Source organism: Triplophysa dalaica, chromosome 1, assembly GCF_015846415.1.
Source record: "Triplophysa dalaica isolate WHDGS20190420 chromosome 1, ASM1584641v1, whole genome shotgun sequence".
NCBI lineage: Eukaryota > Metazoa > Chordata > Actinopteri > Cypriniformes > Nemacheilidae > Triplophysa > Triplophysa dalaica.
Genome location: NC_079542.1, coordinates 14226743 through 14298831, shown reverse-complemented (window position 1 = coordinate 14298831; position 72089 = coordinate 14226743). Strand labels below are relative to the sequence as shown.

General features: G+C 38.6%; 1 protein-coding gene across 1 annotated transcript; it reads left to right on the top strand.

Moving 5' to 3' along the window:
• Positions 1-18786: 18786 nt before the first annotated feature.
• Positions 18787-64184, top strand: adamts18 (ADAM metallopeptidase with thrombospondin type 1 motif, 18). Its single transcript, XM_056749447.1, has 23 exons — positions 18787-18894; positions 18987-19059; positions 19790-20109; positions 31264-31534; positions 31974-32173; positions 32299-32382; positions 32661-32820; positions 33377-33482; positions 34204-34341; positions 35005-35158; positions 36206-36301; positions 36500-36648; positions 40652-40824; positions 44435-44565; positions 44684-44807; positions 45034-45281; positions 50014-50134; positions 51324-51450; positions 57583-57787; positions 59561-59755; positions 60199-60444; positions 60812-60983; positions 61990-64184. The coding sequence occupies exons 1-23, from the start codon at positions 18793-18795 to the stop codon at positions 62106-62108; spliced, it is 3714 nt and encodes a 1237-aa protein (XP_056605425.1). The 5' UTR covers positions 18787-18792; the 3' UTR covers positions 62109-64184.
• The last annotated feature ends 7905 nt before the right edge of the window (positions 64185-72089 follow it).

Sequence of the window (72089 nt, the reverse complement as noted above, 5' to 3'; positions counted from 1 at the left end):
AATCGAACATGATCTCTGTTAAATTCCCCCCATAGTCCTCTTTGGCCGTGTTCCATACGGTGCTACCTGCTTGAAGTAATCTCACTCCTGAACTTGCTTTGGATGCCCCACAAGGTGGGTCTTAACAGTAATGCGTTCTCCACATGTACAGGAGTGGAGCTGGACACTTTGGTGCTGGAGTTCTCGAGCAGCAGGGGTCAGAAGAAGCTTCTCCACAGGGGAGGGAGGAGAATGAGGATTAGGTAGAATTCTGGAAAAAACAGATTGTGCACTGTTTTGCTTGATTCAGATGGGATATGGGATTAAGTGGAGCAGGAAACAGAATATGCAGTAAAATCACTCCCACACTCAAATTTTCCTATTATTAAGAAATTTTCCATTGGCTTAATGTTTATAATAAGTTGATACTCTACTCCGAAACATAACCCTTGCAGAACGTTTTGGCGTTTTACATTTAGACATATTTTTGAATGTTTATTAAACCATTGGCACAGATGATAGGGATGAAATCACAACGGAGCGAACAATGTAGGTGAGGGTGAAACACACACCAGCAAATATGCAGTTGCAACTCACAGAGTCTTCAACCTTCACTTCTTGAATAAGCTGCTTACAGGCTCAAGTGCAGACATGCTCAAAAACGATTCTTTGCTCGGTGCCCAAAACACCGGCTTCTCTATGGCCTCTGGGACGGTAAGGTATAGCTTCTTAATGTAATTATTATGAAAGACCAAATAACTAGCGAGGTAGCAATGAACAGACTCGTGAGAGCCACAAGAGGACAAATAGGGTGAAAATGCAGGGTAAAAGGGTAAAAGCCACTAATGAAGATAGCGAATAAGGAAATAAGAGATGGTTTTACTCCGTGCCAAATGTGGGTCAAGCATGACCATGACCTTCCCATTCAGCAGATGTTGTGCTCTTTGAAGCACATTCTTACCATCCTAGAGGGAGTCTACTTACACAGGTGTCGACACACTTTCTCGTGCCGGTCTCCATAATTTACAGCGAAGGTGTGCCCGAGGGAGTCATGGGAGAGGAGGTATTCCCTGTCAGAATGAGGTCTTGGCTGCCGGCAACAGCCCTGGACTCCAGCGATGAGAAGCGATGTAGATGATACATATGTACACAAACCCCTCAGGCCGACAAGCTTTGAGTTGCATGTTCTGCACTAACAGCCCAACTCATCATGAATGGCTCCTGCAGCCCCACAGACTTAATGCCTGTGTGGGGCTCCTTCAATCTGCTGAATCATGAAATGTTTAAAAAAATGGTGTCATGATCAACCTGAAGAGTGATGTGTAGACATTGCCACAAGGGGGAGATGGGGAGCAGCTGAAGAGGCGATGACAAAGATCTCAAAATAATGCAGTGCATCAAAATACAAATAAACAATATAATTTAAATGTGGTTTATACAACACATCCTAATGTAATATAACTGCATCTGAAAAGCTTGGTAGGTTTGTTGTAATGATGTCATGCCTTTTGAGAAAGTCATGTCCTCAGCAGTTTCCTCTGCCCTCGTTTCATTTAAATCTCCGAACTGATGGCAGGCTTAGAGGGATCACGCTTGTTTTTTAATAATACCATTGGATGACATGGTATCCGCAGCACTCCCTTTCTTTAATCTTTCTTTCCGGTGACATTAAATCCTCTTTATTGTCAAGTCAACGTGTCGTGAAACGTTGCCTCAGAAAACATTGTCCATGTCCTGCTGCTGTGAAGGCTCACCTGTGTATTTAAATAAATAATCTAGCCACGAATATTAGTATGTCTGCATACAGCTATGTTGTTATTCATTACAACTGCATGAATGCAAGTGCAATATAGGTTTTATTTATACAGTATGGTTTTTAAAACAAATAGTTGATATCTAACTTGCATTCCAGACAGGATTGGTCACTTTGAATATTGCATTTTTTTATTTCATCAACAGTTTCAAAAGATTTCGGTGTCAGGATTTATGTGTGATGCACACACTTGACAGCCTACCACAGTATGTACTCAAACGTTCTATATTACCCCACTCCAGCATCACTCCCTGCTTGATGGTGAGAGAAAACCCAGTGCGATTGATCTTGGAGTGAGGAAATACACTTCTTGCTCTAGGCAAAATAACACAACTCTACTTCCACTCCACACTTCTCATCTGAGAATGCAGAAAACATAGACAGAGTGATACAAACAGGAAAACGTTACACGGCCTTTATACTAAATATCAGCTTTTTAAAATCTGTCATTTAGCTTGACTTGTTCGCCTAGTGTTACTATAATAAAGTAATACTAATACTAAATAAAAACTTTTATTTAAATAATTTTTTGTGTAATTTATTTTTACTTTTTACTTTGATTTTAGGGTCCAATGGTGAAATGTAATATAATATACATAACTATGTCTTAGAGGTGTATAAAGACCGTACATAATGAAGCATTATGTTATTTATGTTAGAATGAGCTATTTCTATCTGCAAACACCACAGGTCTCCTTGCAATGGTATCGACCTGTTGTTTCTACAGTAGCCCTAAACAGACTGCCCTACAGAGATTGTTTCGCAAATTCGCAACCTCACCAAAGGATAACGCAGAATTACATTCACTGGACCCTTAACCATAGTATCTCTATGTGAAGAATGGCCACACTGTACATTCATTTTCTAAAAACACCCTTTTCCCCATAGCCCCATATGTAAGTCCCATAAATACAATTCTTTCCTCACACATCTGTTAGAGAACTGTTTAATATTTTACTTGGACTCGATTACCATAGAATGCTTTTTATTGAATCTGAAATTCCACTTATAATTGAACATTAGAAATATTTTTTGTGAGTCATCCAGTTTTTGAGAGTTCATTAATGTGTTTATTAAATTTGTTTAATATGTTGTTTTTTCATCCGACGGCAGTAATATATTGATGAGAGATTAAATATCATGCATCGTTCCTACTTGTTCTGCATCTTTAAAATTCCTTCAGTGACGATAAGAGACGATCTGTTCCAGACTTCTATTAGCACATTTGAGTTCTGAAAATGATGAGAAGAACTGCTGGAAGACTGTTTACCCGACACACAGCGCACACTAGACTTATTGAGGTTTACTAAGAAACAGGTGATGTTCCTCTTCCAGGATGATTTGGCAGGCATAGAAATTTTCAGGTTGCAGGTATGTAAAATGCTCATGTCAAGAGAACGTTCATCCTCCAGTTAAAATAATATAAAACATATTTCGTAGTATATGATGGGGCATTTATCTGTGTCTACTTTTTATATGTGAATATAGCAAGATTTCCATATGGTTGATTGAAGCATCTGAACTGGGATGCTCTTCGGCTGTATGTGTGGGTTTGTGTGAGTAACCCCTGCCCTGGTGCAGTCTCTAATCGATCACGTCTGCTCCTGCTGTTTCATCTGCTGTTTGGCTGGGCTCGCCTGGCCATGTGGGCTTTGTAGGGTTCATCCAAACCGAAGCCCTGACACAGCAAGCAGCCAAAGGGCAAGGGATCCAGGGCTGGGAAAAAGCTTTACATTATGGGACAGAACATTCGGGATGCACAGTGCTGGAGTGTGCAGCTGCCAGAAAATCTGCAAGACTCAGATAGTGTTTAAACTCTCTGGGATACTTCTTATTTCTTCCTTTGGCTCGTATTTTTAAACCACAACTAGTCCTACAAGAAGGGATGTGTATTAAAGCTGTAGGAAAGTAGGTTCAATTATATTTCAAGTATTTAAGTCAATATTTGGCTTTGACACTAATGACTCTCATTTGAAAGCAATAATGTAGTAAGTGGATAAAGGTTGTAGGTATCTGCCAGCGTTGATGCAGGAGCTATAGCGTGGTGAGAGGCATGTTAAACTGCAGCACGTAGGGTCACGGGTGGATGCAGGTTGGGGTTTAAAGCCAGAGCTCTACGCTATGGATTTGCCTGTTAATATTGCTTCCTCCTGAACTTCTTTCAAAGTCACTTAACTTGCGAAGAGTCTCCATCCATCATATGTTTCTTCAAGAGCTGTTCCTCCAGAGTCCTCATCTAAAGTATATCAACTTTACTATTCATCCTCAACACTGCCCTTTTTCACACAATTGTCTGTCAGTAAACTCTGACCTCAAATCAGCACGTTTTAATGATCTAACAAATATCATGTACAAATTCCAAACAGTCTGTAATGTAATACAGTGATAAAGTGATAAATAATGACAGCTCTCTAAAGGATTTTGTGTTGCATTATTTACAGATGTTTAATATAATATAATATGTCATATCAAATTGTCAATAGGCATTTAAATATTTAGAGAGTAAAAAAGGATGTCATGTCTCAGGTTGCTCGTTCATAATGCTGTTTGCCTTCACTGTGATTAACAGACGTGTAGCTCCAGGAATCTGCGGCCATATCAAAAGTCGTCGCTCATTCTGAGCAATCAGGGCGGAAAATTGGAGACAAGAGGCCTACCCGTTGCTTTCCAAAGCTTTGCCAACGTGCAACAACCAACGCATTCTGTCTGTGAGCCCTTTCAAAGTTTCCTCAGATCACAGTTACAATCCCTAATGTAACACATCACTGGAAAACAAGTGTCATCTCTTTCAAATATGAGATTACTCATGCAAATGAGTGGGCTGTGAAGAAAATGTTGCATTTTATGTCTGGCTAAAATGTCTCGTGGTAGGGGTAGAACTACTATGGTCTTCTACCACAATAAAACAAATTCCAAAGCTAGCATAGTGATCACTTTGGTGTTCACTGACCACTACTCCGTGTAAAAGGCTCAACAGAGCCCATAAAAGACTATTTGAAACTTATTTTTTGTATTTCTGAATTAACTATTTATAGGTATGTAGTTCGATTTTATTTCATTCTGTAAACTACTAACGACATTTCTTCCAAATTGTAAATTAAAGGATTGTTTCTATTTGCATTTATTTTCAGAAAATGAAAACAGAGAAAGAGGTCAAGATAACAGTAAAAATGTTTTATCAGATCTCAAATACTATAAAGGCAACAAGTTCATTATCACTTTAAAGAAATACAACAGTAATATTTGTACATGGTTTTAGGAAAAGTTCGATAATTATTTTTGTTTATGTGACAACCTCAATTTTGATCACAGTTTTCATGTGTCTTTTCATGCTCTCAGTCTTTCACATTGCTCTTTGATGATTTTGTCACTACTGAGGTTTGATTTTGTAGAAATTTTACAGATACTGGATTGGAATGGCCACAATACATCTAGAAATGCTGACTGAATTAAATTTTGGAATGATTAATTTTCTCTGTATATTAATGTAAATTTTAGCCCTTTCTCCAGCAAGTGTTATTGGGTTAGGGATGTGCACAATTGAAAATTAATCTTCTCCAAACGTTCAAAGTATAGTCCAGACACTCACAAATCGCCATTTTCCAGAATTTTCTCAAAAATAATTTAGGCTGCACCCTTAAGAAAACAAATGCTTGATTGGCTCAGCTGAGACAGACAGTAGAAATAGGAGATTTACCGCGATTACCGCGGACAAACATGTCTGGGCGTGCGACTGTGTTTCTTGACAGTTTTAACTGGAAAATGTTTGTGTATGACATCTTAATTGATGCCTTTTTTGATTGATTTACTTCCCTGCTCTATCAGATGTAACTTGGCTTAAATGTGAAAATGTCTATTGAGATAATTTTCAGGACATTGTGTGTGCATGTGTTTTTATTCATTGATCTACTTCAACGCTTCTGTTTAGACAAGAATGATAAAGGCTTTCAGCGAGAGAAATTAAGCTGATGACAGAGTAATTTATAGTGTGAGCCGGGCACCAGTTGTAATCTTCATTTGTGGGGGTGGATTTATTGTTGATCTCCCTGGCTGTAACGTTAGAAGCACACACAAATATTACCAGGTGAAACAGCATTATATTCAAAGCCCCTGCTAACTGCAGAAGCAAAATAAACATGCTTGATTTATCACCTACGAGGAAAGAGCTTAGAAACGACTACACTGTAGAACAAAGTTGGACACAACAGAGGCAAATTGCTTAGGTGTTTATAACCGGCTGTCTAGTTAAATTCTGAGTGGTTTGATCTGTTTAATTCATTACACGAGCCTCAGATGATACACATCCTTTAGATTAAAAGATTACAGAACGAATTATGTGCTATACCTGCACAAACGTGCATTTGTTTGTTTTTAAAAGCATGCATGCGCTGACGTTTGTTTAACATGGTAGTGCAGTTTACTCTAAGATTTCTCTGTTGAAAAAACAGCATGTGCTGGTTTGGTATGTTTTGATGCTGGTATGTGCTGGTTTAAGGTGTTGATGTGATGGTTTAAGATGGTCCTTTGCTGGTCAATAGCTGGTGTAAGATGGTCAAACCAGCATCAAAACATACCTAACCCTGTACATTTTTTCAACAATTTAACGGAAACCTGCAGATAAAAAATGAAGTTTATCGCCCCATTCCAGTCAAGTTTCTTCAGATACATGTTGATTGAAGGCTCAAACATTTCACATTCAGCACATGAACCAGTTGGGGTGTTGAATTCACAGAGAAAAGTAAATCCACGCATTGTTTAAAAAAGATCCACCATCAATTGTGCTCAGGGTTTTTGTTCTCTTTGAAAGAGAGGATGCAGAAAGGATGTTCATGACACACCTCCGGGGAAATCACGGCCCTCTTCACACCAGATTTGGCATACTAAAACCTAACCCTTTGGAAAGGGAACAAACATTCTTTGTTTCCAGTATTGGTTGAGGTTTAAAGGGGAGAGGATGTTGGCAGAGAATGACAGAAGATAGAGAAATACCCAAATAATCAAGGGATGAAAAAACAGACGAAGATGTGCAGGTGCTGTGGAGTTATGAAACATTATCTGCTCAGTAGACTGCACCTGAAATCTCGGGCTCTTTATGTCGGTGTAGAAATGTCTCTTTAGTGAACTTAGTGGTCAGAAACACTTCACCCTCAGACTTGTGGAACCTGAGAAAATAATTCACAGCATGATGACCCATAACAGAACCCACCTCCTTTATTTTCTTAAGGCTGCAGTTTAAAAAAAGTGACAACAAATTCACCTATTTGTTTCAGCTTTGTAATAAATAAAAATAAACAGACAGAAATACAGTATATATGAAAGAAATGAAAGTTAAGAGTTGGTGTAAACAACACAACTGTCCATCACTGACTTGTCAGTGTAGAGATCGTATTAAAACAAACAGTTCATTCTGAAGTTACAATTCTGTATTATTTGCTTACCTTTATGCTACTGTTTAGGCTTTTCAATAATCAAATTAGTGGAAGGGCAAATTATTAGTTAAAGAAATTCAAATTAAACATTGTGCTTAAATCCCACTGTATACAGCATCTACTGTGACGTTTTGATGGTCCAATCCTAACTGGACCCCAGCCATAAAACACTCGACCCCTCTTCACCACATGTTCCTTAAAGTAAACGATAATAACACAGCCCCTAAATATCTGTTTTTTTTAGTTTAGTGGTGTGCAAATAAGCACATTTGAATAAACATCAAGGGTTATCGCTCCACCCATAGACAGGGCATACCACAAACTAGATGAATTACTCATCTCACCATAATCAGGGATAAAGGTTTTCCTAAAAATACATTATGCTTACTCCTCATCTTGTATTCTACAGTATTTCTCCCTCTTATTTTTAACCTCATGATTTTTACCTAAATAGACGGTGGCCAAAGGGAAAGAGAGTGAAGGCAAGGGGGAGTGTGTCCTGGCTGTGTTTGGTGAACTGAGCTAGTTGGGGAGCTCTGATGCCTGTCACGTCCTCCTCTGTGATCAATGCACTGCCATACGGCACAGCCAACTAATTGTTTTGCAGAATGGTGTCATATTGGTGCCAATCCTTCTGGCCCTTCCAGCTTCTGAGTACACAGTTTGTTGGCATTGTATACTTGTGTTATTTTTTTTAGATAAGAATGTTTTCAGGATAATAACGACACAAGATGTATTTGGCTTTTTGTGACATCATGTGATTCTTGTGGACAAGAAACAATGTCAGACTATACAGTGCATTGTTTAGTGAAAAATAATCACTTTTGGTATTTTATGATGTCACAGCTGCGATTCCACCTAGCAGCACCCCACACAATTGTTCCAAACCTGTATCAATTTCTTAATACAGAGAAAGATATTTGGAAAAAATGATAGCAACTGACATTTCTATGACATAATTGATTGAGGAAATGGTTGTCAAAGAACTGTTTGCGTTCCTGAATTCTGCAAAATATGTTCTTTTGTGTTCAACAGAACAAAAAAATATTCAATAATTTTACTAGTAAAATGATGTCCCAGAATGATCAGTTTCTAACATTTTTTTAAATATCTTTCTCTGTGTTCATCAGTATAAAGACATTAATACAGTAAATGTAGGCTAAAGGACACAATTTTCATTTTTGGATGGAGTATTAACATCACAGAAGTGACAGATCCCGTTGGGGAGGACAGAAACCAAATTAAAATGTCTACCACATCTCACTACGACGAAAGTATTATGCCAAAATATTGAATCGAATTTGTGTGGTTTCTTTTTTTCACAAACGCATGTAAAACTGATTTGGGTGTGTTCATATAAATCATTTCTATCTGGGAGGTGAGGCAGCTTTATATGACACAGAGTGCTCAAACATGTCTTTGTCAATGGATCCATAGCACTAATAAGTGACAGGCAGTTCCCACAAATTGAAAGCTTTGCTTATCCTCTGTAAGGCAGGAATCCAAATTCATTTTAGTAATCCCAAGCAAATATTCCCCACAAACCTCACAGTGTTCATCAAAGCTTCCGTGGTGATTTCTGGAAGAGCTCTGGGACTTTTGATCTGACCCTACGCCCAGTGCACGCTGATAGACATAATGCTCCCGGGGGAAAAGTAATACATCAGATGTATTTACACAATCAAACGCAGTGTGAGAGTGAGCTCATGCTACTCACAATTTCAATGGGACAACTTTCTTTGTATGCACCTTTGTGTGTCTGTTTGCACAGAAGTGTGGGGTGTTAATTATCCTGTCTCCACGTGTGTGTTTTTCTAGCTTTGTTAAGCTTTACAGCCTATAAACATGTAGTTCTCTAGGAGTGCGGGGCTTTGATGGTGTGCTGTTAATATTCCCTGTTCTCTTCAGTGTTGTGCAGGTCTGTGAAACATAGCAATGATGAGAGGTTAAGACCTCTCTGCTAAAAAGCCATTACATGCCCGGTGAGAACCAGCAGCTGAATTACTCTCAGGGTCACTTTTCTAATCTCCCATTTTATTTCGTTTTCTCATTCCATCACTCATTATCATCTTTGCTCTGGGCACATGCTGTATACTTTGCTCGGAGGCACGTTCCATATTTATTTTAGCCAAACATCAGAGGGAATAAAGACACAACAAACCAAAGGGAGCCCATTTGGATGGCTGGGTGGTAATTTATGGCTTCGTAAATATAGCAGCAGATCATGATGCGATCCAGAAGGCATTACGGAGCCGAGCTGTTGACAGTGAGCGATTGGATACGCTTTACCCTCCCATTATTCAAAAATGTATAATCCCGTATGCCATATCGGTTTTGACTTTACCCTGCGCTGATGTGGCATAATCGTGTTACCCACAATTCTTTTCTGGTCCTTATGAGATATGGGGAATTATATAGTGATGGGGGCGTCTTTATGCATTTGTGTCCTTTGTGAACATTGTGTTTCTTACATGTGGTTTTATTGGATAGCAGCTAAATCTGAGGCGTTGGTTGCAATTTGCAAACTTCACTGACATGTCCTTTAAGAACTACGGATTGGTGCAAAATAATATTCACAATTTCTGAATGACCATAATGAACATACCTCACCCTGGATAACTTGCTGACTTGCACAGCACTCTTTCTGACTCTTTCCAGACACAAATTGTCATCATCTGATAGTCACTGAGGGGTATGAATCACTTACATTTGCACCTAGGATGAGAATGAGGTAATGCTCTTTATTCCCTAATAATAGAGCTCTCAATGAGGGGGAAAAGAGTGGGGGAAATAGGTCATAAAGTCCCATTGTATGATGGGTAATTGGAGATCCTCACATAGTCACTGCCAACTTCTCTTTACACCAAAAAAAAGGCAAACTTGAATGGCTGATTGTGGTTAGCAGCGGTGGCCATGCTTTTGATGGAACCCGGCTAGCTGTCTCCTGTTCACAAGCGAGACCATGTCACAGCGTGTCCCGTCACGCCTGTCTCGCACCTCCACATGTCCATCTAAGTTAAATATTTATCCACCTAGACCCTGTTTAAGCAACTTTATAAGAGCTCAGTTGACCTTGTTCTAATGTGTGAGAGGAGCACAAGCTGTGTTGTGGTCTTAATCTTTGCGTTTTGAAAGCATGTGCATTTTGATGTGATGTGGATCATATGTTATGCGGTTGCATGTACGTGACAAAGAATGCAGGTCTCTATGTCACTTTCAGCATTATATGAGAAATGACTCACTATCCATATCTTTGTGAATTTGCACCTGTCTCATATGTAAAAATAAAAAGAGTAAAACCCATATGCAGTTTTTTGCATAATAACCATAATAAACTCTTATGAAGGCAAAGAACTCATTGTAAGAAAGGAAAACTTGAGTGTCTGTCCGGGCAGAGGGTTTCTTTGAGCGGAGCACAGGCAGTGACTGCTGTCAATAGGCCTCCTGATGGGGTCTGGAGACGTCTCTATAGCCTCCCTACAGGAGAGGAAAGCCAAACTGCCACTCGGCCCACAGCTGACGGTGCCTGCAGCTATTTGCAGGACCCCGTGTGAATGTAGAAAGCCAGAGGTGGACGGGGGCTAATTTGACAAAGTGAAAGCAAATCATCATAGAGAGTGAAAGGAGCGAGCGAGGGAAGAATGTGTGTATGCGTTCATGTTGATAGTCTATTGTCAAGCCACCTAGCAGGGGGCTGCATATGGAATTCAATCAGCATGCTGAAACGCATCCCTTCTTTTATTAGTCTGTCTAACGTTAGTCTTTTTCTGTCATTCATTCCTTCTAACTTACTGACCCTACCTTTGTTAAATATCTTGGCCAGCTAAATTTGCGAAAATCATGTAGACTATAGAAAGTCATTTAAACTTGAGAATGTTGAGTATGATGAGCAAGAGTGATCATCACTAACTTGAACTTTAACCTCATCATATTAAAACAAATGCATATATATTGGCATGTTCACAGTCACTCATGGACACTTTATTTTTGGAAGAAAACCGTTAAACATGTCTGACCTTGTACACAGAGCAATAACCAACTGCAATGTACAAAACAGAATACACATAACACAAATCTTTTGGCTGCAGAATGTGTTATATACATTATGTCTATAGATAGACATTATTATTATATACAAGGTCTTTTGACAACATACGTGCTTGTATTTGTGTCATCACTAACCGATGTTACAGCCAAACCAATCTAACAAAAATGCAAAGATGATGCCATTTAACGTTAAGAGGTGAGGTCAGTTAAAGTGGAGGTGTTTATTGAAAACGTCTATACTGATGAACTCTTTTTGTGCCCACTCTCTACTATGGAACTTATTAAGTAATAAGTTATGTTTACACTAAGTGAAAACAGCATTATTTACAGCATGATATGCTATTTTCACTACCCGAAAACAGCCGCATTTTCTTTGGATTAAGTAGAAATAGTAGTTAGATGATATTTTCTCAAAAAAAGTGGTAGATGACGTCACTATTTGCACCTCAGTATTGTTGTGCATTAATTGAATTGAATTAAATTTAATTTGTATAGCGCTTTTCACAAGTGCATTGTTCCAAAGCCTCCTTACAGGAGAAAATAAGAAAAAGAAAAGCAAGATCATTCTAGTTAATAATATCTAATAAATGCTGTCTCCTGGTGAGCAATCCAACACGGCCCTGTGGCGAGGAACCCAAACTCCAATGATAAAAAAATGGAGAATTTTACCAGTCTCAGCCGGGAGCTTACTGTAGCTGGACTCAGTCACTTCAAATAAAATTTAAAGAATTGCCTGAGCTGGGATGTTCAGATGGTCACTTTGCTCTTGGGTGTTAATGGAATTACCTGAGATGGAGCTGGGATGGTCAGTCATTTAACATTATGCAATAATAACAGAGTGTAAATCATTATATTTATAAAAAAATGATGGCGATGTATTAAGATATTAAAGCCCTACCTCTAACCTTAGCCTAAACCTAAACTTTATGGATAAAAAATAATTTTAAGTCTTAAATCAATTTTATTGAAAACAAATTCCTTTATGATCTGTAAGGTAATAGAAAAAGATTGAAGAGCATTTTAAGCGAGAAGTGAATTAGAACCCTGGTCTCCCATGGTAAGCTACAGTCTTTACACCTTACGCCACTGGAGTCATTGTTTGAAATAGTGTCATTCTTATACAACTCAAGCTATTTGTAGTCAGTGTAAATAGAAAAAAGAATTTTGAGATTCAATACATTTTTAGGAGTAGCACAATACCACATTTTCTGTTTAAAAGTAGCATTACTTAATATTGCATGTGGCGTTAAGTACTGGTTATTCAGAGAAGCATTATAATCATTCATCATGTTTGAGGGCTGAGTTGGAGGCTGCTTCTGGACGTCTGAAAGAATTGAGTGCAGCTCAGGACTTTACCAGCAGACCATGGCTAATGGCAGTTTAACAAGGTATTAAAACATGGAGCACACACCATTATTTAGACTCCAACCCGACAGACAGTCAGAACAAGCTTTAACAATTCAGCTGAGAGCGGGACTGTCGGGTGTCCATTCATCACCTGAACGATGCTTCTGTGGAAGCTAAGTGTCTTTTCCATTGTTTATTTGTTAAGTCATTTTAATGCTCACTTTAACTCACCTCACGTAATCTTAAACTCAATAATAGCTCCCTCGGCAGCCTGTTAAGGGCTGAGATGGGCTCTGCCTCCTGGTGTGATCAAAGGCTAGCTTTATCCTCTAGAGGAGTGTAGGTTACAGAACCATTCACTTTATGGGTGGTCAAGGGGTCAGATGTACTTGCAACTTCATAGGAGATAAATCCTGAAGAGCAACAAGCCCAGGGTCAACAGATAGGATGTGATGTATGAGGCGAGTGGGGACGATTCCATGTCCTCTGCTTTCACGGACCACCACGACAGAGATACTTGATGGTCACTTATCTGAACTGTCCATGTGGTGCCCTGAAATCTAACCTCAGTCAGGGGACCCAAAAAGGGAATACTTTGCTTTTGAGATCAGAATGCAGAAGATTGAAAGACATAGATATGAAAAAGTCAGAAATTATGTGGCTTAAAGGTCCAGTGTTTGAAATTTAGCGGCATCTAGTGGTGAGATTGCAAATTGCTACCAATGGCTCATTCCACCCCTCCCTTTTTGAAGCAATACGTTGTCTGACACAGCACTAAGATATTGTCACGTTTTCGCTTCTTTGCTAAAGGAGATAACATGTTTACGAAACACAGTTTGTCTGTTTAGGGCTACTGTAGAAACAACATGGCGTATTCCAAGCAAGGGGACCCGCGGTGTGTTCAGATAGAAATAACTCATTCTAAGGTAATCAAAACATAAGCTTAATTGTGTAAGGTCTTTACACACCTCTGAAGACATGGTTATGTATATTATATTGTATTTCATAATCCTCCAAAAAATTACTGTAAACACTGTACCTTTAACTGGGAGAGGATGGCGTTAGCAACATCAAGGTTGTTGGTTTAATTTTCAGGAAATTGTGATGGCATTACAGTTGTATATTTCTTTCTCGTGTTATTAGTTTTTTTTCTGAACTGTTGAATTATGGTACAGTAATGGAAACCCAAAATGCAGTGGCGATTCTGCTTCACAATACACATAACTAAAGCACATGCATTACTTTTAAATAATTCAGTCTGTTATCAGTCATTCCCTGCGTAAAAGATTTGTATCAGATAGGGCACTATATTTGTACAAAAATGCTGATATTTTAGGTAAATATAAACCTTTATGAAAATGCCAAGGAAGTTTTGTTTGATGTTGCACCAAACTGTCTCATGGCTCACCATGGCGGTACAGAAATGACAGTTCTACGCAGCTATTTTTACCGTATTTGCTCGTCAGCCTATTTGACACAGAGTAGAATGAACCACAAACGCTGTCTCTTTATCTTGATTATTGTATTTGGAGTGTCAGTGTTGCCACTCCTTATCCCCAGGCTCTCTCTGGTCATTGCGGTTAGTCAAGAAAGAGGCTTCAGAACAAATTACTGCCTGTTCCTCCAACCTCCACTCCTGCAATTTTTATATTTCCACACATGGAGGAAAAAAATAACTAAACAACAATATTTAGGCTGCAATTACAGGAGAGTAAAATTCTATGTCTGACAGCGAATGAAGGATGATGGTTTCGAACGGTCAAGCATGCCACTCAGGAGATTCTTCTTCTGCAGACCGCTAACACTAAAAATAAAGTGAGCTGGTCTGTTTGCTCACTGCAAATAAGGACACAACAGAGGCTCGCTGTGAGGTCTACATTAAAGCTCTTTAAACTGGCATAAATCAGATGGTAATAGGATGCGGAGTGTTTACCGCTTTAGAACATTTTAGAGCTTTCATATACGATAAGCCTTGGCCTTTAAAACAGTACAGGAACTGAATAAATGAGCATATAGGTGTGTGTTTGTGTGTGTAATTGATAGATCACGGTGAAAGTCCTTTACCAGCAGACTCCCAGGTGCCTCCTTTCCCACAAATGATCTTCCTCTTACCTAAAGCCTGTAGGGCTAAAGCCCACCTGTGGTGATACTTTACACTGGTACTCCAGACAGAAACAGCATGTGTCACAGCCTTTCTCTACATCAAAAAACACACAATTTCTATGTAAGTGTGCATTATTGGCATAACAAATAGCCTAAAGATTTGTACATAAATATAAAAACATACAAGTAAGGCAAAGCAAATTGACATCGTAAATTTGCAAAAAAAATATATAAGTAAATAAAACAAAATAACTTTCATTGGGAGCGTCAGCAAGATTGTGACAGGAGGACATATTTGGAGCTTCTAGAAAAATCGAACAATTTACTTTTACAGATTTTGATATGTGACCAAAAGCCGAATAATATTGTTGTAATTGAGATAATTTTAAAGTGATTTGCTGTGAGATTTTAGCTTTCCTGTAGCTCAGTGGTAAGAGCATTGCGTTAACAAGGTTGTGGGTTCGATCCCAGGGGATTGCACATACCTAAGTATAAATGTATAGGATAATGTAATGTAAGTTGCTTTGGATAAACGCGTCTGCCAAATGCATAAATGTAGATTGTGGTTTGTGTTGTCATTTTCTTCAGTTCACATGTTTCATGTTTAATATGTCCATAATGGTGGCTGAAGGTCTAAGAATGCTGGACTACAAGAAGAACAGCAGGAGTAAGGTAAGCTTAAGTATTATCCATGTATATACTCTAGTGTCATGATTTTTTGCATTAAATACAGTAACAGACAATTTAGTTTAGAACTGCATTTTCATGATTCTTAAGTTTAAGAGAGTGGAGGATTCACAGAGAAATTAATAAAGACATTACTTCTTTTTTTCAAAGCAGCAATCATTAAAGCCATGACTCAGTGGGCATTACTTGTTCTTAAGACACAAAAAGGGCTGCTCATGGAGATGTGGTTTAAATCTTGGGTTTTGTATTTTTAATCCCATTCTCTCTCTCCTTTGTCTTTCACTGCTCTGTAAAATGAAGATAACAACTTTACTACCTCTATACTGGATGTATTCAAATAAGTCCATCATAGGGATGAGGCACTTAAGATTTTATGGTTCTATACTGATGGCTTTTAAAAGGAGACGGATGAGGGGTCTTGATCCCATAAGCAGTCATTAGCTAGTCTTATCAGATGCTAAAACATTGTTTTGATGTACTATGTAGAAAAAAATTGATGTGTTTTCTACAAACTTTGTTCAAGCAGTATTTTGCAGACAAAAAAGAGAAAATCTGCAATGTGGTTGAAGTATTACAAATGAAATGGGCCTAACTCATTTCTCTTTTACTGAGTATAAAAATTTACAAATATGTAAGTTATATATAAATTAAGAACTAGCAAAATTTCATGGGAGTGGGTGCTGTTGAGCTATTTTAGTACAGCACCACAGAGAATCTCTCTCTTTGGAATCATGGGTAGTATAGTGCTTCACCAGAAGTGTGACTATTTAATGCGATTAAAAAAATGGAATACGACATTGTGAAATCATCGCCTACAGTCTTGTTCAGATTAATTGTGAAACTTCAGGGTTTTTTACTTCAGGAATTCATGTTGTAGGTTTCCTGTGACCTTCAAGTGAAAATGCCAGAAATCAAGGATGTTCTCCAGGGTAAAGTCAAGAGGTCAGTCTTGAAAGGCAATTTCACAATCTTCTAGACTATTTGGGCTATTTTGACACATTTAAATAAATACTGGGTGCAACTGCCCAAGTATATTGATTCATGTCATGGGTTATGATTTATGACCACTCAACAACAGTCAACAACCTTGTCTGGATGCCACATTTATTTAGTATATCCAGAGCACTGGACTAATATTGATAAAACATTAAACTGTAGCTTTTTTGTTGAATAATATTACATTTGTATCTAGTTATCCACCAAAAAGGAATCATAGAGTTTACAAACCTAATGTTACCACATACATTGCACATAATCTGTTTCCTCATGTCAATATAACTAGCCTACCTTGACCAAGGTACAGATCTCTACCATTACTTGCATTATTGGAGATATGCTTTGACCATCGGACATTATGGTTTCAGTGTTCTCTCTCGAAACGCAGCACGGGGTAAATTAGGAGCAGATACAGGCAACTCTGGCATCATTCTTCCCAGATGGGGCTGCTGCTGGAAAAGCTAGTGCTCCTCAACATGCAAACAAATGTAAAACAAATGGTGTAAAGCCACGTATAGAGAGGGGAAACATTTATTTGCAAATATGAGGTCAGAGGTTGAGTTATGACTTCACTGCCTATTGCATTCTATTAGTTACATTGTGAAATTCAAAGCTGGTTTCAATGGTCATACATGCCAACTTTTTGCACAAAGGTAATTTGAATAGATGAAGAAGCATGTTTAATAGACAATGCTATCGATAAACCGACGTTACACTTTTTTTCTTTTGCACTATCCCAGAATTTATCCTTCCAGTTGTGTCTGTAGAAGTTATGAAGGACCGTTAATACTGTACTGTTCATTGGTTGGCTACATGTAAAGACTGCTTGATTATTGGATAGACATCTAGGCTATGATTCTTTTTTCACGCTCAATTTAGCATACCACATATAAACCCAATATGTCAGCGAAGCATTGTTTCATGGTATGGTGTTGATCCATGTTGAGTCATCTGTGCCCACTCCATTTCAAGCATTTAGGGCACAGTTTTATAAACAGAAAGAAATCCTGGCACACAAATATGTTGTAAATAATAATATTGTAGTCAAAGCAAAGCTCATCCTCCTGTGGGGTTTGTTTTGCAGTTGGCTTTGACAAGCTGAACCCCCAGCCAACATTGACTTTAACATCTGACAACACTTTTTCTAAGGACTTTCTAAAATGATGCGGAAACCTAATGGGTTGTAAAGGCAAAGTTTAACTTACTGAATGATTCTACCGACATGGAGATTTTCTTTGAGCTAATTGTGGGGGACAAACTGTAGCGTTAAATGTGGTAAGCTTGGCCACTGCCATTCATTCGTCAAATCTGAAACAACATAAAAACTAAGCAAATATCAAGATGCTTTCAATCCACCTCTAAACGCTCTTATGATGTCTTAAATTGTTTTTTATGCTTTGACTAAACCCTGGATTTTACTTTCACAAAAGATAAAAACATTTTAGGATGAAAAAGTCAGGTAGTTTTGCCTGATCCATAACTAAACCAGCAAGCAGGGCAATCGAACAAATCACTCTCATAATGCTCACATTCACCCAACAGTAGACAGAGCTATTCTCCTGATAGGACTGGATGCCGAGTGGTCAGTGGTCAACAGCTGTCTGCTCTCTGGTTATCTAATCTCATGGAGGGAGGACAGAAGCTCCTATTTGGATAAAGTTCAAACAAAGTAGTCAGGATGTGGCAGAAGAATACACTTTTCATCAGTTTGATACCCAAGGAAACAGACAAAATGTGTGAAATGAAAGTGTGTACTGAATCCATTGTTATAAATAAGATTCTGTGCAATTATTATATTCCAGATGTTAATACACATCAGATGAGCGCTTGCTCGAAAAATCTCAGCAAATATGAATGACAGCAGAATATTTGGGAACAAGACCTGACGTGAAAGCGCTTTAATACAGTATGGCGTAAAGTATCGTAAATCAACCCTCAGCCCATTCACAACTCTTCATTTTCAGATCACACAGATAAACTTCTTCAACAGCGTGTGTTTACTTGCTCTGGACATTCATTTAGAGAGCTCTGCTTCCCATTTTAATGAACTCTGTGCTGTGCGTGCGCTCAACTGTTTGCGGACTATGCGCACTATCGCCATAGATGCTCTTCACTGATTGGTAGGACCCCCCTCCCCATCAGCCGGTGCCACTACCGCTGTATAGTGTATACACGCACACACATGCACTCGCTGACTGTCACAGCTCAGCAGTCAGAAGCGCTCACAGTCGTTACCTGTACGCGCAAACAGAGGCAGTGCGCTTTGCCCTAATGCATCCGCTGGATTTAACTTGAGGAAAACAATTAAAATAATTACCAATGACCATCTATTGCATTGCATGGATTTCCCGGTTTTTGAAGAGGTAACAGGAAAGGTGCGTGCATGTCCACATGGATTGCTTTTTTCTATTGCTCTGGACTTTACAAGTCCCGCTTGTAAACAGCGCTTCAATGAGATTACTGGCGAGCGTGTCGTTCGGAAACTTTATAAAGGCAAGTGACATTATGAAAACATTTGTTTTGCTTGTCTCATTTGAGGCTTTAATTCACAAGTTAATTTTGCTGAATTGCATGTGTTTCTGCAGGCTCTGCCGTTCTGTTGCGTTCACTCTGTGTCATCAGTGTCATTTAGCGGTGTTAACGGCATCCCCTATCAAGGTTTGTGTTTCATCACACTGTAATGATGACTTTATTTGTTTCCGTTTTGAGTGATGACATGTCAGTTATTGATGCGTGCACGTGCTTGCTCTCCAAAAGTTGTGCTATGTAATTTGACAAACTATGCATAACGTGTCTTTTTTTGGACATGGTTACCTGTAAGCAGACAAATGAAGAGTTTGGTTCCAATGGAGATAACTCTGTTTTTAAAATTTTAAATAAAATGTTGTAATATGTTATCATGTTTTATTGTGTAAGTTAACTGTATTTTCTGAGTTATTATGGCTTTAATCCAAACAAACCAACTGCAGTTTGATTGATATTAATTGGAATGCACAGTAAACAAAAAACATGATCTCCAGATTACTTCAAATATAAAAACGTTATACGTGTTAAGGGTTTATGACATAAATACAGTCACACCATGTGAAGTATACATAGGCAGTGAAAGGGGTTCCCTACCTGTTATATCTATACCACCAGACCTAATCATAGATATTTTTTTAATTTTTGTTTAATTGTTTTATATATCTTTATCTATTTCATATGATATCTATATCTAGTTTTATTCAAATGAAAAGACCATTTATTTGAACTAATACGAACAAAAATTTCTTCTGAAATTTGGAGATGTTTATTAGAAATATAAAATGCATTTCTTTATAAAGCAATAAAAAAATATTTAAAACATATTTATTACTTTTTTGACTAGTACTTTTTTACTTGCCAGATTACGATTTTGTCACACCATTTGAAGTGGACTCACTTGGCAGCTACATTTCCCACGATGTGTCAAGGCAAAGACGGAGCAGGAGGTCTCTGTCTGAAGCTGGTGGTCCAGTGCACTATCACGTTTCTGCTTTTGGAAAGGAATTACACCTAGACCTGCAGCCGTCCCATGTGCTGGCGGATGGGTTTACTATACAAACACTGGGTGCAGAGGGCATCAGCACAGCTACACTTGACCCTGCTGTTCATAACTGCCTATATCAGGGTTCCATCCGCAACCATTCTGAATCCTCTGTCGCCATATCCACCTGCACAGGTCTGGTAAGTGTTTCTTCTACAGTCTCTTAAGGATTTACTGACTTATGCCCACTTAAACATAGAAAAATATGTAGAACATATAAACTGTTCAAGCAGCTTTACTAGAAGTAAACCAAAGCGCAGAAATCGCTGGAGCGTCAAGCCCTGTTTGACAAGTACCTCATTTTTCTAAAGTGAGGATCACATGTCTCACCTTGGACGGCAAACTACTGTAAAACACTATCAAGAGTTCTGCTCTTTTGTTCCTTGTTTGCCCTGTTTTTTCCTGTCTCCCTTGTTCCCTACAATTAAAGACACAGTGAGGTTTCAGTCGCTTGGCTGGCAGCGCTAATCTTTGCATTGTCCTTTTCATTAGTGGTACCTTCTCCACAATAAAACAGCAGTGGCCCATTCTTTTAAGACGGTGTGACGACACAATGTGATTTAGGAGCAACTGCATTTGAATAGACTGCAAGAAGTCTTTGATCTAGTCCTCTTTCGTTTAAAGCTCCTTTCTGCAGGATGGCCCGAGCTATAGGTGATTCTCAAAGACTGCCCCATTTTAGACATACAGGACACCAAACAGGACCTCAGCGTCCCCTTGGATTTTGTGCTTAAATGTAATGTGGAAAAAGGACATGTCCCAGAAAAAAAGGGGTCTCTCACTTTGTCACTTTCTCTCTCTTTCACCCTCAATTTCTTTTTCCCTTTCTTTGTTGGAATTTAAAAGAACGAGTCCCAGAGGACTTTAACCCTTCCATGTCATCTCTGCTTGATGAGGAGCTTTGGATTAAGGACAAATGAGAATCTATTCATCCCACTTCTGAGCTGCTGTGAAAAGCTGAGGTGGAAAGAGAGAGAGGTGATGGTGAGAACCCTGGTACAGAAGTAAGATAAATGCTTCTGTGGATGAGAAACCCCCACAACCGGTACATTCAGAGGTAGTCATGTCCATTAAGTTAGTGAGTTGATGAAAGCCTGATTTGCTTGGTCTAGTCCTCTCGCTCTCGACAGCGCACAGCATACCAGATGGAGAGGGATTCCGTTGTTAAATGAAGAACAGGCCGTCTTGGTCTTTAAATCAGGAAAAGGGGGATTTACTCTCTAAACCCTGCTTCATTTAAGTTTTTAATACTGTGCTGTCTGTGGCCTTCAGTTGCTACTTGGTTCGAATAGATGTTTGACCTCAGATGATCAAACAAGAACTTTGCTCCTGTTTTACTGTGGCACTGTGGTTTTTAGTTGCTGTCCTGGAAAGTTTCAGGTGTTTCTTGTGTAACAACACATCTACAATCAATGTGTGTTAGTTGAGCCAGAATTTTCAAAAAATTATTATTGTGGGCTATAGCTATGATGGCAAGATAGTACTGACCACAGTTTTATTTAGCAGGTGGCTCTTCCGAAGAAGCGCTCTGTTGCTTCCTGTTAAGTGGTAGAACTTTGAGCGTATTATACTTCAGGTCACATGGTTTTACAAGTTCAGACTTGCTTTCCCAGCCTGTAGGCATAGATAAATCCACATCTTTCACCGCCTTTCCCAGGTCACGGTTCCATATGGCTGATGACAGGTTCAAGCCCACCTCCTTTGAGTTGACCAATTTCTACTTTCCAGAGTCAGACCAAACCTGAAATTGGAAGCAGTACCATATCAAAAGGCTTATAGGTCTTTAATTATAAAACATGGATTATTGATTGAGTGATCTGTTCTGTTCCTTAATTGTATTAACACAGTTTAGAAACAAACTGTTTTTGTTGCTTTGTGTGCTGGACATTATCTAATGGCTAATTCATTAACTTAATTTACTTGCCTGCACATTTGTTTATTGTAGCAGATAATGAGGCGGTTGACTTGACTTGTTCTTTATCAGTTCATGTTTACTGACAACATCATTTATTTACAATCAGCATGTATGCAAACACTCTTAGGTAAGCTAACAATTGGATGACTAAATTGGTTAAGATAACAAATGTCGTCAGTGAGTTATCTCATTCAGACCACACAGATGTAAACCCTGTTCAATTGTCATAATGTTAAATGCAATTGAGATTAAGGTGACTTTATATACTTACATAGATTTGCTCACTTAGCGTTAACACAGAAGACTGCATCATCAGCACAGTTTCCTGTTAATGTTCATTCCAGCTGTTCGTAAAGAATCCAGACAAGGTAAAGAAGAGTGCGTAAAGGTGGTGAGGGAGTGATTTTTACGGCTCCATCAGGCAGTCTGACTGAGTGTTGGTAATTATCCTCCTCATGTTTTGAATTGTATGTGAGCAAGGTTTTGTAAGACTGGGATCCGCTCGATTTGCCCTCGAATTTCAGCTCTCTGCGAACTCTCTCCAATCATGCTGAACTCAGACATGACCTTTCCAGGCCCCCCGGCGTCTCTTCTGTTTAGGTGTCAGACTATCATCCTTAATTTCCCTAGGAAATAAGTTATTTTATAAGTAACTTATTCATGTGAGTAACGTATTTAAACACACTTAAACACAACCATTGATCTATTACTCATAATAAATGTGGACAATTTGATTTTTGAGGTAAACATAAACAATTTAAATTCATATAAATCGCTGTGTAAGCTGTGTAAACAAAGAAAAAGAGTGACAATTTAATCAATTATGTACCATGCACAGATGGTTATGAGGTGTAAGCCACTTTTGCTGAGGAAGGTTTCCCGCATTCTCCGTCTGTCTTTCTGGAGTCCATGGGAGGTTTTGGTGGTGGTGGGGGTTTCATGAAACCTTTTTGGATAGCAAGGAGTGTTCTTTTATCTTTTATGGACAGCCCGGCCCATAGTCCAGCCTTGTGGGTGCTAGACTGTCTGTGAATGTGTGAGGTGCAGTCAGAGGTGTGTTTGTGTGTGTGTGTGTGTATGTGAATTGCTGCTGAAGCACTTCAGCTGTGTTTATTCAGCGCCAGACCTGCTAGTTCAAGCCGATGCGCTAGCGTGTGGGATTGCACTTAGGGACAGTTGTGATGCTAATTCACTCTGACTGCAAAGGAGAAAAGCTGTCAGTGCGCTCAAAGACTGACTTGGATATACTGCAGCGAGTGTGGAGCACCCGGCCATTCAAACATCAATGGAAAAGAATGGCTGGGAATTACAGAATACAGTCTCAGGGAGCCGAACTGTAGTGCTTGTCTGATTTAGGAAGTTGTGAGAATGCTTTGGGATTTCCATTGGTTATGTCTGTCATGATGATTGTATGGTTTTCACTGAAGTGCTTGCAGTTGGTGGCCTCCCAGTTTGAGAACGACATGGCTGCATTGGGGCATTAATATTCACATTCTCTCATGGCAGCGAAATGTCAACTTTAGACCTTTAAAAAACATATTTATGTGTTCATCATTTCCTGCAGTTGAAAGAGATGACTTTAAACAAATCATCCATGATTATCTTACATGGAGCAATGGAGGTAGACTTTGAGGAATGTAGATGCTGTTCATTTTTCCATGCAATAAAAGTGAATGGGGCATATAATTTAAATATCATGAGGTACTTTTTGACAAAACAATTCTGTTTACATATCATGAGGTATAATTTATTTTATTTCAAAGCATGTCATAAAAGCTTTTTGAACCCTGAATCTAGTGATACCAAACACAATGTGATTTGAAAACCTTGCTGAGGCTTAAATAAGGGGAACTAGGGGACACTGGAGACAATACAATACTCACATTTATACCTGTCTGAGTTTTGGGAGGCCAGGCAGACAAAGTGAAGCCAGAATGAATATATGCTGGGATCCTCTGTAGTTACAAATGTCTCCCACTCCCACTTTCATAATTCACAGGGTGTTATGCCATGTTAGCACTGTGGGAGTTGCCAGGGGGTATTCCCTGGTGGTCTCCGTGGTGACAGTGATGTAGAGGCTGCTTAGGGATGTCAGAGAATAAGGGCCTGTGAGAGAAAGAGGAAGGCAGGCTGGTCCCACTCTGGTGTTGTAACAGCATTATACTCACTTGAAGACAGAAAACTAATGGGCAGTAGCGAAGCCATAAAAATATTATAAGGAATGAAATTCACCCTGCAATTTTAACTTGTGTGTGGCAGTATAAAATGGTTGTTTTCAAATGTGATTTTATTTAATCCGCAAACTATTGTTCATTGTGCATCTTTCTGGAATTAATACGTTTTTTGAAGGACAGTTGTAATTCATAAGCATGTTTCATTTACAGCTGGTTTATTGGTTAGAATTTGCCATCTTTTGTTGTAGAATAAAAGTTAAGTTTTTTATTTATTGTAAAGAGGTACCAAGTGTTAGTATTATGTTCATCTCAAATCTTTATGTTCTTTGAGTTTATTTTGCAACTACTCTCTTACACAGTGTATGTCTGGTTACATATTTGTATACAAATCTTGAATATGCTTACTAAACCAGTGCCTAGTAAATAAGTTTTTCCTTTACCTTTAAATTATGACAGGGTGGAATGTTTATGGACATACTTTGTATCACTATAATTACCTTTTTAATAGACAAGCAGCCTATTTTATCGACTTTTAGATGTTCTATAGAAGCAGATAGAAAAGCTTGAATCAGATATCAAACTTTCATAACATGATGTCAGCATCAGATATTTATAATCAGAACAGTCAGTTTAAATAAAGAGAATGACTTAAATCACTTTTATTGCTTTTGGTCCAAATGATCAAAACAGCCTTGCAAGGTTCTTCGTTTGTCTCTGTAAGCATTACATGCACTCTTTCCCCACAGTAGTCATTGAGTTGATGCTCTGGTCAGAGGCAAGCCGGTGGCAGAATGCAGATTTGTTTTAAAGCTGGGTAATAAGCAGCTTCGGTTTTCTCTCCGCTTTCTTCTAACCTTAAACAGCATGTAAGCACTTACTCATCTTTATAAGGCCATGGTCGCAGGCTTTAAAAGCACAGCCAGTTTACACAAAAGAGATGCTAATTATGTTTCATGGACAGAGGAAATAAATGATTTCGCATACTTGGACTATGTCACTTGTGTCATCAGCGCAAGATAGATCTTACAAAACCTCATTAAACAAACTGACTTTTGCGTCTTCAATAAAGCAGCACTTTGAGAACTACCGTTTATTAGTTAATTCCCCACATCTGATAACCCTTTGAAAATGTGAAGACTGATTAATCTCCATGTCTCAGGGAGGGAAGAGAGAGTTAATTAAGACCTCTGGTGGTTTTTGCTGTGAAAATGAAGCGTGTCTATCTGGCAGACGATGGCCCTCTAATCTCCATCTCTTACAAGTGTTCCTTAAAGGAGATAACTAGAAGACGGTCACATGAACGCGAAACCAGAAGAAATTGATGGATTTTGTAGAAGGCTACGTAGGTACCTTTCTCATATTACATATTATTACATTAAGACTTGCTTTTAGCTGACTGTGTATTAATAAGCAGTGCAGTGAAGTCTGCCAAGCATCAGATCTGATCTGAGCATCTCTGTTTACTGTTTCTCTAGAAGATATTTTAGAGATTATGTGATATTTAGCAAAGGATTGCTGTAACTATCATTGGCTGTGACAAATACACTAAGTGATGTTGTGATAACAGGATCCCTGCCGTTCTGCAAATCTTTGTTGTCTGTAGCTAGTTTCCTCTCTCATGTTTTTAGTCAGCTACTTAAGTTCAACATGTCCTCTGACATGCTGCCAAATTACAAACAAAAAAAAAATACCTGGCCCAGATGGAATCCATTTGCCCCCATTATCAAACCAAGGCACCTCCATCTGCTAACTGCTGGGCAAAGTTGTTGGATATTTGACAGTAAAGTTTGGTATGTCTCTAAAACAAATGGAATGCATGTGTTATAATTGTGCGAATTGGACTCCAGGGCACTCGCAGAGGTCCTTCAGGATGTTGGTTAAGCGCATGCTTTCGGGTTGGCTTGTATGGAAAAGTCTTCACTGCGGGAACTCATCTTGGCTAATGTGCTAACATGGATTGTTCAGAAGAGGACATCTGGCAGCTTTTCGGAAACTGGTAGCTTATGTAGTCAGTCAGCTGAGGCTGTATTTTATCTTCCATCACCACTTACTTTGAGTCTTTTGGTTTTGTGTCAGTCCTCTCAAGATTTATTGTTTTCGCAATCACTGAAAAAAAATCTCAATAGATCGGATCGGTATTCACAATTTATTTCACAGACAAATTTAGCATTAGACATGGTAGCTTTACCACATACCACAATCCTGTGCACTTCTTTCACAAATGCAGACGTTTTTAAAAGATTGATCTTTCCCTGAGGGAAATATGATAAAATCAATGAGGATCATTTTCACATTTTATCTGTCAGTGTGGTTTAGAATATAAAGATGTGCCCAAACCCACATCAAAGTGTCGCGGGTTGTCAAGCTATTTTTGAAACTAGTGTTTTATGATGCAGAATGTTTATCAGTAGTGTTGGTTTTCTGGTTGTAAGTAAAGTTTTAACGCAAAACTACACTGTAATTCCAATATGATAATAACAGGGTGAATCAGCGCTAGTATCATCAAAAAAGTTAACCCTGTAATTTAAATAAAGTAAATTACATGCTACCCATCTTTGGCAGACATTTGTATGTGGCAGACATTAGCCTGGGTTAAGTCTGTAGCCTATAAATGTATTTGCTTGTGTATAATATGATGTTCTTAATGGACAAATGCTTCAGGTTTATAGAATAACACCCTTTGGCATGAATTTAACTAAACCTCCTCACACACACACATAAGCTAGACACAAGGTGAAGGACAATGTGAAATGACAAGAGGGTGAGTAAATGATGACAGAATTTTAATTTTAATAACTATTCATTTTAAGCACCAGGTCTCATGATGGCCAAAGATGTAAATGTTTTGCATAATACTTATCTCTCTCTCTTGTCTGTAGTTCCTGGTAAATTCTAGCACTTTGCCTCACTTTTGAGTTTAGTTGGTGGAAATGCAAAAACAGTCCCCGATTATACCAATAATACTGAGCCTGCTGACTCTTTAAATCAGTATTAAAATCTGAAATGTCCCCATCTAATCTGAAACAGCACCGTTTTTGGGGGGTTTTGTCTTGCACATCCAGAACTCCTGGCAGGGCCGCGTGCCGTAGGAGAGGCCAGGTTTGGTCTGGACGCCGTTGAGTGGCCCTGTTGCCCTGCGAGCAAATGCCCCAGGTCATTGCGGCAGCCTGCCATGATCTACCACTGTTTTCACAGCATGCGGTTTAGCGGGCACCGCCTCAGCACTGGGAGTGCCCGTGTTTACTTTGCCACCTGCGAGGTGGGAGGGGTCATGCAGGCGGGATCAAACGATCAGGGGAGTAAAAAACAGAAGGGGGCTGAATCAATGACTGAATTATGCACAACTATTCTGCAAGGATTTGACCGTGCGTGGAGGCCAGGATTAGGTAGAATTCCAAAGCCAGACGGAATGTATTGAGGTTCAGCAGTCTGGGAGACAGAGGTTAAAGAACTGGTCCCAAAGAGGGAAGATGACCTCAGCTCAGGAGCGGAGAGGTTGAGAGAGCGACTGGAAGACGCGCTGTACCGTAAAACACTCCAGTATGGTTTCTTTATGACACCACAGGTCTCTAAATATTATGTTCAGTTTAGTAGCCAATGTTGAAGAAAACTATCAATATTTATTCTATCCCAAAGCCAGATGGAAGAGGGGCAGGGTGCTCATCTTCAAGATATGTTTATTATAACTTTGTGGTTATGCCGATAATAAATAACTTTCAGTTTGTTCTCAATAGCCTAAAATGGTAAACAAAAAATGTGTTAGTTTTAATATAAGCAGTGTGTGTAATGGCTTTGATGGACTGAATTTTGATAGGATCTGTTATATAAGACATTTTACGGCAAATTTCAACGAATCCCAACGAAATTGCTGCTGTCCTTCTTAAACCTTGTATATCCATATTTTGTTATTTACATTTTTGGTCAAATCATTATATTAGTCACCCTTTATGTGTGTCACTGGGTTTTGCAAGTATTTTACCAATAAAAAGTATTTAAAAGTGCCTTTCAATTTGGACAAAACAGTATTTTATAATTTAAAATGTACACTGTAACAACAACTAGTAGGTTTTACTTATTTTTTGTGCTATTTGTGAAAGCAAAAAAAAAAATACTTAAAAAAACTCTGTAAAAAGTGTTTATTTGTGCAAGTTTTGCACAGTGTAACGTTTTTTCCATTTTCTGAAATACAGCAAATTTGGACATCCTAGGTTTCAGAAAGACAGCGATGATATTGTCTTTTATAACATGACCACCAAGTATCAGAGTGGCAAACATAAAACAGGGAAGAGACTAAATTCAATAAATTGATCAAGTCTCCACTCAGACATTCCATTTTAGATTTTTTAAACAGGTTTCACACCTTTCTAAACACATGTATTATGTTTTATCTCCTCTAAACCCAAAGAATTCAATGTAAATCTAACCTCATTGCATAGCATTTATGCACCTGGCCGACACATTTGTATTTTAATGTGTTATATTTTAATGCACTTACAGTGCATTCACATTTTATCAGTTAATGCTTTTCTTGGTAATCGAGATTTGTTGGCGTCATGCTCTGTCAGTTCGACTACAGCAAAGCTAATGCACAATGCAAAGTATGGTGCAAACCTTATCTAATTTTGAAAATACCTGAATGCGTAGAATGTTTTTTATTGAATCACACTGACACGTCGCGTTTCCCGTTGACAGCGCAGTTATTAAAATAAACTAATGCTGAAATGTTGCCACATTTGCTGGAAGCAGCACCCTTTGGCTGTTTCCTTCTGTACTAGCAGATATAGGACCACATTGTACAAACACTGACCCAAACCAAATAAATCTGGAGACACGTCTGCGTGACTTATAATGAAGCAATTAGGGGCTGACATGTTTTATTAGTAATGGTTAAATGTGCTCATGTGTTGGCTTGCTGCGGACGTGTCCCAGGGCACCAATACGTGTCACTATCATAGCAGACGATAAGGTTGGATCTCGCCTTTGACCCCACACCTCATTAATCAAGTACTCGTGAATATCTGACCTCCTCCACCTTCCTCTCACACATGCCATCTATTTCTGCTCGGAAAGACAAATTACAAACCTCCTTTCCTAAAAAAGACTAATACACACGGATGAAAGGAGAGCTGATCATGTGATTGCTTCCCAGGAGGAACTGTTGATACTTGCGATCAATATTAGTTGTTCTCTGGTAATGCATTAAAATGCTATTTTTTAAAAGAGGTTTTCAAGAAGAAGCTTTTAAGAGATGTGTGTCAGCGAGAGAGGTTATATGTCAAGTTCTCCTAAAAAGTGTTTTGGAGTGTATCATACCTATCATTCCTGACTCATGGCCACGCTGTAATCATTACTGTTAAACAAGCTGCTGAAAGGTAATGCTGCATATGAAATTTTCTTCTGCTCTCTGGACTGAAACGGGATGAAGGGGATGCTCCTCAGGATGCCTTCAGAAGCCCCAGGCTGCTCTACATCTTTTCATGTCATTGTCTGTTTATTGTGTACTGAAACCTTTACCTTCTGTGATGCCCATTTTTTTTTGACTCAGCAACAGCTGTTTTTGAACCACTGAGATTTCATCTTGAGGGGCTATGAAGCCCCCACCACCAGGAATTTAAATATGTGAGAAGAGCTACACCTGTACTCAGATGGTCTCCCGGAGGGCTTTTTTTCCCATGACATCAAACACGCATACTGTAAATACCTACTTAACTTCTTTGATTTGATATATTTTGGTCCTGGATCTGTGCACTCGGATGTTAACTTAAACTGAGGGGATAAGTCTATTCAAGGTTAAAGTGTTCCTTTATTAAGGAATATTCTAGGTAAAACACAAGTTGAGCTCTAACAAAAGACTCTGTCCAACTGATTATCATTTGTGTACTTTTTGTTTGTTTGAAGGACCTGAAATGTAATTCTAAAGAAGGGGGAAATTCCCTCTAGGATTACTAGAGGGGGGCGTACATGAATGTAGAAAGATGTGAGAAAAAACACTCTAAAGAAACCTCTATATAATTTTTCCTTCTTTTTTCAATGCATTTTGAAAAATAATTGTATATATTTTTCTCTCAGCTACTTTATCATTTTTTACTAATATTGGTTTTGAAAGAACCTTACAGAAATGTAATATTCATAACTACTTAGCAGTTAAGCATGAAGAAACTGCTTAACATAGTTTAAAGGCATCATATTTAAAGATGTAAACAGCTTAGGGAACCTTGCTTCATAATGGTCTTTTAAGCCACAGTTTATGTATAAAGTATATTAAATTGAGAAAATATAAAAAAATAAGTATGCATAAACGTGCAGTCAGAGAAAACCTTCTTATCACAGATAGGTCTAAATAGACGCAAATGATACTTGTGACCATATATATACTTGTTACAGGTTTGTTATAGACCGTTTCATCAGACGGCGCGCGCCTGACAAACAGTTAATTTCTGGTTTGTGTTTGGCTAGTATGCAATAATATACTGTATCTAATAACTAAACGTTTTGTTGAATTTTGTTGGATGTTCATTTTAATAAATAAACAATTTGTTGAATGGTTCCTGTAGATCTGTCGCATTTGAAGAAACCGTATGGTTCACCAGCGAATAAACGATGATTATAATACATTTTTATATTTAATTGGTAACGTTTCAGTGAACTAAACATCTGGAACTGAACGTAGTTAATTTATCATTTATCTGATAAAATGTCAGTGTTATGCAAATATGGATGCACAATATGTTAAATTTAAGACTGACCACAGTCAAAATCACTCGTCTCAAATAAATCTATAATGTTACGCAACATAATCAACTGTGCACATCAGCAACCAGAATGAATTGAGGCACGGCGGCCTTACAAATCATAAATAACTTAACATTTGATGATCAAACTACTTCATAACAAAGTCTTCCTGTTGTCGTTTATCAGCTTTTCTCTTTTTTTTTCGAGTCTTGAAAAGTTCATCGACATGCTGTTTTGAATGCCGCTATCCGCATTTCTTCTTCTTTTGTAGTTTTTTGCCGATCTGCAAACCTACTTTGTGTGCTTCTTTCACTTTACGAGACTGTTGGTGTACAACCCCCACAAAGCCCCCCCACATGCATGAATAAACCTTTCCTTTGATGTTATATTGAACATCAAATATTACATAACTCCTTTGATTCTTATTATTTCGAGACCTGCTGAGAAATACATCTTCCTTTGTTGCTCTGCAGTCAGGTCTGATCCGCTTTGCTGGTGAGGAGCATTTCATCACACCACTACCACAGCATTTGGCTTTACGACATAACTACAGTGCCCCCTCTGGACATCAGCCACACGTCATCTACAAGCGATCAGCTGAAAGCAAGGTCCACACGCATAGGACTGACAAAACCAGCAGATTCTCAAAAAACAATCCTTATGAGGATCACCACCATCACCGTCACCATGACTACCAGCACGGGAAGCTCCAGAGACAACACTTCTGTGGACGCCGCAAGCAATGTATGTAAGGGAATTTCCTTTCAGCTATATTAAGATTGAAAGTGCTTTGTGTAGTTGGTACTTTTAGGATTAATAAGAGTGATACAAATAATACATCGCATCTATTCAGATATGACCCCAAAAGGTTTGAAGAACTTTAAATGCAACGTCCAAAAAAAATGTCTCATTCAAATACATATTGTCACAATATAATATTCATTTAAATCATTATATTCTCCAGTAGGTGCATGACTCCCCTTCCCGTAATCATCTTTGTAACTCAATAAGTGCTTGGACACAGCATAGCGAAATAATTTACTGTAAATTTCCTGATCTGTCATCACTTCTCGGTTGCTTTTATCAGGGAACTTACTTTATTTGAGGCAATTTGGGTGTATTTCATTTCTCTCTGTCCTGTTCATAATCTTCTCTTTTCTTTTTGTCTCCATTGTACCTGCAGATACTCCCAAGCCTCCCACAGAGGATCGTTTTGTCATGCCCGATGAGTTTGAACCGCAAAGCCGGGTGAAACGCTCAGAGATTACATCCAACAAAGACGAAGGCCTGAATGTGGAAACGCTGGTGGTGGCAGACAGGAAGATGCTGGAGAAACATGGCAGAGAGAACCTCACTACCTACGTCCTCACTGTCATGAACATGGTGAGGTGATAATTCCAGTGTTGTTGAAACAGTTAAAAACGCTTAGAGAACTTTATTCCAGCATGTGCATTAAATGCTTGGTTTTCGGTGGAGTGATGAGCAAAACACTTTATTGTGTTGAACAGGTCTCCAGTCTGTTCAAAGATGGAACTATTGGGACGGATATTAACATTGTTGTGGTCAGCCTTCTCTTGCTTGAAAAAGATCCGGTAAGATTTAAATTTACACTTATTGATTTTAGCAGATGCTTTTATATCCAAAGTGACATCCAATGCTATTTATCTTTGTCGGAAGGTAGCTGCTACAATGCATAATTTTCCAAAATTGCACATTAAATATTTTATTCAGTAATTTTGACACACTTTATGAAAGGGCCTGAGAATGTACAACAACAGCACATGAACGTTTTTTAGATGTCTGATGATTCATTACCCTCGCTTCTTTCTCTCATCAACCCTTTGAATTCTTTCTGCTTCTATTGTCTCAGCTGGGTCTGTCTATCAACCACCACGCAGACCAATCCCTCAACAGCTTCTGCCAGTGGCAGTCAGGCCTGATGGGTAAAAGTGGCAAGCGCCACGACCATGCCATCCTGTTGACAGGGCTGGACATCTGCTCCTGGAAAAATGAACCATGTGACACCTTGGGTAAGACCATCACCATCCTGCACCTGAAACGGGTCCCATGCTTTGAACGCTTCTGCATAGCAGAGATGCTGGAGAGTGAATTACACAAAGCCAAAGTTGGTGAGAGCTTTTGGTTGGTGACGTGTGTTCCAAGTCTGCCCTAGAAGAGAACTTCACCTGACTCAATCCAAGATCCGCTTTGCAGGCAGTTGGCACTTGGCAGCTTCATATATCTTTACTCTAAATAGAGGCGTTAGCCAAATGTAATGAATTCAACTTTAAGGTTCCAAACCACAAATATGCAGTTCTTTGAATCTATGTCAAAGCGAAGAGGAGTGTTTTAAAATTGCCTGTGTGATGTGTAACTCAAACCTTTGTCTTAAAATCAAACAAAAAGTATTTAAGAGTATTTATGTGTAATTGGACCCTGCTTTAAATTCTGTAGTTTTGAAAATTGTGGTGTATTTAGTGGGACTGAAATAGTCTATTACTGATTTCATTTAAGTTTTAAGCATTGAATTGGATTCTTGTGCCCGTAATGCATCAACATATATGTCACTGTTCTTCCTGTCTGCAGGTTTTGCTCCAATAAGTGGCATGTGTAGCAAATACCGTAGCTGCACAATTAATGAAGACACTGGGCTGGGCCTAGCCTTCACCATTGCCCACGAGTCGGGACATAAGTATGTTAACTTCTGCTCTTGGGTCTAATTTCATTTGGGAAACCATCTGCTGTGCAACAGGCAAACATTTTATTTGTGTTTGCTGTAAGAGAAGGGAAGTTTTTTTGTTGCTGAGATCTGAGATCTCATTTTTATGACAAAGTCCTCTGGTTGGCGCATGCTCAATGCAAACTGGAACAAAATGTGTCCTGGAGAAGAACCAAGCTGATAGCATGTTGTGGGATTTGTATTCTCAATTGTTTAAACATTTTAGATAAATAAAAAGGACACATGCCCAGAATGTGTGCAGTTTTGGGGCAAAATCTTCCCTAGCCAATAGATATAAATCTCAGATTTATTGAGGAGTGACCATTTCTAAACACAGGGCATATTTTGCCAAATCTCCTCATGTCTTCCTGAATAGCTTACCTTAGCTATGATGCATGTGTTCATTTTGATGTGTTCATTGGTTTTATTCTCAGAGGGCTGGTGAAAGTAAGCATCTAATATGAGTGTGAATCATGTGATTTTAGTTTAGTAGAGTACAGGTTATTAAAGGGCTTTGTGGGATGCTAGGTCTGCTAGGTTATGGAGGTAATATCCCTCCTGACTCAGGGAATGGTTTGTGTCCTAGGGCTCTACATTAATAGTATCACTGGGTAAAATGTACAAGCTCTCTGTTTCTCTCTTCCTTTTTCTTCCCTCCCATTTTTGCTTTCCTTTATTTCTATTTTGCCACCAGTTTTGGAATGATCCATGATGGAGAGGGGAATCCCTGTCGGAAGACCGAAGGAAACATAATGTCTCCCACACTGGCTGGGAATAATGGCGTTTTCTCCTGGTCTGCGTGTAGCCGGCAATACCTGAATAGATTTTTAGGGTAAACTCTAACCTTCATCTAAATACATTTATTTAATGAAATTCAATGCTAGTTGGGTGCTGGTTCAGCTGGTGGATCATAGTCATGTTGTTTGCCACATTCACCAAGTTCGGCTTACTGGATAATCTAGTTAAAATATCTGATGAGGTCACCAGCACGCCAGCATCCTAAACACAAAATGTGGTGATGGCAGTTTATAGTACTGGTCTGTGGGTGTATTTGTAGCATATTTGCTTGTAATGCCCCCTCTGGTGAGATTAAACCATCAAAATATGAGTTGTGGTACAACATGGACAATACACTAATTGTATGACAAAAAGGCAAACTACTGCTCATCAGGAGATATGGGTTTTATCATAATTTAAAAATGCATAGAAAACAAAATGGTTACAGGACATAAAGCATATTAACTATGATTTGATCAGTTCTTAATATGTGTTGATGCTCTCTTTTTCTCAAAGCTGAGCTTCGGTTTACATTCAAGCAAATCTGTGCAACACACATGCACATTTCTAATACATCTTTAATCGTTTGAGCAAAGAGCAAAAAAATCAGTTGTCCAAAGTTGGATTTCACTTTTAGCCACTACAGTACTTTATTTTGCAGATACTTTTAATGCTGGTTCCCATGTTTATCTGTATTTGATTGCACGTGTGTTCACAGTACAGCCCAGGCTTCATGTCTAGTGGATGAGCCCAAACAAATAGGCCAGTACAAGTACCCTGAACAGCTTCCAGGTCAGCTGTACGATGCAGACATACAGTGCAAATGGCAGTTTGGCTCCAAGGCCAAACTCTGCAGCTTGGAATTTGTAAAGGTAACCCATATAATTTAAAACGTGTTATTTATATTTGAAGCAAGTCAGTAAATCTTTGTAAATTTGTTTAAAAATGTAATTGACTTATGGTAAACAATTAAGCCTCAATGAATACTATTCAGACAAAAACATTTGCAGCAGATTCATTAACAAAGTTTTAGTGTGTCTCCGATATGTAAATGTCCGTAAACCGCAGTGTTTGTGTGTGGAGTGTTCATGGTCAATTCAAACATACATGAGCTTTGCAAAGAAATCCAATTTTTGAGAGGAAGCCCATTGCCTCAAACTCCACTCAAGTCTACATCCACAATTCAACAAAGATGGACAGGGCCTCCTTTGGCATCCACCACAGCCTTTTGCGTCTAACACACATTGATATGCAAATAATAAGGGTGAAGACTAAGACCTGCAAGAAAGTTATGCTTGGTAAATGAACATTGCGAGAGTCCATCTGAGGGATTAGACTGTGAACTTCCTCTTTGAGAGATTCCTGTTGCTTTTGTTTGCTTCTAAACCTTCAACGCTCCTAAACATCAACCTTGAAGGAAGGCAGCTGTACATCTTAATTTAGGAGGATTGTGGAGATAATGGCTAATGTTTTTGTTTTCTGTGCCCTCGAGCCATCCTGTCCTTGTCACATATTCGTTGAGATGTCATTAGCCGTGGGAGCTTGACGCTTTTAGCAAGTGGGCTAGCAGAGTTCGGTAACAAACCACCAAGAGTTCAACGTTACTAGCTTTTGTAAACCACGTCTTCCTCGCTGTCTGCCAGATGCAATCGGGCCGTCAGCCAGCAGTGGCTGGTGTCCCAACCCTTCATCACCCATTATTATCGTTGTATTGTGGGAAGAAACAAAATGCAATGATAATGGCGTGTTTCTTTTGGGACGAACAGTGATTGATTTTGACAGGGTTTTTATTTGTTGCAAGAGCTGATTGGCCGTTGCTGTAGAAACGACGGGTCGGTGTGGCGTGGTGCAAGCCAGGATGTTGAAGGGTTCCCAGTGTGTGAGGCCCTTCTTTGACTGTGTTTGTTCTTGCCCACCAGGACATCTGTAAATCATTGTGGTGCCACAGGACAGGGCAACGGTGTGAGACCAAGTTCATGCCCGCTGCCGAGGGCACCATCTGCGGACCAGACATGGTGAGTGCACGGTTGCCTCTTTCTGTCTGACTTTGGTTAAACTTCATTTTTGAGAAGTGAATTGATTGGTCCACATAGTGTCTCCAAGTCACCTAAGTTCTCTACCTCTCACCATCTTTCTCATCGACAACACAAGCACATTTGGCTAGCTGTGAATGTAAATTTAAGTGCATGTCATATTTCTTTCCCATAACCCAGTGGTGCCGGAAGGGACAGTGTGTGAAATTTGGCGATCATGGTCCTAAAGCAGTGCAAGGCCAGTGGTCAGGCTGGTCGGAGTGGTCTGACTGTTCACGTACCTGTGGTGGAGGGGTTATGTACCGTGAACGATTTTGCAACAATCCCAGGTAACCAAAGCAAAGCTCTGGCGCCACCATCTCAATAAACACACTTTATATTGACGTTAATTCAAAATACATAAAGTTTTTAAATGGTTCCCAAAAAAGCTCATAAGGTTCACAACTTTTCTCAATCGCTGACATCTAATAAATAGAAAGATGTTGGGAAACACAAACAAATTGCTTTTTGCTTATTGGAAATCCCACTGCAGTAACATGAATTACATTTTAAATCGACATAAGGATGCCATGATAGGTAATTTATCTGTGAATGGTAGAAGCACATAAATCACACTGACTGACCCTCCATCACTAGATTACCTCTGAATTTTGGCACACTGAATAATCTCAGATTAAGTGAGTCAGGTTTTCCTTCTCTGTTAAGAGCACAGAATGCATACATCGTGTCAGTTTTACTGTATGTTTATGGCATTTTCTTTATACACATTTCAGAGCAACTTTACAGAAAGAAATATTGCAGAACTCATTTCTCTTTCTGAGTCACTTAGAAACCCTACAAAATGAGTATCAAATGGCAGAATTGTTTGCATGTTAATGTTATGTTTTGTGAACATTTGGCAGTCTGGAGCATCTAAATGTATTTCTGTTGGAAGGCAACATGTCCAATGCCTTAGGCAGTCAGGCCGAACGTCGACCTAAAAACCTCCAATAAAGTAAATGATCTGAATTTTAATCATTGTTTTATACAATTCAGATTTTTATTTTAATGCTCCACATTTCAGATGCATGAAATGTATGAACAATGCTGTGCTTTCTAGAAACCTTTGAAATAAATTCAGGACAAAATGGTGATTAACTTCATATGCTTGCTTTTGCTCTACAATTTCAGCTGACAGAATTAGTGTTCTTATTTGTGACTCGGGATCACAAAACCAGTCTTAAGTAGAACGGGAATATTTGTGGCAAAAGCCAACAATACATTGTATGGGTCAAAATGATTGATTTTTCTTTTATGCCAAAAATCATTAGGACATTAAGATCATGTTCCATGAAGATATATAGTAAATTTACTAAAATAAATATATCAAACTTAATTTTTGTGAGTAATATGCTATGCAAAGGATGCTATGCTATTACTTGGAGTCTTGATGCTGATAGTCTGTATTAAACCAGTGGCATCTGATCCACTGAGAGAGGCTTAGGGTGCAGTCAGTCAGATGGAATTGCTTTCAAGGCAGAATTTGTTTATGTGCTTTAATCTGGAAGGAAGAGATTAGCCTTCATTTCCACTGTTTTTGCTATCGGTGTCATCCTCACACAGATAAATACAAAAGGGGGTATGGCTGGATTTTAACCTTCTATCAAGTATATACTTATCACGTAGTTATTTGTGAATATGTATGTATCATGGTAGTTAATGTCCACATTTTGTATGGAAATTTAAATTCTTGTTGATCAGAACATTTACACATGTTGACGGGAAAATATTGGGAGCATTTTTGGCCAAACGTTATTGAATGAAGAAACTTTGATATTTTTTATTCAACACAATCTCGCTGAAAAAAAATATTTTACGAGATTACTCATTTTGATCAATTGAATGTGTATAAACTCATTCTGACATTTTAGAAAAAATTGCTTTCATCCCAGTGATGTTAGGTTCTGGTGCGGGTTATGGGTGGGGCTTCAGGATTCTTTTGTGTCTACCTAATCTATCGTACGGTTTTGTATGTATCACAACAAATCATGAATTAGTCACCTCATAAAATAGTTACCAATTCTTGTGCGATTGAGTTTGATTATTATTCCATTTGGCGCCCGCTGCAGAAAAGTTGTCTTAACAGCAATGGTATAATCTCAACGTTTTCTGTTGGGTGGTGTCTGCGTTCTCCATTTCTTCTTCTGTGTTAGCTCAAAAGACAGCTGTTTGAAGCCAGCGGCAGGAGATCTCATCTCATTGAAAGGACATTTATCAGTAAGAATGATCTAATAAAGATGCTCCTTTTACTTTATCCATACTCAGCTGCCGGATTTACGTGTATCTTTTTGTATGAAAGTTTCAGAAATGTCTCTTGGCAACAGACTAATAAAGTGCATGCAGATGGTTGTGAATTGAATTGCTGTGTTTAACAGGCCTGTGATGTTTGTTTACTGTACATAAGGCATTGTTTAAGGGATAGTTCACACAGAAATTAAAATGCCTGTATGCAAAACACAAAAGAAGATATTTTGAAGAATGCTGGTAACCAATTAACATTGGCTTCCATCGACTTCGATTGTATAGAAGCATTTCTCAAAATATCTTCTTTTGTGTTCCACAGAAATAGGTGTCACATACAGGTTTTAAACATCATAAGGGGAATAAATAATGACAGAATCATTTTGGTGAGCTATCTCTTTAAGTAGCATACCATGGGCACTGAGCGTCATTGTTTGGATTTTGTTTATGTACAGTATATATATTTAGGTTTGTTTTAATGGTTTTAATGTAAACAGGATGCATAATAGTTAACATTGTGGGCATAATAGGGCTTTGATTAAAAGAGGACTTGTTGTGTGGCATGATGAGAGAAGGATGTGGGACAGGGAGGGGTTTGGGAGATTCAGGCAAGCAGGCAGACAGAGTGACCCCGTTCCCTTCTGAAGTTTGGATCTTCTTCTGCTGTTTAACATTCATAGTAGGACAATGCTAATACAAAGCTTGCCGACATAAAGCAAGAGGGTACAGAAGCATATCGTTCTCTTGTGTGAAGTTTAGTTAATGCAAAAGATGGTTTTGGAACAGTTATTTTATAAACAACGTCTAATCAGGAAAGCTAAACTGCCCCCGCCTCTCTTGTTTTTTTGAGCTCTGTGTTGTTGTAAGTACTCCACCATATGGGCTCTTACTACATTGTCCCTAAAGCCCTAATAGGATCAGCCTGAAACCTGCTCCAAAAACAAAAGCAGCCCTGCACAAACAGACTTCTGGCAGCACTGCTGTAATATTGTTGATAACCAGGAGGCTGATGCAAAACTTTAGACCACAATCAGTTTGTACACACCTGTCGAACACAGAACCATTGTGTCATTCATGGCAGAAGAGCAATACTTTTTTAATGTTTGATCACTTTTGATGCATAAAAGTGATGAATGATTTTTTTTAAGAACATGATAAATGCTCACCTGTCTTCTCTGTGTGGTTTCCTAACCTCAAGTGTGAACATGTAATAAAAAACCAAAGACCAGAGACAAAAAGAACATGCACAGGCAAACACACACACACAAGCCCAACAAAGCCAGGCCCAGGGCGCAGTCATTTGCTTTGAGGTTAGGTCTAGAAGAGGGTACCCAAGAGTCTTCCACTTTAAAACACGCAGCCGTGCCGCAAACATACCTCTGCTCTCACAGGACCGCTTAGAGTAGCTGCCAGGTCTGGTTTTCTCTGAGGAAACAGGGTGACTGGGCTTCATGTGGCACTCGACAGAATTCCTGCGGCTTTGGGAGGAGGCTGCTGCTCTTCTGCATCCTTAAGTTGCCTCTGTAAAGCAGGGTCACCATTCCAATACTGTCTCCATCCTGAGAGTTGACCTTTTGTGATATTCAGCCCTGCAGGTCAGAGCTTCACAGTAAAGTCGTTTGGAAAAAGCCTTGGCCTGTCTTCTCTTGTTCTAGCAGTTTTCCATATGGCTACAACGTGCAAGCGAGTCAGCTCAGATATCCCGATCTGTAAAGCACATCGGCACATCTGCGTGTTGTCTTGACTCTCTTAAGTTTAATATTCTAAAATCATACCTGTTGACAACACAGGCATTTCCAAGAATGGAATTGCATCCCAGACACTTTATAACTTTTACAGCTGTCAGTTAAAATGTGATTCAGTCGGACACATCACAGGTAACCCACAAAGACACTCCCATGGTGAAGATGCTAATGCACATCATATGAAAAACGTCTTCCAAAAATTACCAAGCGGCTGCTCGCTGAGGCACATCTGGTTCTTCTCTTTTTCTCTCTCTCTCTCTCTCTGCTTCCATGTTAGCAGTGCTAATTGTCGGTTGTCTCACCCAAGCCCACAGCACAATGGCAAGTTCTGCCAAGGCCCCAGTCGACTGCACCAGCTGTGTAACACCAAACCGTGCCAGGCCAACGGAGTGGACTTCCGAGCTCAGCAGTGCGCAGAGTACAACAGCAAACCCTTCAGGGGATGGTACTACAAATGGAAGCCATACACCAAAGTGGAAGGTACGGGAGATGTTTATGCCATAATGCATTCTTTATAACAAGAGTAAATGTCTCATTAACAGTTTGAAAGAGCACAACAAACCTCTGTAGTGGGTTCATAAATTCTCATGCTTGTTAACTCTTAAAAAGGCAAGAACACTGAGATAGCGGTTACACTTTACAATGAGGTTATCTTTTTTATGTTAGTTAAAGTGATACTCCACCCAAATATTCGGTCGTCGTCTTCTCACCCTCTTGTCAGTTCAAACTTGTAAGACTTTCTTCCGCAAAACACAAAGAAGATATTTTGAAGAAATTTGGTAACTGAACAGTGCAGGCACTTCTATTGTATGGACACAAAACCATTGCAAGTGAATGGGTCTTCGGTTAACAACATTCTTCAAAATATTTTCCTTTGTGTTTTGCGGAATAAAGAAAGTCATACAGGTACGAAATGACTAGAGGTTAGTAAATCCTGATAGAATTTTCTGAACTATCTATTTATTGCATTAGCTTACTGTAACATAAACTAGCTATGAACAATACTATACATTTACATTTACAATTAGTCATTTAGCAGACGCTTTTATCTAAAGAGACTTACAAAGAGTTTAGGGAGCAATAAGCGATATGTCATACAGGAGCAATAATACAGTAAGTGCCAATACAAAGTAAATGGTTTCAACAAAAGCTAGATCACTACCTGTTGAGAGAAAGAGAGAGGGTTAGTGTATTTTTTGTATGTCAAGTATTCACAGAAGAAATGGGTTTTAAGTAGTTTTTGAATGTTGTGAGAGATGTGATTGACTGGACCAAGTTAGGAAGAATGTTCCACCATGAAGGAGTTGTGAATGAGAATGAGCGGGAAAGTGATTTCCTGCGCTTATGGGAAGGCAATGCAAGCATTTTTTAATCATAAGTTGGACATTTTAGTTAGTGCACAGTGAACTTACATGAATTATCAAATTAACAAAGATTAATAAAATGCTGAAAACTATATTGTTTATTGTTAGTTCATGTCACCACTTGCATTTACTAACAAATACAAACTTTTAAGTGCAACCAGGACACAACAAAAGTGATTGCTGTTTTCCAACATGTTACAATTCAATGTTTTTTTATAAATATATCCTTCATTTATCTCAAGTCAGTGATTATCTCACAACATGCTGCTATTGTAAATTAGGCACGCTTACTCCGTGCCTGGTCATTTTAATGCACATGCAAGATTTACTTTTTTTTTGTTGAGAAAATGTTTAACAACACGTAATGTAAAAATGTTCTTGACCTGCTTTGTTTGTTTTTGATACCCTGCGATAGTTGACTCAGTTAGTTTGTTTTTATAATTTCATCATTCCCATTTGGTTCTGACAGAATGTATTTATGAAGATTGTTACATAGGAAATATAAACTGTGCCCCAGCTATTCAGCTGACATAATTTGTATTGACTGAGCATGAATGGATTTGCACTGCAAACATGCAGCCACTCGTTTCATGCAGTACACTGATCAACACTGCAGGCACGTTTATACCTGAATTGGACTCATTCAGTCTGTTTATGTTTAGGGGCTTTGGGACACAATAAGTAGAGGACTGGGATTGATAAAGTATAAGCAGAAAAACAAAGGAAAGAGCAGATTTATTTTTTATCAATGAGAACTGAAGACAGAGCAGTATTGAGTAGGACATGTTGGAGTTGGGATCTACTGAGGCTAAACTTGTACCAATGGGGTGAAAAGGAACACTATGTAGTAATTAGAAGATTGAATCCTGCCTTAGGTTACTTTTTAGTGGACCGCTAGGAGCTGAGAAGAACATAAAGGAACAGTTCTCCCGAAAATGAAGTTGTTCCAGTTCTTTATGCATTTCTTTGTTCCGATGAACACCGAGAAATATATTTGGACAAATGATTTTAACCAAACAGTTTTTGGCCACAATTGACTACCACAAAGAAATATATTTTGAAGAATGTACACTCTAAATAAATAGAGCTATATAGCACTAAAAGTGATTCTGGTCTTGTAATCATAGGGGAACCACTTTTAGTGCTATATAGGACCATATTTTGGTGCTTCATTGGCTCTTCAGCTGTTGTATAGCACCCTGGTAACCCCAGAGAACTTCTGAAGGACCACTGAAGCATGAAGATATGGTGCTATATAGCACTTCATTTAAACCACGGACTTAATTTCCCCGTGGAAATCGCAGCGTCTTAAAGCCACTAAAAGTGGTTCCCCTATGATTACATACAAACATCTGCTTTTAGTGCTATAAAGCGCCATTTTTTTTAGTATAGGAAGGCAAACAGTTCTGAGGCACTTTTGACTACCATTGAATGTATTTTACTGTGTTACTCAATGGTGGAGAACTGTTTGGTTATTTCTTCCAAATATCTTTCTCTGTGTTCATCAGAACAAAGAAATGCTACACTTTATTTTAAGGTCCAATTCTCGGTATAAATAAACCATTAACTATGACTTTTGCCTCAGTAAACTCCTCATTTGTGCTTATTAATAGTTAGTAAGGTAGTTGTTAGGTTTAGGTATTGGGTAGGATTAGGAAAGTAGAATATGTTCATGTTGAGTATGTGCTTTATAATACTAATAAACAGCCAATATGCTCATAATAGGCATGATAATAAGCAATTAGTTAATATTGAGAATTGGTCCCTATACTAAAGTGTTACCAGAAACTTATATGGATTTGGAACAACTCGAGGATGAGTAAACGATGAAAGAATCTATATTTTTGTGGGGGACTGTCCCTTTAACCCAGTTGATGGTATTTCAATGAAGGTTTTATTCATTTTATATGAAAGTATCACTTTCTTGGTGTATTTGGTTTGACCCTTTTTTACTAAAGAGATCCACGTGCATGTCTGATATAGGTCTGTATTTTTTCCCATGTGGGAGAGTTGGATACTGCTGCCCTTCCAGCATTCCAGCTTTATGGTCCCATTTGTAATAGTGTTTTAAGTTTGAGTATATAACATATGTTCTGTGGGTTTGTTTTCAACAGCATGATGTGCCTTGTAGTTACTGCCCGACGAACCACACACAACTCTCACATGCTCAGCAGTTGGCATTAGATAGTAAACATTTGCATTGTATACCCTAAAAGTAAATGATGCTTGATGGAAATCTTCAGTTCTTTGTGTGATGATGACTCCCAGACTCCATGTGAAACCACAGCTAGTTATTATGATTAAATAAATATTTTAACAGCCTTTAACAGACTGATATATTTCCTAAATTTGGTATAGAACTATATTGTGTTCATATCATAAGTAATATATGTTATATATATATAAATAATTTTCAGACTATCAGATATGTGCTATTAGATCAGTTCTAAGTTCAAACTACCTTTAAAGGAATTGTATGTACTAGTGTGGGTTTATACATCAAAAACATTATAAATTAGGTCAAGGTGTGTTTGTTTTCCATTTGACATGAAAGTCCATATGCATTTTCCCTAATAAAAGGTTTATAAGCTCCCGACTCTATGCATTCTCAAACATAAAAACAGCATTGGAGTGTTATGACACTACAGGTGCAAAGCTTCAGAAGATCTGACATACAATCGCATTGGAGCTATAAGATGTGATAACCCCATTCATCTCTTTTCTAGAAGAGGACATCTGCAAGCTGTACTGCATTGCTGAGGACTTTGATTTTTTCTTTGCCATGTCCAGCAAAGTCAAGGATGGGACGTCTTGCTCTGACTACAAAGGAGGGGTGTGCATTGATGGGATATGTGAGGTTTGTGAGAATATATAGATATCAGTCTTTTTTTGACACATTTACAACCTAGGTATATTTGAAAGGAAAATATGAGTGTCAGATAAAGCATTTTATTTGTATCACTTTTGCCGTATAGCCGGTGGGCTGTGACCAAGTGTTGGGTTCAATGGCCGCTCTGGATGCCTGTGGGGTGTGTAAAGGTGACAACTCTACCTGCAAGTTCTTCAACGGCCAGTACTCTCTCCAACACAGAGCCAATGGTGGGATTTTCATACACATACATTCAATACAGTATTGTAGATATTGTTTCTTATGTCTTATTTTAAAGAGAATAAGAAAAAAGAGAATGCTTTTGGTCAAGTTCCATGAAATATGGAATGGCTTGTTTGCTTTAATATGACATGTATCATCTATCTTTATAAAAATATATACTTAAAAAAGTTTAACTATGCTTTTCTCATCCTATCACCCCCATTTTCTTTTCAGAGTATTACCCTGTTGTGATAGTTCCTGCTGGAGCAAGGAGCATCAGGGTGCAGGAGATGGAGATATCCACCAGCTACCTGGCCGTCCGTAGCCTGAAGCGAGGCACTTACTACCTTACGGGAGATTGGACGGTGGACTGGCCAGGCAGGTTCCAGTTCGCCGGCACCACTTTTAGCTACCAACGCTCTTTCAACCGGCCTGAGAGCCTCTACGCCGCCGGACCCACTAATGAGACCCTGTTCTTTGAAGTGAGTCACCCCCATCCCATTCCGACCTGACACCTGTTAGTGAATTAACCATGACAGGACCTTGGCAAGAGAACCGTGGCCGTTCGGTCAGATGAAAACAAAGCTGAGTGACAGTGGGTGGGTGGGCGTGAGAGATGAGAAAGAAATGAGAGAAAAGGAGAGGGAGACAGAAGAGAAAGCACACAAATGAGTTTAATGGGCAGACTAACGCCTCTGTTTGGGATTAATTGCAGGCCAGAGCCGATGTGGTCATTGCGACTTTCATCTTCGGTGTATAGAGATTGAAGATCAAACAGTGCGACAATGTGAATGGCAGTAAACTTTGAACTTTTAGATTTCGAAAGAAAGCTCTAAACTTGAACTCAGAAGAAAATGGGAATCCTATGCACTCTCTGGTCATATATGTGGCCGAATAAGCTCTTTTACATTTCATGAATCAGGTCGCCTTATAGGGGAAAAATACACACCTTATCTCACTAGGTATTCTATTTTCAAACACGTTAGTTCATTCAATAAATTGTCCATTTCTGAATAGTGTATTTCTACAGTGGCTGTAACTGAAAACAGTTGCTTTTATTCACACACTGTATGGTGTCAACCCAAAACAATCATATTGGCCAGCATGACTTAAACAAATACAGAGGTCACCTTTTAGACTATTCGGAAATGGTACGTGAATTATAGAAAGTTTTATGCAGCAAAATGCTTGTTTTATGAAAGAGAGGTCTGCTCTTTTAGTCTGGTGTAGACTCCACAGTCTTACAAGGTAGCTGTGAGTTTGAGTAGAGGAGTATAAATCTAAACTTCACACCAATCTGTAACTAGTTTCAAACACAGTTACAGTATTTTATACAGATGCATGTTTTCAGAAATGTCTATTGAAACAATCCTAATTATCCTAACGCTTTCCACGATAATAAATCATGCTAATTCCTTGTGGCTTAACTATATCAAAGATCTCGGGCCTCCCTATGTTTAGTAAGTAGGTCTATAGTACTGTATATACTCTAATAATAATTGTCCAAATGTTTCATTGTATCAAAATGTTATACTGTCTTGGCTACATTTCTTTTCATAATGTACTAAGTCAGGTACAAGTTCTTGGGTGATATGATTTCTGGTACAGGTCCATGTTATTTCACGTTTAAATTAGATGTATTTGTCATCAACTCATTCACTGTTCTGAATAGAATCTGTTAACAATCTTACGGACAGTTAGTTTAAGCTCATACATAGGTAAATCCCATGAAAATTGTGAGGAAATTACAATAACAACCATATATTCTTATAACTCGTAATCTATATTTTCTATAAATTTTCAAATCTACATCTTTCTTATGCATGTAAAGTTTCATTACAGCAATACAAAACTGTGAAAAGCGCTTTGGAAATAAAGTAGAAATCAAGCGTAGCGTCAGTTCTGGCAGGTCACGTGAGCCTAGCTTGCATCAGTCGATCACATCAGGTGCAGCTAATCAATGTTAACCAATAGTCATACAATACATACTAGGCTGCGTCCTATTTAAGCAGACTTTTTTTGCTCCTTATCGGCTGGTTAATCGTGCTGCACTCAAAACCCACCTCCATCCCCATCTACTCCATATGTGCCTTTATCTGTCAGATCATTTTAATGTAATCCTATTACCCATCATGAACTGTTCTTGTTCCCCAGGTGTGAGGACATGTATTTCTGCGCTACCGCTCTGTCCATGCAAGGCCGCATGGATAGGCGGAGAGTTAGCCCAGTACAGTTTTTTTCCGCCAACCTAAAATATAAATTGCTAATGTTTAAATATTTGACGACTGTGGTCCTGACCGAATTTAATAATATGTAAGTAATAGCATTTTTTGAAGATTAACTATGTGTTTAAAATCTTTTTAGAGTCCTTTTGTTACAGCACCTCAAGCTGTAACACTTCTTCTGTTCACTTGGCCTTGACACTTTTGCAGTTTTCTTTGTGCATGTTGAACAAATGTTAGCCATCCATTATTTCACACACATTGATCTGCGGTGCTCTCAGCCTTTGCATTACAATCATTCCGTGTTCCTCTTCAATGTTAACTGGTCTTCCTGTGTTCGCTGCTTTCCCTGGTGTGGGTGGTGAAAGCTGATGTCTGATTATCAAATAAATTGGCATTAATCTCTGTAAGTATGCTGTGTAATTTTGAAAAGAAAGGAGGGTAGACAGAGATTAAAAGATTAGGATTTCTGCAATTGCACTCAGTAGATCAGAGAGGCTCGGAGTCCCGATTCGAGAGAAGCAGCTGGACAATAAGCTTGGCTGGATCTCTCCGTCTACGCCGCTGTGGAAAATTGATACTTCAGCTTCAAGACCCTTACTGCTATAAACGCTTAGGAAATAAATTTGGATGAATGCGAAGGTAAACTGTGACGTGGTTCTAGAGGTTGTAATCAGCTCAATAAGCTGGGCAGGAAGTCACTAGACCAGACATAACAGAAAAGTTCCCCCCAACTTGATGTGGTTCATTATGAAACACTAGAGTAGATTAATTTGAGTATTGACATTCTTGTGGCATGAGTCAATAGGGTCATGTCAGTCCAAAGTGATGGATTGGCGTTCTCTGCTCATTCTGTGGTGTGGAACCCATGCTACCATACATCAGTCTTGTCAATCTTTCATTCACTCTTGTTTCTTCATAACAGGAGGTCGTGCTACCCTTCCAGCCGGGACCCAAATGGATTTTTGTGTAGTTACTGTATACTTAGAGTGCATGATAATAAACCTGCACTTGTGTCATTATTGTGGCTGCCCCTGTTCAACAGTTCAGTTATTGCCCCAGATTTTCAATCATTACTCCGATTGGCGAGAGTAGAGGATAGTAAGAAGCCATCTAAAGAGACTAAAGTTGGTTTAGAAGCATACATACAACATACATTTAGTCATTTAGCAGACTGTGTTTGCAGTATTTGAATGGGGATAATTCTTATGTTTAACATTTTGATTCGTTTTGCTGAAATATTAGCGTTACTATATCAGAGAGCTCAGGCATGGTGCAGTGAACTCATGTGGGCGTTGACTCTGAATCAGATGAGATAGAGTTTTTTTGTTGTGTCAGTAGAAAGATGGCTAGTGGATCACAGACCCACTAGGAGTGGAGACCTCCTCCTGAGTCCTTTTCTGGAATAGCTGCACATATTCATTGCCAGCTATAAATTTGGAACAGTGTTGAACAGGCTAGCGTACAGGGTCCTGTGGATATCTTCCAGGGTGATAGATTTTGTCTGGACACAGGAGAAGTGTGCCAAGATACTTCATAAAAGGTTTCTTGCCACTGTCTCTATCCATACTTTGCATAAATTTATGTTTGAGGATCTACTTCATTATTGTGGTTCACACTGTTGTGATCGTCTGGATTTTTTTCTCCTGTAACTTTCTGAACTTTAAAAAAGTCTCACATTCAGGTCTCCATTCATGTAGTAAAAAAAAAAAACTGATCCCATGTTTGGCTAGGGAAGTTATGTGGCCAGTCTGTTAAAGCCCAGCTAAAGTAACTTCTAATTTGTGATTTACATAATGTCATTCTATTTGTAAAGAACGTTCTGTGAAATTACAACATTTATACTTTTTATATTGACTGCATAAGGCAATGTCAACAATTGAAATTATGGTGAAATTAATGGTTGAGATCAAACTTCTAGCCTGAGTTTTGGCTAACTGGATAATCTGTCAAAGCATTATGTTTGGCTGAATATTTATTTCACATTACTGTTATTAACATTAAAACATTATTAAACAGTAACAATCTGAGTCCTGATGACAGTTTGTGCCTTATCCACTGCTTCTTTTCACAGCATAGGATAGAAGAACACTATAGAACAAACTGCAAGTGTCTTCGGAAATAATTGAAAATGTCAACATTTGTATTGCATGTTTACATAAAAAACAATTAGAAACATTGCAAAAGTCTTGTATAATAATGACCCCTTGCTCACCAGAACTGTCCGCTTTGCAAAACTCCTATTTAAACATCCAGCTAAAACTCTCCAGTGAGTGTAATGACCCTCAGGATTTAAACCTTGTTTAGTTGACAGTGGTTTCAGCTCAATCACAACTGTCTCTGAGCTTTCTACATATAGTTTGGTGGTTTACCAGTTCCAGTGAATTTGGTGTCATTGCATTTTCTTCGGTACAAATAGTCTGAGGAAAATCCCCATGCGGCAAAGTCAGAGTTAAAACAAAGGTCCTCTTCTTTTAGGAAGACTTTTCCACTCCATCAAAACCATCCTCAGGCAATCCTCAGTTGCCCTGGGGACATTTTTAGTGTAAAGCTGCTTGATCTTCCTCTGTGGTCTCGTCTTAGAAAATATCACAATAAATTATTTTCCAGACACTAAGCGTACAGCGTACAGCTCAACCCAATATAAATAATCAGTTACACAAAGACAAATCAATACTGTAAAACCAAGATGCAAAATGTGAACCGGATTTGAACAAACCCACAACTTGTTCCATTTTCCAAACTGTAAAAGTACTTCAGTTCTAACACATACACAATCTAAGTCAAACATCCTTTCAGAGCGCTGGTCACTAACTTTGCATTATGCTGTCCATCTGTCAATCCTAAAAGAGCTACAGCCACAAAACAGCCACAGATGCTCTGGCACCCTCTCATTCGGCGAGTCGTAGACCCATTGTTTTGACCCATGGCTCCGCTGTCTGTCTCAGTTTTCCTCTGACCTGCTCATTTGATGTTCTTTCTTCCTCCACAGATTCTTCTTCAAGGCAAAAATCCTGGTGTGTCCTGGGAGTACACACTTCCCCACCCAGAGAAGAAGCACAACTACACCTGGTCTGTGGTACGCTCGGACTGCTCTGCGCCCTGTGCTGGGGGTGAGTGTGTTTTTGTGCCTATACAGCATATGTAAAGGATTGCGTCTGCATGTGGAATCAAGTGTGTGTTTTCTTCAGTTAGAAGAAAAACACAGAATTTGTGCTTGTGTGATAAGGGATAATATTTCTTGTATGACAAGTGTTTGTCCACACTGATCAAATGCACCTTTGTGAGCAGTAGAGGAAGACAAAAGTTTCAACTTCCTCCAGACCTCCGCTAATGTCCACCCAATCTTTTTCACTCATCTCTGTATATGCGTCTGTGTGGTTGTGGCTCCTCCATTTACAGTCATTTGTCTGAGTGTTGGTGGCAGGCAGACAGAACTATGACATCCCCGGAGCACAGATCTCTATCTGAGCGCTCACACGGTTTCATTCATGTTTTTCTTTAGAGCGGACCTCTGGGCCGCCCCTCCTGGCCTCTCACACTGACAGAGACCCAACTTTGTTTGCCACAACAGAAGCCAAACTACAGTACTGCCATTCATCCTGAGATCCTATAATCCCCCCTTAACACACCGTGTGTGCTGCAAGCTTTCCCCTTTTAAAAGACTGTATGCTTTAGCTTATCAAATGGGAAAGATGTATGTTAGGTGGGTCATTTTGGAAGAGATGCAACATGCGAAAAGAAAGTAGATGTCATTTTTTTGTCTTTTTATACAATAGTAGGTTTCAGTTTTTAAATCTGTTTTGACAAGCAGTGATCCAGAAGTTTCAATATTTAATAAAACAGCACTGATGCGTCTCAATTCGTGTTTGTGGTGACACAATATCAGTATCTGCTTTGGTCGTTGATGCACTACGGTTGTATTATCATTGTTTGGAAATGTTAAAGGGATAGTTCACCCCGAAATTAAAACCTTGTAATAATTTATTTACCCTCTGGTTGTTCCAAACATGTATACATTTCTTTGTTCTGCTGAACACAAAGGAAGATATTTGGAAGAATATCAGTAACCTAACAGTTCTCATCCCCCATTTACTGCCATAGTAGGGAAAACAAATATATGGGAGTCAATGTGGCATGAGATCTGTTTGTTTACTAACATTCTTCCAAATACCTTCCTTTGTGTTTAGCAGAACAAAGAAATTATACAAGTTTGGAACAATCTGAGGAGTTAGTAAATGATGACAATTTTTTGTATAAAACAACATTCTTGCTCATGTCATTTCTTTTTTTATCTCTCAGGTCGGGTCTCGATGAAAGCCATTTGTCTGCAGGATCAGCACACACAGGTCAACGCTTCACTCTGTAACCCCCAGACCAGACCTGTGATGGGCTCCCACCTGTGTAACACACAGCCCTGCCCTGCCTAGTAAGAATGCTTTTCTTTCTGTCAAGAACTTGCTTTCTATTTCTATTGGCAGGTAAATTGCCCTGGTAAGGTTGTCTGAAATCAGCTGTGGTGGTTTCTGTGTGGGCAGAGTCCAACATAAAGCTCCTGGGAGTCACAATCTAAGGTTCTTCTTTACGTCTCTAACGAAAACAGGATTAACATAGCCTCCAGACAAGGACAGACTGCTTCCTCACTGGCCAGACTCTAGCTACAAGCCACAGCCTGGCACACGCACAACCTCACACAGTCTCTGAGGTTATACAAACGTATACCCACATACATATACATAGACTTCTGTTAAAGGTATCGATTACCCAAAAATGAAAATTCATGTAGTTTCAAACTAGCGATGCCCCGATATGTAAATTTTGGCTGATAACGGTAACCAATAATTCTTTAACATTGGAAAGCGATAACCGATATATTGGCCGTTATACAGTATCTAAATATTAATATAAAAAAATCCCTTAGACTGAAACAAAAAGCAAAAGTGGACAACTTCTTTTATTTGAAAACATTCATAGCAGAAATCAAGGATTTCCCCCTGAATATTAAGTTCCAAGCCTTCTTTTTTAAGTTTTGATATTAAATAAACAAATTATAGATGTTCTTCCGGAGCAACCCAGAAAAAAATGTCTTGATATGCCTAACATGTCTCAAGAAAGAAAGTGTTCATACAGCAGTCTGAGTCAAACAAAATGCGTTTGTTCCTATAATTTACACATTTGTAAATATCTACATACTCTGCCTACATCAACAATGTTTTGCTAATAGCAGTAAGTGAATGATCACCGCTAAAGATAGTACTGTAATGCATTTTATCTGTGAGCAGCATGTAGCTGAAGAAGTTTAACAAAAGGAAATTATTTATGATTTATCAGCTACAATATATCGGCCTCAATTTTATTATCAGCCAATACCGATAACATAAAAACAAGAGCTGCAAGCAGCACCACCAGGGTCTAGCCTACACTTTGCGCTCTTCACCCAGCGCACACACCACACCCTGCCCACACTTCTCCCACAGGCCCACACCCAGCCCACACTTCCCCCAGCCTACCCTTGACACGAAATGAGACAGAAGAGCAAAACTATAAAAAATATAGTGTATAGGAGGAATAGATTCTTTTTTTTATATATTTACATGTATTATAAATCACTTTAAGATGCATCACACCTTATTTTATTTCATTACTAAGATGACATTACATTTCGTTTGTTTACATACTTGTTATAGAGTGAGTGCTAGAGACCCGATACCTGTTCACTTGACTAATGAGTACCACCTCAACGAGCTTGCCAATTTTCACCATTTTCCTATGTACGATTCATAGGGCTACCATAGACTACCATTGGGGAAGAATGATAATACTGTCAAGAACAATAGAGGTCATAGCCCCTTCGGGCTTGGCCCCTAATGATCATTTATCTGCCGATAAAACCTGTAAAACCTTGTTGTTTTACACAATTAAAAAGTTAAGAAGGTTAATTATGGCATTTGAGGTTTAGATTCATGAGCCCATTTACCACTTTTACCAAGCTTTGTGATTTAAGAAAAAAATGGCATGACCAGAATAACCAAACCTGCACACACATCCTCTTAGAGTTGTACACAACTTTATACAGTACACACAAGTTCTCACAAATAGGCGCACAAAGACAAAACAACTTTCCTCTTATTTTGTCCAATCTTCACATTGACTAGAAAGCAAGTATGTTGAATGATAGGGTGAATAATTCACAGATATTTCAGGAGGAGTTGAAGTGTAAAGACTGTTATAAAATGTTATTCTTCGATATTAGGATAATAAATGAAAAACTTTTTGACATTGAGACAATGAGACATTGTACTATGAGCACTGATGGTTTCATGAAACACTTGAAGTCACCTCCTCTGGCATCTGGATACACGAAAGGACACAGTTTTACCGATGAAAGGGATTTGCTCAAAACAAAAGGTCAGAGTCAATCTGCTGGTCCATCTTTTGAGCGTAAATTGCTATTCCTACGACAACAGCCTTTGATTCACCTAAAGCTTGATTTCTTGATCTCATGCCTGTACTGCATCTTCATACCCAGCATCCCTCACTCACTGTAGTGAATGGCATTCACAAGGCATTCTGGCACTCATATAACAAACTGCTCCTTTAACCTTGCTGGCGTTCCTCTCGATCTGTTTCACACAGGCCTTAAATCATCAGGTTGTGTGTAAAATGCTGGCTGCAACCAGTTGTGATGTGTGGGCACTGGCGATGCTAAAGTAAAGGAAATTAAGAACATATGATCATTTCCTTAAAGCAACAAGCTTGTCCCGTTCAAAGTCTGATGAATAGTCCAATAACGCATGGAAAATTAAAACAACGATAGGGTTGACCACAGAACAGCATGTCTGCTGCAATGTTGGATGTTCAGTCACCAACAATGTCTGCCTGTAACATAATAACACTAACTTTCCCTTGCTTTATTGGGCAGGGTGGGGGTTTTAGATTACCAATAGAGATTACCAGTAATCTCAGTCTCCTTCCAGTTGGCGTCACAACCCAATGACACCATCATCCCGCATACTGCCAGATCACAGAGTAGAGTCAAGAGCTCACATGTACGCAACATTTTGTGAAAATCCTAAGTAGCCCTGTGTTATTTTTGTGAGGTTCTCTCTTCATTAAGTTCCCACCATTCAAGTAGGATTTTCTTCTCTCTGTGTAGGTCATAAGTGTGTTTAGTGTTCAGACAGACAGGTCTTAAATCCCACAGTTACTCATGATCTCCCCCACTGTACGCAGAGTCTGTTTCCCCATATTAAATGACATCACAGGCTTAAATATGCGATATCGACTCCCGAAACGTTATTTGTTTGAGGCATTATTTGCTTTGATTTATGAACGCTGAAAATAGGAAAACTCTAAAAGTCTTAGTGAAAATAAATAGGCCTTTAGAAACTCTTCCAGAAAATGTATGGGCATGCATTCAAAAAAAAGCTTCTGCTTATCTTTCCAGCAAATATTTCCAGTGTTGACATGTCTGCCCATGTTTTATTACGGAGCAGAAGGGACTGCATCCCCATGGGGATTGAGTTCGTCTAGCCAGCCAGGAATCAAGTGCTAATCTCCGGACTACGGCCTGCAGGACTCATTCTGATGACATAGTCACAGCTGTCCGGTCTAAACTGCTGCTTCTGTGGAGCATAGAGCGCAGTGACTTCAAACACAAGCCGGCCCTGCAGTGGCCAACTTGGTTCCCTTGCCCAAAATATGACATGAAAAGATAAATGCACAAGCCTTAAAGACTTTTACAGTGCCCTTTGCATTCTACCGTTTGACTGCCACAAGATTTTATGTCTCCTTTGTTTCCAGCTAGCACCCTTTAATGCAGGACAGCTCTAGGGATGCTCTCCACCCTTAAACAAAGAAAATATATTTTTCTAAGTGTTAACTATCTATACATATTTACTTTATACAGCTGCAGAAAAAAATAAGACACCTTTCCAAATTTTAATTGAATCAGAATTTCAAGAAAACCGTGATATTTATTTGAACCTTCCTAAATACATGTACAAATATTACTGTTATATTGCTTAAAACCAAATATGAATTTGGTCTGAAAAAAACATTTCTGTTATTTCGACCTGTCTCTCCAGTTTTCATTTTCTTTATATAAATGTAAATAGAAACAATGGCTCTCATTCACTTATCATTTTTTTTCCGTATATTACACGCACAACTACTCAAGAAAACTTTCCGCCTTTCTTACTCTTTCACTGTATTAAATAAATTAAATTCAATATACATCTAACCGTATAACTATAATGAAAATACAATTTGTCATTTTGTCTTAGAGAGAGATACAGAGAAAGAAAGAGACTAGCGATTTATGCAATTCTACATGTGCTTTCAGCTTCCTATCTTTTTGCTTACATTTAGAATAAATTTTGGTACGAATGTTTTAGCGAATCATGATTTGTTTGTGAAAACGTTAGTGCAAATGTTTATGCATGCTTAGTGAATGAGAGCCAACATTTTTATTTGAATTTTGGTGGACATATTGTTAGTAGTTTACTGAAAGAAAAAGTATATAATTTTACATTCTACATTTACATTAAATCAATTAGCAGACGTTTTTATACAAAGCGACTTGCAGATGAGGGAAACAATGGAAGCAATTGGAACAACATAAGGACAACAAAAGCATAAGTGCAATAAAAAGCTAGTCTCGTATTGCCTACCACAGTATACAGAGATAAGTTGTTTATTTTTTATTTTTTTGAAAGAGTATAAAAGAGATAGAAGTCACAAGTGATCGGTCAGGTGTTGACGGAAGAGATGTGTTTTCAGACGTTTCTTAAAGATGGCTACAGAATTTGCTGATCTTGTAGCAGCGGGCAGATCATTCCATAAATCTGGAAACGATCCAGAGAAGGCTGATACCTAACCTAATACAAAATCACAAACTGTAACTATGAATAGTAAATAAAAAAACAGAAAATGGTTTCTGCGGTTATATACTGTATATGAAATATTCAATATATGGAAATGTTTCTTTTTTAATGTTGGATTATATTTTTCAGTATAGTCCCATTCTTTTTGTTTCATATTTCATAATTCAAGATAGAAACAATGTCCAATTTTTAAAAAACCAAGCAGCAAAATCAAACTGTTACCTTACATTTCGTGTTTTAATGCACATGCTTTTGGAAACTGATATTTTTATGCAAGTATGTTCTAGGCCGCATCATTTTGGTCAGACACATAGAGAATGCCAGGCAGTGTCAGGAAATATGAAGCTGTCCACAATGTTGTCTCAATTTCTCTAATTGTATGGCTTGAAATATGTGATTTTTTTCAAGGATTCCAGAAATACAAAATTTGAACCAGAGCCAGCACTGGTTTGCAGCGAGGCAAGGCAAGTTTGCTCTCTGGCCATTGACACATTGTCATTTATGTGGCAAAGAGAGCAAAAGTGGGAGCGAGAGAGCACATCGTGCAATGGATTGCGATTCTTTCCTCAATGAAAATTGTAGCCTTGCCTTATGCGTCCAATCTGTCAGATGGTTGGAGAGAAAATTAAAGGATTTTTCTCAGGTCCGTGGCACAGGTCTGGTGGTTGGGTGGAACTGGGTCTTCTAAGAACTCGACCCGGGCGCCTGTCCGTTGTGGCGGCCGCAGCTCTCATCAGAGCTGTCATTTTCTCTAATCTCTCCCTGGCTTGCCCAGCTCTATTTTAAAGCCTTATTTTATCCATAGCCAAAAGAAGCAGGAATAGCACTGCTATCTCAGCACTGGAGAAGAGCGGTTCAAACCTCAGACATGTGCAGACCTGCACAAGCAGTCCTTGATCCTTCTGATTGATTGGTCGTAGTGGCCACTGTTACATTAAATATCACAAATGGTTTTTGGAAGTGTCCATGGCCGAATATGACATATTGTGATTATTCTGAGGGAAGCCATTGATTCATCACAACAGTTACACATCACATTACTGCATTAAAACGGATACACAGTTATCTACTTGTTTCTTTTTCAAAGTATTAAAGTAAGTTAACCTAAATATTACAATGTTGTTATCATTTAGTCACCCTCTTGTCATTTCAAGTATGACTTTCTTTATTACGCAGAACAAAAAATAAAATATTTTGAAAAATGTTGTCTATCGGCACCCATTGATTAAAAGAAGTAAACTTTCTTCAAAGATCTTATTTTCTCTTCCGCGGAAGACAGAAAGTCATTCACGTTTGAAGTGACACGAGGGTGAGTAAATGAAGACAGTATTTATTATGAATTTAGGTGTTTAAGTAACTTTAACTATTGATGCCACTACGGATCCTTACTGTAGACTAGAAATATGAGCGTGCAGAATAATTACATATTGTTTACGTTCCCCTCTTAACCACAGGGAGAGGGTGGGTGGGTGCAGAAAGATGTGGTGTCATGATTAGTGCTTTCCATAATGTGGTTACTTAATAATGAGGTCAGTTGTGATCTAATGATCATAACATTTGGCACATTTTGTGCAAAGAAAGCCTTCCTGAATGTATGTGTGTGTTTGCACTTGTGTCTATGCCATCTACATTTGCTTGACGGTATTCTCTAAAGGAAAGGTGTGTTGTTTTGACAGCTGGACCACAGGTAAATGGGGAGTGTGTAGCAGAACATGTGGAGGTGGGCAGCAGACGCGAAACATCCGCTGCATGAGGAAGGTGACGTACCAGCGGGAGGAGGTGGCAGCTTCTTCCTTGTGTCCAGTATTTTCACTAGCACAACTTCAGCCATGCAACACACAAGCGTGTCCTCCTGAGTGGAGCACTGGCTCCTGGTCACAGGTGTGTTTATCTAAACATAAACCCTTTTTAACACTTATTAGTGTTACACTTATACTTATCAGTAAAAAACAAAATGCATTTGAGTAATATGTATTTATATTTGAGTCATATTTATTTTTTGTTTATTGTGTGTTTAACTAGTTACATAGGAGGTTATGTGAGGATCTGAGATGCTTAGTACGGTATATCAAAAAAGGGTTGTATTTGTGCTGATGCACTACTGCCCCCTGCTGTTCAAATATAAGTATCACTTCATATTTCATTCCGCTTGTTTTAACTCCGATTATTCTATTATTTACCTTAAGGATCTATTTCCTGTACTGTTAGAACTGTTTCATTCTATCGTTTTTCTAGTTTTTATGAATTGGTTTGAATGCTCTGTATAGTTGAATGGCTTGTGACAGTTAATACCTTTTGTTGTAAACTCACCTGTTGATTCATGCAAGCTAAAGCCCAGAATAATTGATTAAACCAAAAGTGAGAAAAAAACTATAAGTAATGGAGATTTTCCTAATGTTGTCATATAAAATATTTTCCTAAATCATAAATCAGTTATTTGCACAGTTCATAAGATTTTTGAGGATATTTCAATGCAGTAGTTGATATTGACTAAAAGGGTCAGAGTGAGTTCACTCTATCTGTCTCTAGAGTTCACATATGTTGTTGTTTGAGGTGAAGTGCACATCATGACCTTTAAAATGTTTAAACTAACACATACAAACCACACAAGAGTAACTTTCTTTTTCTGTTTATTAGCTTTCTTTCTTTCATTTCTCTCTTTCTCTCTTTCAAGATCTTTTTATAGGTCTTTTAAAGATGGTTTTACACACGCTGTTTCTGCCAATCTCGTATTAAGCTTGAGCACATATCAAGTCATATATGTGGTGTTTCATTAGAATATATTTACTTTGATCACATTTATCAAAGAGAGATACATCTCTACGATTATTTATGGAGAGACACGAGCTGCTGGAGGCAGGCAGGAGGGATGTAACTAGAGCACAAGCACACAATACTTTTACATCATTACATTAATCCCTTCGTGTTTTATACAATATGTACGTAACGTTACGTCCCGACAAAACACGGACATATTACTTAGTTTCACTTTCCATGTGCGGTTCATGTCAGGCATCTTTTAGCCAATGTTGAGTAAATGTAGACGGGTCTCACTATCACTCGTCGTATTGCGCCTGTGCGAGCTTTGTCTTTCGCCTTGCCAAGCTTTTCCGGCAGAGTTGGCCAATAAATGGAGTAACAGCGATCCAGACTTACAAAAAACCTTCCGAAACCAGTGTATCAAGCACAGAAATACTACGTCATTTGTCCAACTTGTTTTTTAACAAGTTGACCATGTTAAGGATAAGAAGTCAGCACGTTTAACATTGAAATGAAGTCATAATGCATGAAACAGTGTTAAATCCCCCCTTTAACTCAAGATATCACTGTTTTATTTGGTTTCATACACTTTTACAAAAACACAAAGATGAACAAGTGTGCAGTTTAAGTACACCCAGATTAACTGTGTGTTGGTGATGTTTATAAAAACGAATAAATTAATTTATCCTAAATGATGACAGATAATAAATGCTTCTTTGGAGTTGTATAAATGCTCTTTGTTGTTGTTAAAGGAACTTCGATTTTCTTACCAGTACTGTAATGACATTGAGGTCTGCAATTGGTAGATTATGCTCTTTGGAATGTTTAATATATGTGTAAAAGTTTTATTTGTGAATTTACAGATTTAATGAAGCTCTCTCTCTCTCTCTCTAGTGCTCTAAGAGCTGCGGGCGTGGGCTGAAGAAGCGTAGTGTTTTCTGCAGGAGCATTGATCCAGGTGCCAGGGCTGGGGTGGTACCTGACAGCATGTGTAAATTACACCTGAAGCCCAAAGCCCAGGAGACCTGTGTACTCAGCCGTTGCCCCAAGAATGAGCGTCTTCAGTGGATAACTAGCGCCTGGGGAGAGGTAAGCCCCCTCATAGGAATATCAAAGGTTACCTAGATACATACCAAAACAGTTCCTATGCAGTATGCACATATTTTCACCCACTTACTGTATCTCTGATGCATGAATAAGATGTTTTAATCCAAACGCTGTTTAACAGAACACATTACATCTAAAGTGCACAATATTACGTGTGCACATGGTTAGAATAACATCTGTGCATTGACATCGAAGCATTAGTATGCAGATTCCAAGTTCGCCAGAACCGTTTGATTCCTGACAGTCACGCAGATAAGTGGCACAGCTGGGTGCTTTCCGTTGTCTCCTTTCCTATTCTGCATTTGTATCTCACTCTACTCTACACAGAATTGTTAAGCCGTTGCTATGGAAGCATGCAGTGACCTTGTCAAGTGTGCATATATATGTAGGTTAAAATCTGATTGCGCTTCCCCTTGTTGTTTTAGTGTTCGGCCTCCTGTGGAGCAGGAGTGAAGAGAAGAGAGCTGCGCTGCGGAGAGAAAGACTTCCAAAGAGGCTACACAGAGTTTTCCACAAGGAGGTGCAGGAACCTACTTAAACCACAAACAGAGCTTGAGCAAGCTTGCAATAATGGCCCCTGCCCAGAACCCACGCCTCAACTCCTTCAGCCTAGCCCAGACAAGAGCGGCACCTCAATGAACCCGGGCTGGTACTCATCTCCCTGGTTGCAGGTAAGCACAACAAGACTTTCGTAACCAATCAAGATCATGAAACATAATTACATAAAAAATTAGAAACATAATTTTTATTTTACTTCCACATTGGGGGCCTTGAGTAGCAACTTTTTAAAGCACTTTTTTTAAACATTAGGGTATTTTTTAAAACCCCTTAATTTGTCATAGAATATAAAACAGCTCAATCACATTACGTAATGTTAACCACACCAATTTTACTGCTCAAAAATAACAAGCCTTTCCGGCTGGCCTACAAGGTCAGATGCGCATTTAGTCCAGTCAATCTTCTTATAATTAAAAAGACCTGATGATGATATCAATTGATAAGCTGCCAGACCCATGATCTTCCTGTTCTGTCTTTCAGTGCACGGTATCTTGTGGTGGTGGGGTGCAGACACGTAGCGTCCAGTGTTTGAGACAGGGACGTCCTTCAGTAGGCTGCTTACCTCATCACAGACCTATAAACTCACAGGCCTGCAATACACACTTCTGTCCTGCTCCAGCTCCAGTCCCGCCTCCTTCTCTCTCACGTAAAGGTACAAGCTGTCTTGACTCTTTTTCTCTTCCTTACAGTTTTGAAATGAAACATGACCGGGGAATAAGCTTCCTTTCGTAGGAGAACGATAGTGATGACCTTTTGCATAATTCTTGGGGGAACAAATCAGCAACCTTCTAGTTACCAGCCGTGAGCTTTCTTTACCTTTACTTATTTATCTCAACTCACAAACAGTATACATAATGCTTAAAAGGAAATGTTTTTGGTGTAAACTCTCTTATCTCATCTGGCATCTACTGCGGCTGATTGGTAGATCGTCACTTTATCGACATTTTCTGGGAAAACATTTAATGAGAAAATATGTACTTTGAATGCACTGCAAGTCACATTGGTTAAAAGATTACCCCAAGTTGATAAATAGAATGATAATCTATCTACCACAGTGTTCATTTATAGCTTTTATTCTGATTGCAATAAAATATAATAATAGCGAATGCATATATATTTTTATTTATTCATTCATTATGTAGAGTTAAAAAACAAAGTGGTTAAGTATTTCTAATGCTCTACATTTTGCTTGGTGTATTACCACAGCAGGAGTTGCTTGTTGCAAAAAACAGATTAAAAACCAGATGAAAATGTACATATCGCTTATAGTTCATTAGAATGTAAAACAAAACGTTTGAACGTCATAATCACCATGAGAAATGTGTGATGTCAATGGCTCCTACACAATAATTAAAATAACAGAAACATTATAAAGACTTCAAAAGTTCTTCTATGGTAATACATTGTATATGCCACAGAGTTTGTACTTATGGACAAGTGTTTGTTCTAGAGGGAGAGCTGAGTGGGAAATTCAGAGAGTAGGTCAGGGTCTTATCAGTATGCCGGTGCAGTTTTTCCAAGTGCTTTGCAACACGTTGCCATTCTGTCTCTTTTCGGAGTAAACAGTACTTAAACATTAACATTGAGTGTTTGAGTGGACACCCTTGTTTTCATGGCTAAAAATGAATAACAATCATTATGTTCTTTTACCTCCACAGAAGATCAGCCTTGTATTGACTTCTTCAGCTGGTGTCATCTGGTGCCTCAGCATGGTGTTTGCAATCACAAATTCTACGGTCAACAATGCTGCAAGTCCTGCTCCACCAAACGACAGTAAAGCTGAAGATTTTCACCTCCCTTGAGCCTCCCGCCTCATTCTTATATTTGTACTTATTACGATAAGGATGACGACTATGGACAAAGTTTATATTTGCGAGATGTGAGAAAGAAAGGCATTTCAATGGAACATGTTTCCTGAATTAAGAGACGTTATAATTACGAAAGACTGGAGAGGAAATAAAGCTCTGTCAATCATTTGGAAAACTACACCTGCTTTTGGCTTAATCGGTGACGCATGACTGGAATTGTTCAGTAGTTCTTCAGACTGCAGAACATCTTCGTTTTTGGGTTGGACTGATAGTCAAAGCCATTCAGAGAATTCCAGGCCATCATCTATGTATTACAATGAAGAACGCCAGATTAACATTGGAATCATTCGGGGTGATGTGTAAAGTGCGACTGTGTCTGAAGTACTGTAGAATTTGTGTTTGCTCTTCAAGCTCCAAACAAAACCTTGTGTCACTGCGCACCCAGACATTTCTTCAGTATGGAACTGAGGTGCTACATTTGTTCCTGTAGTTATTTAATGAATAAGTGAATCTGTGTTTTTGGTGCAATAAGAAGTGCATTGCACATTCTCATTCCATGGTGATCAGTGGTGCTGCCTTGTGTTTATTTCCTCACTTAAAATGTATTTAACTGATGCTTTTATCAAAAGCATACACATCATCTTTGTTTTCCAAGAATCAAACCCATGTCCTTGGCTTGCTAGTGCAATACTTTACCATTTGAGCTACTGGAACTCACTGCTTACATAGTGCAGTCTTTTTTCTATGAACTGTTCTTCTCAAATCTATTTTGATATGTTACAAACTAGCATTTTCTCTAAGGACAATGGTCTAAAACCCCCAGTCAAGAGCATCCAGATTTCCGCTTGATTTAAAGAGACATTAACATGCTCACATAATCTGAGCAAGTGGAACTGATGTAAGGTTCAATTCAAATCCCGTCTGATCATCACAGAAGACTAGAGAAGACAATATAGATTTATCATTAATGAAGATCAATGTATCTGCTAAATTATGTAGTGGTTCCAATGGAGGATGAACAAAGTTTGAGTGTGTTTTTACCCGGTGTGTGTGTGGAATTTGTGTGCAGTTCCTGCCGTACTGTCTACCACGTGATGTACGAGAGGACCGAGCTCGTCCCAGGTGTGTGTCAGAGAGAGTAGAGTAGTTGCTTTCAGTCACTTTGGGGGGACCAATTAGTGTGCAGAAGTGAGTGTCACGTTCAGGAGGAGGTGCAGCTAACGAACCCAAACCTCTCAGGACTTGGGACCTCATCTCAGTTTACTTTGTTAGTGCTTTCTGTCTCATTCTCTCTATCTGTCTTTTCCTCCCTCTTTTTCTCCCTGTCTCTGTCTGGACTGCACTCGGTTCCACTGGGCTACTATTTTGTACGTGCCCAGGGCTTGTGCTTGGCAGAAAAGCTGAACTACAAATTCTCATGTCCTCACCTTAGTAATCTTTGAACAGAGTTCAGGTAAGACAGGTCAGAGCCCTTCTCGGGCTAGGAGTGCTCTAACAATAAACATTGGGGCAGATGGGACTTGAGAGACATACCCGGCACTGATTCTGTCCTCATTACATTCCTAACACTTCATTACCAATCCCCAGTCCCTTGAAGGGATATTTGCATATAATAATAAGTGCAAAAGGTCACTACAAAAGTAGATGTTGCACTGCAGGGTGCTCTACCTTTTTCTTTTGCCTGAAACATTTTAAATGATACTCAGAAGTTTATTTTTTGTTATATAACTTTGCGGAAACGTGTAGGACCCTTTTATGTTATGTTTGTTGCTTACTCATCTTTAAAAGTTTTCCTAATTGTGAACAAACGTAAATGCATTTTTTACCCGTACCATTCCTTATGTATATTGTACAAATGATGAGTCGTTTTGCGATGTCTTTCATCACTGTCTAAATGGAAAAAGTGTGTAATTTATTATGTCTTCATAGTTCCTGGGCTACAGTGTTGTTTTGTGGGGAGCTGCCTGTATAATAGCACACTTTAAGTGTAATATTTAATGCGCTTCACTGAAAGTTGTACAATTAAAAGTATTTGATTTACTGAATTCCTTTAGTGATGCTGTTTCTTTTGCACATGCAAGAGAAAGATTGATCTTCTGTGTGAGGAGACGGATGGAAATGCTGCAAAATGTAAAGAATTAAAAATGATATGCTGTCACCACAACAACAAAAGAACTGTAAAAGAAGGGAAAGTGGATTTTGGATAAGCTTCTCCCCTACTGCGTGTTCTTGCAAAGACAGACTTGTTCTACATGCACATAAACAAAGTAACGCCCATCAAAGATGCCAGAAAGGACATACATAATTATAATAAGATATAAATACAGTATCATTTTTTTTTCAATTGCAACATGTTAAATACCCCAACAATTCATTTTTACCCCCCTCTCATTTCGTTCCAGACGAAATGTTCCTGTGTGTACTAAATGCCCTAGTAAATCACAGAGAGTTTGCTTAAGTCCTCCCATGACACTCTTGAATATCTTTCCTCCTCATAATATGCAGGCATTTGTCATTTTTTGTCAGATTTCTTAATTTCCTTTGTGTACAATTATTTGTGATAATTTCTGACAGCATCGAGAGACTCGTAAGAGAAAGGAGCAATTCCTCATCCGTGTCACTCGATGCACAGACACTGATTATGAAGACTGATACCAAGCACGTCTCTGGCATTTCTATATCCTCTTGTGCATGCTGCAAACTCTCTTTGTTTCTCTCCGTGCCACCTCCCTCCCAACTGCTTACATGCGCACACACACACACACAAACACACACACACACACACAGATTATCTCTCTCTTCTCTCTTACTCTTTCACTTCAGCTATTTGGCTATAAGATGCTTCTTTGGAGCACCCCTCACTTCTGACAGGCATTCTAATAGCATCTTAACAGGATGTTGGTCAAGCACTCTCTTGTTCACCCTCTGTTTGTCTCTTTTCAGCTCTCAGATAAAGTGAGAACTGTCATCTTGTCCAGACATATCTCCAATCATCAGTTAAGCCATTTCCTCCGTGCCCTGTCGGTGTGACTGCAAACAGTAGATAGACATGTACAGGATCACATTCTACTGACATGAATCAAAGTTTAAAGAGTGACAACTGCATTTACGTTGAAGGTCCAATGTGTATTATTTTGGAGGCTCTATTGATAGAAATTCAATATTATATACATAATGAATCGTTATGTTTTTATTACCATAGAAAAAGCTATTTCTATCTACATACACCATGGGTGGAATTCGCCATGTTGCTTCTACTGTAGCCTTAAACGGACAAACTGATCTAGAGTGCGCATTTCGTAAAATACATCATCTCCTTCAGCAAAGACAACGTCTTAGTTCTGTGTCAGCCACCGTACTGCTTCAAAAGGGAGGGGCAGAGTGAGCCGTTGGTTGAAATTTTTAACCTCACAGCTAAATTTCATACACTTGACCTTTAAATGCTACAGTAAACGTCCAAAATGTCTGTATGGAATATAGGAGTCACACCTGTCTACTGAATATAAAAAAGAATTAGGGATGGCAACATTTTAACTCATGTGGTTTTTACTATTTTATGATTTTTAATAAACCAGACCAGCAACGTGGTCTGACAAAATTACCATCAGTTAAAGAAAGTTGTTGTGCTGTGATTTCAGCCATTTTTTCTGAACTGGCTGAAATTTGTCCAAAAAGTCGCTTTGGATACAAGCGAATAAATATAATAAATGTAAACTTCCCATAGTAGGAGTAATACTGGTTCTGTTGAACACAAAACATGACATTTTGAAGTATGTTGGACAGCAAACAGTTTTGGAATACTTTTGACTACCATTGTATGTTTTCCCTATATGGTAGTCAATGGGGGGGTCAAAATCTGTCTGGTTATTTACTTTTACATTTAATCATTTACCAGATGCTTTTATCCAAAGCGACTTCAGGGAGCAATAAGCGATAGGTCATACAGGAGCGATAATACAATAGGTTCTAATACAAAGTTACTAGTTTCATCAAAAGCCAGACCAATACCTGTTGAGAGAAAGAGAGTTTGTTGGTTATTTTTTTGGTTATAAGAGTTCTTCCAAATATCTTTCTCTGTGTTCATCAGAATAAATACTTTATTCAGGTCATCCTGAACAACTCGAGAGTGAGTAAATGATGACAGAATTCAAATGTTTGGGTGAAGTTTTCCTTTAATCACTCTTGCTGTGCTTTGATACGTCTGCGCAGCGCGTCATGATGAGGTTACCACTGTTGAAGAGAAAAGGAACTTCGGTTGACTTCAATCCAATCACTGAGCTGCTTCATGTATTAGCGCGTAAACGCAGCGGAGATAAGCGAATCTGAAAACACCAATGAATGAACATGAGATTGGAATCTGCAACAAAACATGGGGTACATTAAGTATACCGTATTATAAATCCAGAATATGTTTTGTTGACACGGTTAAGTTTCTCATGTTCTCCAAGCATGGCGTCTTTTCTATATTATATGCAAAATAACGGCACTCGTAGAGCGAAATGCGGTGACAGAAGCAATGACAGATGAAAGATGACGAAACTGTCATAGAAGTAGACCAGGCATGGCCCAGAGCCATTAAAAAACAGAGTTACGACACTCACATAGACATCCGTTGAAAGAATGGAATGCGGAAGTAACTTGTGTCATCGAGTGACCAATAGTTCCAAACACTTTACTGAAGCTTATTCAATTCAATGTCTCCCAAGCATTTGCTGTACAATTGGTGAAATAATGGCATGTTCATACATTTTAACGAGTTGGTGGACATATATTATATTCAGAGATCTAATATTTATATTACTCCCCAGAAAAGAATCTGCTATAAATGTAGTCAATGTAGTATTCAGTGTACACGATGTGCTAATATATTGAGCAAAAAATATCTAAATATAGTTGATGTTATCTGTTTCGCTAAAATCCATTTAAATAGGTTGACAGTACAGATTTGTTTGGAACCTTTGAGCGTAGTGTTGTCACGGTACCAACATTTCATTAGTTATATACCAGTAAAATTCCATGATTCTCGGTACCAATTTTGGTACCAATGCAAAACTTCACCTTTATGAATAAACCTCATTGTATATAATGTATAAAAAACAATGCCATTTTGTATACATGAACTATACAAGTTAATTTTTCCTGAAACTGTTGTGTGCTCACTTGGGTCTTTCATGCTGATGAACATCCTCCTCAGTCTGCTGCTGTATGAGACAAATAGAATTGACTTCAGTAAGGCAACTGACTGAACAAACATGCATATGCAATATTAAAACAAACCTCAGTTTTTATACTGCATTTACACAAGATTACTTACATTAAGATAACTGTTTATTAAAATAATAAATGCACCAAATAGATTTTTCTTTAGTTTAAATTTGACATTTTAAAGCCTAATAGAGACATAAAGACATAAACATTGCTAGTCATACATCTATTGTTTTCTAGCACGTAGATTTCAGATAGGCCTATAAATAGGTAGTGTAAACCCCATCATGTCCTCCGATTTATTTATTCATTACAGTAATAAAAGCATTAAATGGTTGATAAGACGCTTGACTGGATTAGCACAAAAAGGGACATTTATTTTAATGTAACCTTTAACTTAACATATGATTCAACATTCATAATGCAAACGCCAACAGAATTTGACACACTACTTGAACTTCTTCAAATAAATCCAGAAGTTTCCTCCTTTCATCACAAAATTCCGTTCGTTTTCTTTGTGATATTTAATCTGAAGTATTTCTGTGCGCATCTCTTGTGGATCGTAGCCGCCTTTATCCGCTCATCACGTCTTATTGCGTTTATAAAAAGTTTCCTGACAACCTGTCAGATAGAGCATCAGTGCCTGGTACGTCGGTGCTATCGGTTCTTATGAAAGTTAGGTACCGCCAACTTTTTTATTTTTAGGTACCGACTTGGACCAGAAGTACCGGGACGTTTGACACTTATTGAGGGCTCCATGAACCACGTGACCACAGGGTGGCGAAATCGAGTGTCGTAACTCTCATATTCAACGGCTCTGGCCTAGCCTATTTGTAAACCTCATTTGACGTGAGATGTACTCGTAGTACCTGATGCATTGTGATATGGGCGTTGTTTATTTTGTTCTATTACACTATTTCAACGGAGTGAACTTGATAATTGAAAGCCGTTGTTGTGGTTTGAAACCTGGTTGTCATGACTGTACTTGAAATCGGTACTTGAACACACTGCATCCCATACCTAAACGTGATACCAGGCCATACATGAACACTAAGAAAACCTTTAAAATGTATAGTTACATAAGTTTTATACTTCTAATTATGCTAATATGCAGTATATATATATGCAAATACGAAGCAGATAACCTGTTTTTTCCACTTATATGTTTCCATTGTAAGTTGAGACTTAATAAAGTTATTCAGTAAATATATTAAAATGTTATAGTATTTTAAAACATATGTTGCATGGATATGCACAAGTGTGTGTGTATCTGTGAAAGCCAACATGAACATATATGTTCAGAATCCGTGTTGCATATGAACAAGGCAAGCCATATCCATACTTTTCTATATTCTAACAAGCATTCTCCCAATTCTATCTTTGCCCCACTTCCCATTTCTCTTTTTAGTACGCGCACACACACCCTTTCTCATTGCCTCTGTGGGAGAATTTCAGCGTAGGTTATTTCAGGAGGATTAAAACGTCAGTGTGGGTTTAGATGGCTGTGATTGTGTCTGGGCTCAGGAGCGAGGCTCATTTGTAGCTGTCAGTCGGCATTGGCCTTTTCTCAGTAATGTAAAGATGGCAGTCTCCGTGGCCCCGTTTGTCGCGGCAAGAGCGATCTCGCAGATTATCATCTCAAAGGGGCTGATAGCGGCTCGCTCCACCTTTGTGTGGCTGCCTCTCCAGCTGAGCGGAAGACCTCCGACCCTCACAGCCACGACTCCTGGAAGCTCTGCGACTTTGAAAAGTTTCACTGGTGGCATTAAACCCCTGTCAGAAACTCTATATAGGGGAGATTTGTGGAATGCCACCCACATTTTATAGGCTGTCAGGGGAAAACGGGTTTGTGTTATGGAACTTGACATATCAGTGAATTTCGTAGGCTCCTGTATGGTGCAAGAAAAAAGGGTTTTCTCAGATTTTGTCAGATTGTGCTTCATGTGGGGAACATCTGGACTAAGTGTTGAGGCAAGCATACTGAATTTTATTATGTCTAGTATCTTAAAGGGATAGTCTACCCCAAAATACATATTTTGTCATCGTTTACTCACCTTCGAGTTCTTCTGATGAAAGATATTTGGAAGAATGATTGTAAGCATAGTAGGAAATATTACTTTGTAAATGTCTTTGTTCTGTTGAACGCAAAATAAGATATTTTGAAGAATGTAGGAGAGTAAGCAGATCCGTGGCATTTTGACTATCATTTGTTATTTTTCCTACTATGGTAGTCCATGGGGTCCAAGAACTGTTTGGTTAAAAGCATTCATACAAATATCTTTCTGTTAATCCAAACAAAGAAATTAATACAGGTTTGGAAAAACTAGAGCGTGAGCAATTCATGACAGAATTTTCAATTTTGGGTCCCTTTCTTTCATTCTTTCATCATTACTCACCCTCATGCTTTTCATATCTGAGTTTTTTCTGCAGGGTGCAAAAGAAGATATTTTAAAGAACATTGGTAACCAAACAGCCTCCATTTACTGCCATTGTATAAACACACAATCACTCAGCCATTTCTGGAAATATCTTTTGTGTTTTGGACATCATGAAGGTGGATAAATCCCATATCGCTTTAATATGTCAAAACTAAGGTCATATTAGGTAAAAATGAAACAGTACATTTTTACTTTTTACAAAGTCAGGACGGATGCATAATTTGTGCAGACAGAGAGTAAGTAGCTCAATGTTTGGGGGCTTGTAAAATTGTAATCTCACTTTATCTCACAAATTTAGCTTAGGATAAGCAGATGTAGTCTGTCACGCTGGCTAAAAAGAAAATGTCTTTATTTCAAAAACCTTCTTTCTGCTTTATACTTAAAAGTAACTTCCCAATGTGCAGATCAAAACATTGAGCTACACCAACACAGCATGATAAAAGACACATATTATTAACAACATGTTATTATCTTTTATCGTATTAGTTACGTATTGGAAATCCACACCTCCCGTTTGGCTCCAGGAGGTTTTACAAAGTATGTATGTCTTTTTTATATTGCGGCTTCCAGAACCCCCATTCTACACACACACACACACACAATTTAATGCAGTGAGTCTCTGTACATCTACTCTACAAATAATTGATTGAAACTCTAATTTATTGTGTTTTTTTCTGTATGCTATGAATATTATTGATCTGTGTGTTTGTGGCAGTGCTCTCTCATCTATCTTCCTTTGAGCGACTTGTTCAGATTTTGCTCCCCTTGAAATGTAAGAATTGATTACAATTCCTATAGTGGCAGACAGCCGCTGCCGCTTCTTCAGCCCTGCTGACCTTGGCACAGAGAAAAAGATGCTAACGCGCAACGAGAGTAGCATTCGGTCCTCCGTTCTGGCTCTCTCTTTCCTTTTCTCCCTCTCCTCTGCTTTAACCTCTAAACTCCAAGGCTATTGCAATGCATTTCATGACTCTTAAACTGTCGTAATGTATTACCTTAAAGACCACCGGCAATCTGAAGTCCTTCCTTTTGACACCCCTGAATTAATCAATTTACTGCCAAAAGCAGATCCATTCCTTGTCAGTGTATTTCAAGGCACTGATGTGCCTGAGATCGTAAAGCAGCCCACACACCTGCGCGCACACACACTTCTCTATTCTCCACTCCCCTGAGATGTTGTGTGTTGGAGGACATCGATTTATTTTACATAGTAATACAAACAGTGGGAGGGAACAGGTCACCTCAGCTATTGCCACCTGTGCATCTGTATGAAGCACATGGCACAGGTCAGTGAAGCCCTTTCTGCTTGAGTGGCTGCTGCATATTACACAGTACGCATGAAGAATGCCAGTTGTCCTCTTAGAAAAGGGACACCGAAGGGTGGAGAAGCCAATATCACTTGAGTGAAAGCAGTTTTTTCGTGCAGGAACTGAACCTAGCACTGTTCCATTTGACTCCAGTAGAGGGGGGTGCTTGCCTGCTGTTGAGCTGCTGGCTTTGTTGCAATATCTGTCCCTGAGGACAGTAACATCAAAAGTTCAGATCATATTGAATTAAGACAATATTGAAAATGCAGGACTTTCTTATATAATATCTACACACACGCATTTGATTAAAGGGTTACTATGCCCAAAAAAATAAAATTCTGTCTTGAATTACTCAGCCCCCCCCCCAAGCTGTTGCAAATCTGTATAAATTTCTTTGTTCTGTTGAAAAAAATGTTAGCAACTGAGATTTCTGGGACATCACTGAATACTATAGTAGGAAACATTAAAATGGTAGTCAAAGGTGCACCAGAACTGTGTAATTTCCCATATTCTTCAAAATATTTTAACAGAACAAACAACATTTACTAACATTTTTCCAAATACAGTATCTTTCTTTTTTCCATGATATCTTTGTTTTCACCAGAACCAAGATCTGTGGACTTGTGCTCAATTGTTTGTTGGTAAATTTAAATATATGCATTTTAGATCTCTTTTATTTTTATATGCCATTGTAGCTATCGCAAGCATTCTAAAAGCATAAAAATCACAGAAAGGAATAGAAGAGAAATTCATCAAGGTCAGACCCTCCACTTAATGTGAACAAAGCAACCAAGAGGGATTTCGCATAGACCAAATGCTTTTTGAAACTGGAGCAAGTTAGTAATTTTTTGCTTGACAGTATAAAGCTTAAGTCATTTGAAAGGAGAAATATGGTTTCACATATAATCTGTAAAACACGAGGTTTCTTGGTATGGAATATCTGAAAGCAAAGTCAAAGCTTTGTGCAGTAGGTTCAGTTGGGACCGCTGGGAACAAAAAC

Excerpts from the sequence above, each read along its gene's own strand:
- adamts18 (XM_056749447.1), top strand. The coding sequence starts at position 18,793 with ATGGATTGCTTTTTTCTATTGCTCTGGACTTTACAAGTCCCGCTTGTA. Across the intron at positions 45,282-50,013 it reads ATGAGACCCTGTTCTTTGAA|ATTCTTCTTCAAGGCAAAAA; the intron begins GTGAGTCACCCC and ends CTTCCTCCACAG. Across the intron at positions 60,445-60,811 it reads ACTCATCTCCCTGGTTGCAG|TGCACGGTATCTTGTGGTGG; the intron begins GTAAGCACAACA and ends TCTGTCTTTCAG.